General features: G+C 37.4%; 4 protein-coding genes across 6 annotated transcripts; 2 read left to right on the top strand and 2 right to left on the bottom strand.

Moving 5' to 3' along the window:
• Positions 1-975: 975 nt before the first annotated feature.
• On the top strand, positions 976-21117 carry LOC145770011 (N-acetylgalactosaminyltransferase 7-like). The gene is made up of 14 exons (XM_082581594.1): positions 976-1153; positions 3221-3307; positions 9728-9801; positions 10210-10362; positions 11403-11569; positions 12150-12277; positions 13160-13422; positions 13789-13906; positions 14188-14310; positions 14744-14799; positions 15599-15721; positions 16199-16340; positions 16535-16687; positions 17590-21117. The coding sequence occupies exons 1-14, from the start codon at positions 1004-1006 to the stop codon at positions 17785-17787; spliced, it is 1935 nt and encodes a 644-aa protein (XP_082437720.1). The 5' UTR covers positions 976-1003; the 3' UTR covers positions 17788-21117.
• Positions 21118-24046: 2929 nt separating this feature from the next.
• Positions 24047-43527, top strand: LOC145769390 (outer dynein arm-docking complex subunit 4-like). 3 transcript variants are annotated; one of them, XM_082581021.1, is made up of 14 exons: positions 24047-24262; positions 27747-27878; positions 28666-28819; positions 29219-29315; positions 29921-30060; positions 30763-30838; positions 31103-31251; positions 32786-32993; positions 37182-37268; positions 37710-37906; positions 38356-38479; positions 39640-39829; positions 41855-41920; positions 43454-43527. In XM_082581021.1, the coding sequence occupies exons 1-14, from the start codon at positions 24140-24142 to the stop codon at positions 43460-43462; spliced, it is 1752 nt and encodes a 583-aa protein (XP_082437147.1). In that variant the 5' UTR covers positions 24047-24139; the 3' UTR covers positions 43463-43527. The 3 variants fall into 3 exon arrangements, with proteins under 3 accessions (XP_082437147.1, XP_082437139.1, XP_082437157.1); XM_082581013.1 differs by having other exon boundaries at positions 29921-30063; XM_082581031.1 differs by lacking the exons at positions 41855-41920; positions 43454-43527 and adding an exon at positions 41620-41687 and having other exon boundaries at positions 29921-30063.
• Positions 43528-44940: 1413 nt separating this feature from the next.
• Positions 44941-46708, bottom strand: LOC145775135 (uncharacterized). The gene is made up of 2 exons (XM_082586363.1): positions 46274-46708; positions 44941-45646 (listed from the first exon to the last, which is right to left on the bottom strand). Exons 1-2 carry the CDS (start codon positions 46653-46655, stop codon positions 45228-45230), a joined length of 801 nt encoding a protein of 266 aa, XP_082442489.1. The 5' UTR covers positions 46656-46708; the 3' UTR covers positions 44941-45227.
• A 4272-nt stretch (positions 46709-50980) lies between these two features.
• On the bottom strand, positions 50981-53796 carry LOC145774558 (uncharacterized). The gene is made up of 2 exons (XM_082585860.1): positions 53036-53796; positions 50981-52472 (listed from the first exon to the last, which is right to left on the bottom strand). Exons 1-2 carry the CDS (start codon positions 53794-53796, stop codon positions 50981-50983), a joined length of 2253 nt encoding a protein of 750 aa, XP_082441986.1.
• Positions 53797-58748: the final 4952 nt, after the last annotated feature.

Genomic DNA, 58748 nt, shown 5'->3' with positions numbered 1-58748 from the left:
ATGTTTTGACATTCCTCAGGAATTAGCGGCAGTCTACTCTTATTACAAAATATTGCTTTGGCTCTCAAAAATACAATCATGCTTTTCAACTAGCGACACTCTACCAGTGGGAACAAAACCAAAGTGGGACTATGATGATGAAGTTAGACAAATTCGCGCAAAATGTGTGTTTTATAACCTTTCCAGGGAAATGTCATATTGGAGATCTGGCAACACAAAAGTGAGTTGTTGATTGTTGAGGCCGCAGTTGAGTAGTTTTTATTGTTGGCCATCATGGCAAAAATAATACACGTCAAAATAGCAAAGGTCGAGAAAAAGGTAGAAGCGACAAAAACGACTGATTTGCTATCTGGAACAGGAGCTGGTATACAAGTCCCCTCCCCCTTGGCAATTCATGACAAAGAGGAATTGACCAAAGCATGTGGATTGAAGTGTGCGAGTTACAGACTACAGTAAAGCAAAGGTAAAGTAGTTTCACCCTATATGTTTGGTTTAGTCCTGTCTTTGTCATGAGTTACCAAGGGGAGGGGGGACTTGTATACCAGCTCCCTAGAACGTAACACCATCTCAATATTTCTGATGATCCTCCTTTTAAGTGAAACAGGCTGTCAAAGGTTTAGATAGTAGGCTAATAACTATATTTGATTTAATCAAATAATTATAATATATATATAGGCTTTGGCTATATTTACACTATATAGTGTAATAATAGCCTCAATAGTGTTGCCAGATAAGGAATTCTGCCCTAATTTGATAAAAGTTTAAAGCTGTTCTGCTGTTGAAAACAAAAACTTGTATTTTGGAAATTTGTTTAGTCCTGGGCAAAGATCAAAATCCTAACCTTATTCCTAACTCTAACCCTTACCTTAACCCTTCCTAACTCTGGCAATACCTGATTGTAACCATGGCATTAAGTGTGGAAAAATACCCACTTCCTAATAGTTTTTTTGTTTTGTTATAGAACTGTATGTTGGTATTACAAACTGCGTTTAGTATTTAAACAATGCGAAGAAAAGCAAGAAATGTTGCAAAGATCTTAATAGGATTATCATGTATATCTATTGTGTATTATCTTTATGCTTTGAAAGATGCGGAAACAAATAAATTTCATAGAAATAGACCAGATAGTTTTGACTACAGAGAAAATTCTCAGGTAAGATTTGTTGTTTATTTGTGCATTTCATTTTTGTTGTAATTTTCCAAAATGGACTTTTTTAATACATTATATACTACATTTGCAGCAAAGCCTCAAAAGTTATTACAGTACATAGGTACGAAAATGTGCCCTAATGACCTTACATTGTGTGTGTCTATTCCATTATCAAACCTGGCTCTGAAAAAGAAGAATCACCCCAAACAAGCACCAATTCAAGTCTTAACATCTTCAGTTGAACTGTGCATTTCATGGTTCCGGAGAACTCCATTTAGCTGTAAGCTACCGTGAACTCCATTTAGCTGTACAATAAACTGAACTGAACTACCCCGTTAATGGAATTAATTATTAGCAACAAGTCAACAACACTTTAAGAAGATTTATACTTTCAACCTTAGTGATCTTCTTGTGCCAGTTGTTCAAAGCCTCAGCAAGTGTGCACAACTGCCGGGAATGATCTTCAGAAAATGCTTTTGTGATGCTAGGGGTGTTCAATTTCGATATTCGATTAAGATGATATTCAAAATTCGTTTTTCGTATCAGACATATTCGAAATTATAGCAGCCCTTTCGGCTGAACGCGGTTGAAAGTAACGCGAGTGGCGCGAAATCTGTCTTGTCGCATTTTGCAAGCAAAAAAAGACTTTGACGCATGCGCATCGTCGATCACGTGACTACCACACGCTCTCGCGGGTCCAACGGCCAGTCTTGCACCAGGGATGCCAGGTTGGCATTTTTAATGCCAAATTTCTCTCAAGAATGAAGATAGCTAGGTTGTGCAATAGCAGAAAGTGTAGGCTGAGCTTTGTCGCAGTTTTATCCATTTTTTACCGAATCCATAGGCGCCTAAGCCATGGGGGCAGGGCCGTAGCCAGACCGCAGAGCAAGGGGGGGGCAACTTTTTTTCAGGGGGAAGAGGGCAAAAAAATGTAAATGGGCAAAATCATTATAATTGTAGCTGTTGCTCGAGAATGTTGAGATTTTGACAAGAGGGAGCAAATTTTTTTTCAGGGGGGCAAGGTCCCCCAGGCCCCTGGCTGGCTACGGGCCTGCGTGGGTGCCAGGCCCCCACGCATATTTCTGTGTGGGGGCAACTTTTTATGCTGTATTGAATATTGATACATAAAACAATAGATGAACTAGCGATCGGCAGCAGAAAAACACTTTTTGAATGCAAACCGCAACAGCTTTGCGATAAATAATCACTATGAACGAGTTGCGATGCTACAATCCAACACCAGACAACAAAACCTGTCATTTTTACATTGATTTAATGTCTGCAGACGTTGAATCAATGTAAAAATGACTGATTTTGCTGCCTGGGACATAGCAAACGTCTACCATTTTGTGTCGATTCAATGTCATCAGATGTTAAATGCATCCAAAAACAACATAATTTGCTATGTAGACGGAGCGTGCGTTTAGCTTTATGCGCTTGCAAACGTACTCGATGTCGCTTTTGAGTCGAAACCTCTGCACTCTGCAGTGAAATGTCGCGGCAGTGAATCGCTCACTGTGAAGATGAACTTGAAGTGTTTGGGATCCCAGCGACCTCGGCTCCAGTGAAGCGATCGTTTTCAAAAGCTGGCCTGACCGTCATGAAGCTGAGATCCCGACTGACGGGTGACCATGTCGATCAGCTTGTGTTCATAAACACCAACATTGGCCTGGAGCTGTAGACGTTATTTTGTGTTCTTTTTTTGCAAATTTTCATGGCTTTTTTTTTGCATTTTCTAGCGAATTTTCATGTTGTTTCTTTCAATAAAATCACATTTTGCAGTTTGGTGAATAGTTGTAATATATATTCGAAATTAGAAAATCGAAAACAAATTGAATTTCGAATATTCAAATAATCGAAATTGAACACCCCTATGTGATGCATAGAAAAGATATTTTTTTAGTTGACATCTAAACTTAGATTTAAAAGGAAAGAGTTTATCAAAGTCTATTATATATGTTATACATATAAAATATATGTAGCCTACGTTATTTATGGATCAGCATGTGAATATCGATTATTACTAGCATGGTTGGGATGATCTAACAACTGCACCTATGTTTTTCTTAGGTGAAAGGAGGCCCATTGGCAAATGAAGTGAAGCTTGAAAACTTACCTACAGGGAAAAAAGCTTTACCGTTTGACTGGGAGAGAAGAGTATGTACCATATAATACTTGCTACTATAAGCCTACTATGTCCGATGGGTGCAGCTCTATGGGTACTATTTCCATTTGTCCAATTTAGAGCTGGGTGCAGACATGAAAAAGTCTGTCTCTAAATCCGCTGCACCGAATAATCCCATTTAGCGCTGGGTGAGGACGCAGTCGCATAGTCATACGTGCATGCCAGGTTGACGGCATCAATTCGGCAACTTCGTCTGTATTTTATTGAGTGGTTGAGATAGACCAGCGGTCGGCAACCTGCGGCTCTGGAGCCGCATGGGTAAGTCTTTGTCAACTTGACCAGAAAAAAGGGAAAATGTAACCCATGGTGTCAGATTTTGATGAAACTTAGACACTTTGCAGAGCAAGTCATTCTGAGAAAAATGATACCAATCTCAGAAAAATCGGCTCAGCGGTTTTCGGGATATGGCCATTTGAAAATGAGGTGTTTTTGCGTTCGCTCAAGCATGAAATTAGTGAAAAGTTGGTACAACAAATTTTAAACGTAAATAAAACATACACCATTAATGTTACAAACTTCAAATTTTGTGAGAACTTAAGTTTGCTTGAAGTCAACACATTTACAAACTTTCAACAATTTTGGTCATGGTTGAATGATTTTGAAGACAAGTTAATATTGTTGTGGAATTGAAATCAATCAACCGTGACGTAACTTCCAAGCACTATACTGAAAAAGGCCCCTCTTCAATTTTTTCGAGTAATACATCATATGAAAGGTCTTAACTTCCCCTATACAGTGAAACAAAGATATCTTTGTGTATTTGAGAAAATCTAGGTGTAGTAAGTCGAAATGTACCATACACACAAAGTGGCTAAATTGATTGTTTTTATAATTGTTCAACAGTGCTTTGCTTCCCTTTTTTCCAATTATGCACAAAATATATACATTAGTAGACATAATAGGTAAGTTGAAAGCTTTGAATATCTTGCTTAGTCAATTAACCATACTAATTACTATGACTACTGAAAATCAAAGCAAAGATTATTGAAATTCAATGTGTAAAATGTTTCACTTGAAATTGGTTTTTAATGATTGTATGGTTTAATTCTAGAAGGAAATAAAACCAAGAATACTAATAGAAAAGTGGCTCTTTTTACCTGGTCCAAAGATGCAATTTAATCAACAAAAAAGGTTATCGTGCTTTGAGAAATTTTAAGAAAAACATAACGATATATCACAAAATTTGTCAGCAAAAGCCAAAGGATAATTATATTGAACTCTCATTGCAGTTTTGAACCATGATAACTTTTGGGCTGCTTTTCAATTTATATTCCCAATTTAAATAATTGGTTAAACTGGATATTAATGTATATATAATATATTCCAAAGCATATGTGTGACAGAAATTAATTAATTATTAGCTGATCTCCAATGAGTTTGAATTTGTTGCTAACATTGCATGGAAAATTGATATTGGTCTTGAGTAGTTGCAAGGGTTGGATTGTCTACAACAGGGCTTCTCAAACTATGGGTCGCGACCCCAAATGGGGTCGCGTAATGAAATTTTGGGGTCGTAATAAAATAGTTTAATTTAGTCTAGTGCCGGTAGGTTGTAGTCTTGCCATGATGTCAATTGACCGCAACCGTCGGTGTGAAATGTCGAACGATAAAATATAACCAATCGTAACAATTGATGCTACGCTATCATTGCTGACCAAAAGTAACGAATTGGGTACATTTGTATTGTTTTGTTATAGTCTTAATTAGGGTCGGATTATTCGTTTGTTATTTCTTGTTTTCATTCGTTGCTTTTTTCATGTTTCATTGTTGTTGTTTTCATGCTCCTTTCGATATTGTTTTACTACTTCAGAAAGAGAATTATAAAGTAAGCCAAAAAGAACCGAAACAAATTGAGACAAAAAAACTAACCCCGTTTTAATGTCATTAACGTGGATGTCCCCATAATGGGGTAGCATAGAAATATATTTTTCAAAATGGGGTCGCAGAACAGAAAAGTTTGAGAAGCCCTGGTCTACAACACACAAAACATGTTCAAAAGGAATCCAACATACGTCTTTGGTTCTTGGCCAATGAAAAGATGGAGACGGTCCATTAGGGTGCAGAAAATTTACAAAGATGTCACCATTTTCTGTGTCAACTACCAAAGTTACTCCAACATAACCACTTTCCATCATATATGGCTGCTACAAAGTTACCTTGATTGATGATTTTGTTGCTGTACTTGGTATCAAAGTTGAAAGTGTAATTATATGTGAGTTCATTGCTTATTCTTTTGATGCCAATTTTAGACTTGTCAACTGGTTCAAAGTAATGAAATCCTTTGGTTCCTTTTATTGCACTTGCTAGCTTGTTGGCAAAGAAAATTTCATTTGTGCCTGCACAAACATGATTTTGGCCTGGAAACATCATGGTCTTTCTTTGCCACAAGTCATGGTAAGTCACCTTGCGATGGCACTGGAGGCACTGTAAAGCATTCCATAGCTATGGAAAGTTTACGAAGACCTCTACATCATCAAATTGGTACTTTAGATGAAATGATGGATCACTGCACTGAAAAGTTGCCTTCAATACATTTCATCAAACTTCTCAAGGAAGATTTGACGAATGAAAGAAAACGTCTGGAAGAAAGGTGGAAGCTAGCAAGTACAATAAAAGGAACCAGAGGATTTCATTACTTTGAACCAGTTGACAAGTCTAAAATTGGCATCAAAAGAATAAGCAATGAACTCACATATAATTACACTTTCAACTTTGATACCAAGTACAGCAACAAAAGCATCAATCAAGGTAACTTTGTAGCAGCCATGTATGATGGAAAGTGGTTATGTTGGAGTAACTTTGGTAGTTGACACAGAAAATGGTGACATCTTTGTAAATTTTCTGCACCCTAATGGACCGTCTCCATCTTTTCATTGGCCAAGAACCAAAGACGTATGTTGGATTCCTTTTGAACATGTTTTGTGTGTTGTAGACAATCCAACCCTTGCAACTACTCAAGACCAATATCAATTTTCCATGCAATGTTAGCAACAAATTCAAACTCATTGGAGATCAGCTAATAAATAATTAATTTCTGTCACACATATGCTTTGGAATATATTATATATACATTAATATCCAGTTTAACCAATTATTTAAATTGGGAATCATCATCATAATCCATCGTCGGTTTGTTCCCCACTAGTGGGGGTGGCCGATTGTTTCCGCGCAGCAATTGTTTTAATCCCTTTTCTCCATTTCACCCTGTCCCTTGCATCTTCCTCCTTCAGTCCGACTTTTTTAAATTCATCCTTCACTTGTTGTTTCCACGTTCTTCTTGGACGACCGCGTTTCCTCTTCCCATCCACCTTTAGATCCAGTGCCTTTCTAAGAAAACTTCCTTCCTCCCTCCTTATCACATGTCCATACCATCTTACTCCATTTGCCCTTGCCAGTTGGTCTATGGTCTCTCTCATCTCTAGCATATCCAACAATTCTTCAGTCCTTTTTTCCCTTCTCGTTTTCACCCCACACATTGCTCTCACCATTGACCTTTCCGTTCTTCTCAGGATTGCCAGTTCACTCTCTCTCAATATCCATGTCTCACTACCATATAGCATTGCAGGCCGCACACAGCTCCGATATACTTTCCCTTTCATCCTTAGTGAGAATTTTCTGCCATACAACATTTCCCCACATTCCCTGAACTTTGCCCAGTCCAATCTTGCCCTTGTTGTCACCGCTGCTTCACATCCACCACTTCCATTTATCCGATCACCCAGATAACAGAAGTCTGTCACTGTTTCGATGCCATGGCAGAACTCATCATCATGGCCTTCCACTTCATTCCTTCCTTTACTGCATTTCCCACAAACAAAACACTTCGCCAATCTTGTTGCGGCTCTCTTGACTTATAAATTGAAAAATTGAATATAAATTGAAAAGCAGCCCAAAAGTTATCATGGTTCAAAACTGCAATGAGAGTTCAATATAATTATCCTTTGGCTTTTGCTGACAAATTTTGTGATATATCGTTATGTTTTTCTTAAAATTTCTCAAAGCACGATAACCTTTTTTGTTGATTAAATTGCATCTTTGGACCAGGTAAAAAGAGCCACTTTTCTATTAGTATGATATTCTTGGTTTTATTTCCTTCTGGCATTAAACTATACAATCATTAAAAACCAATTTCAAGTAAAACATTTTACACATTGAATTTCAATAATCTTTGCTTTGATTTTCAGTAGTCATAGTAATTAGTATGGTTAATTGACTAAGCAAGATATTCAAAGCTTTCAACTTACCTATTATGTCTACTAATGTATATATTTTGTGCATAATTGGAAAAAAGGGAAGCAAAGCACTGTTGAACAATTATAAAAACAATCAATTTAGCCACTTTGTGTATATGTTACATTTCGACTTACTACACCTAGATTTTCTCAAATACACAAAGATATCTTTGTTTCACTGTATAGGGGAAGTCAAGACCTTTCAAATGATGTATTACTCGAAAAAATTGAAGAGGGGCCTTTTTCAGTATAGTGCTTGGAAGTTACGTCACGGTTGATTGATTTCAATTCCACAACAATGTTAACTAGTCTTCAAAATCATTCAACCATGACCAAAATTGTTGAAAGTTTGTAAATGTGTTGACTTCAACCAAACTTAAGTTCTCACAAAATTTGAAGTTTGTAACATTAATGGTGTATGTTTTATTTACGTTTAAAATTTGTTGTACCAACTTTTCACTAATTTCATGCTTGAGCGAACGCGAAAACACCTCATTTTCAAATGGCCATATCCCGAAAACCGCTGAACCGATTTTGCTGAGATTGGTATCATTTTTCTCAGAATGACTTGCTCTGCAAAGTGTCTAAGTTTCATCAAAATCTGAGACCATGGGTTACATAGCTTGGTCAAGTTGACAAAGACTTACCCGCATGCGACTCTTTTTTATCTCTGCCACTCAATAAAATACAGACTCACCTGATACATTTTTGTACTAGTTCGTGTCACAATTAAATCATTGTGCAATAATCAAAAACCGAATAGTTGCGAAAAGGAGGCACAACACTTTACCTTTGTAGCCAGTTTTGCAGATTAGTACTTTGATTGTACCAAAAAGTAAAAAATTTGGTAGCATACCATTTTGGTTGCGTTTCCGATTAAGCGATTAGTTATGTTTCCCAGTCATGTTAAGAGTTGACAGCTGTTGGAATGGTAACTACAGATCAGTTCTACAGGGTGCGGCCGAATAACTCGGACAAAAGGCTTTCTTGTAAGCGTTAGCTTTTTGCTTCTGTAAGCATTCAATTAGATGGTGCGGCTCAGAGCAGGTGTTAGTTTGATGGAGATGAGACCAAATGGCTCTTTCAATACCAAAGGTTGCCGAATGCCGACCCGTGAGATAGGCGTATGGCATATTTTGTTAACACTTACTCTACTGGACTTCACCTATTATTCAGTAAATTCATTCTACTCAAGATAGCATTTTGTGTTTGAAAATGCCACCTTTCATCGACACAGTGGATAGATCAGAGATTGGCAAGCTTGTTCATTAAACGAGGCACTTGCTAAAAACTATAAACACCCACAGCAAAATATGTAGTCACAGTAAAATAGGTAAACAATGCAAGTTTTATGTAAAATAACCTAACATAAGTCAAAAACAACAAAGTGAACAAACACAATATTAGCTTTTTGTTTGATTTGCCAATCTCTGAAAGTTTGAACAATGTGCTATTGAAGCTGTATGATACCTATATATAATTTAATTTTCCCAAGTGATTGTTGGGATGGCAAGATGTTTTGAATTAACAAACTTCATTTCAAAAAATTAACATTCATAACAATATGTCCTGTTTAACAAAAATATTGTACAGTACACTGGTCTTTTACACTCTGGAACCTAGGGAGGGATCATTTTTTTCTCCAAAACAACTGTGCACTGTGCAGTGGTATCAATTAATTTTTTTTAGAACCATGTCTTGGATTTCAATCAGTTCCATTTCTACAGCAGAGTGCAGTTGTAACAAGTTACGGTTGGCGAACTGGATAACCAATTAACCATATTACTGACCACAATAACATTGAATGGAATTGCAAAGATATCAAAACATAGTTTTAGTTCTGGCAAATCTGGCTTGGAACTCCTCCAGTAGGCCTAGACCTTACAATTTATTTTTGTATTCTTTTAATTTGGGATCTGAGCTTGCCTCTTCGGGAAAGCATTTGTTCTCATTCTGACACTGGAGAAATGACAGAATGTTTTCGACATTAATTCTCTTTAAAAACATACTTTGACTTTGTTTTGGAAAGTGAAAAAATTAGGATATAATACTATTCAACTAGAAGAGCCACAAAAAACATGTCGACGAGTTGCAGTTTGCCTATCGTTGGGATAGACCGAAAGCTAACAAAAATGTTGATAACAACCTTATCTCTTACAGCATCCGCATTCTTTCCAATATCCAAAGTTACAGAATGAGCGACCTGGGAACTATGAAGTCGAGTCAAGTCAAAAGTGAGCTCCTGTTCACTTCATCGTTGCATTAAAAACGCAATCTGTCAGCTTTCATATATATATAATTTACTTTGTTTAATGATGATTTTCTACATCAGGATAGAAATGGTATGGTGTATTTTCTCATTTAAATGTGAATTACTAGGGCATGGTCTATAAATTTGCTCCATTAATTGAGAATTAAAGTTGCATATATGCACTTCATGTATTATAGTATCATCATGGTAGTATATTATACTGATGTGATTGACTGAGTCAGTCAAATCACCAAATCAATTAGGCTACTTTGTTGTTTAAATTAGCAAGGTTTGGAACACCAAATTTTACTCCTAGTTTGTGGATGGTAAGAGGTCTGCTACAGTTGAAGGTTTTGTGGACCACTTGAATGACACGAGTTCTACTTTCCAGGCGTGCTGGGGCGGGGGAATATGGGGAAGCTGTTGAGCTGGACAAAAGCCTCGATTCAGCAGTGAAAGGTGTAATTGCAGAATTCGGTTTCAACACGATAGCCAGTGACAGAGTATCTTTGGATCGAGCACCGAAAGATCTTCGCCACCCTGAGTACATAGATCAGTAGTTTTTCGCTCTCACATTTCTTTTCAAAAATTATTTTTGTAATTCCCATGCATGCAATTTGACCGAATAATTCTTTTGGCGTGGGTTACGGGGCGACTTTCTGGTCAGAGGCACCGGGGGGCGTCCACAGAGCCATCAGGGGGCGTCCATGTTTGGAAATCTTCAAAACTCTTTCAACATGGACAAACCAAGATTTTGTAAATTTAATAAGAACTATGGATGGACAATCGATCGTTGTGGATACTCACGGTAGCTGATACCTTATTCAGGCATGGCCGATGATGATGGCATGAGTATCATACCTAATGCACTTGGCTTGAATAAAAAGATGGTATTTAATGTTGCTTGGTTGAACTCTAACATTCCGTGTGTGTGACTGTGTGTTAGTGTCAGCTTTTTAAATACTATATCGTATTTATGTTTCATGGCTTATTTATGTCAGTACGTCTTTGTGTCACACGAACCTTCAAGACGCCGTGAAAGAACAACGTACAATTTTCAAGAGTTGCTCGCTTTCCTTTCCACCACTTTTTCCAGTCGCATGTATCGCAATGTTTAGACAAGCCAAACATATCCTGTTATAAAGTGGTTACCATGAGCTTCTCCAGGCAACAATTACCTCCTTTTTACGTTGATTTAACGTCTGCAGGCTTCACATGACTCCCGAGCAATAGCTTTTTCTACAGATTATGTGGTTTTGTCATACGTGGAAGTATCGCAGTGAAACATTCCAAAAGTGCTTCGGTCACAAGAAGTTCTGCGTTGTGCGGTGTTTGTTGTTCAACTTGAATTTCTTTTGTTTCCCTTAATTATTTGCGCCACTTCACAAAGAAACGTTCTAAAATCTAAAGACTAAAGTATTCTTTATTGGATTTATAACTTTATTAAACACCACCAATCAACCATATGAACTTTAAGTGCACAAGTTTCTTGGAATTTATTGCCTTTTCGTGAGAAGTGTTTTATAGCATCAGCAAACTAAAAACTTATGTTGTGCTTGTATGATGTAAACCTTTTGACAACAGGTGTAAAAAGTGGGACTACCCGCCCCATCTTGCCCCCGTTAGCGTCATCATAGTCTTTCACAATGAAGCGTGGTCCCCTTTGATGCGCACTGTTCATAACGTGATCAACTACACACCGAAGGAGTATCTCCATGAAATTGTTATGATTGACGATGGCAGTCATAAAGGTAAATCTGTTTTTATGAATCATTAAACAAGTCACTAGACTAGGCAGTCATATCTGTGGCGGCTAAGGCACTGATTAATGTGTATCGTTGCGTGTATTCTTTCTGATACCGCGCATACAAATAAATCTACTTTGTTCATCTTTGGACCAAAGCCAGTTTGATCCTGTTTTTCCTTGACGCTTCTATGATCTAATCATGCATGTCACAAATCCGCCAAACCATTGGACTCCTGGTTCAATTGTTGATAACTCAAATTGCGTTCCTATAAATGCATTGCTCATGAATGTAGTTTTAACGAATGCTTACTGGCGTTGAAGATAATTGACATTCCATATTGGAAATTTAGTGTGATACAGTGGTGAGAATATTCTTGGCGTTACAGCTCTACCTTGCCGCCAACACATAAAGTGATATCGGTTGATCGATTTTAGAGCATGAGATCATTCAAAGTATGCCTCATGTCTTAGCCGACCGTTTGCATTATTTTACTTTATCATTATAGTTACTTGAGTCACACTGTCCAGTGTCGTGCACTCCTCAACTATCACCTGCACCCCCAAACTTGAAATTGTGTTTGCAGACCATCTCGGTTCCAAACTTGATGATTACGTGACGAGGTTCAATGGAGTTGTTAAGCTTTACCGCAACGCCAGAAGAGAAGGATTGATACGAGCGAGAAGCATTGGAGCGAAGAAGTCCAGTGGCCAGGTCAGTATGACATTGTCGTATAGCGCACTTCACTAGAAGATTTAAAAGTGGACAGGAAAGCAAGGAAGCCTATCTTCGTGTCCATCATCAGACGTGCCTTTAAGTGGCCTACCAAAGACACAGCCACATGTTTTTAAACTGTCGTCGTATGAGCCTCTGGGGCCGAAAGTCTATCTTTTTACCAAGCGGTGCCGAACCGGTACCCTTTGAAACGTCGAACCAGGGCTTGCACCAAACGGTTATGCAGCGGACAGGCCATGGGCAGTGAGTTACATAATTTCTTATTGGTGGCCGATTGTAGTGAAGAAGCTTTTTGCGGTATACATTGTTTTTGTTTCAGCCATCGAATGGAAATAAAGCCACAGATGATATTCGTGTTTTTAATTTGTTGAAATTAATCACGTTCTTATAATGTTGATAGATTATGAAATACCACTTTGTAGAGTTTCTATACCGCTTGGCCGCTTAATGAGTACAAGAGCTTTGATACGTTTGCACAGTGCCTAAGCCGAATCAGTCGTCGCGGTGGATATTTTAACATATTGCCGTCAAAACTAGCAGCTGTGAAGTAGTCACGTTGAATATCGAACATCTGTTCTCAAATCCCAGCCACGCTTCAATGTTGTTACAATGCACGATGAAGGAGACGTGAGGATCAAACAAAACCGTGCACATGATCAACCAACTGTTGCACGGAAAAAACATACCAAGACAACAATTCAATCGTTTTTTACATTACTTTGATTCAACGTCTGCATACGTTGAATCAAAGTAAAAAAACGGTTGATGTGCTGTCTGAGTAGTCACAAAAGGCGACGACTTAATAGTTGTTACAAGGTTGCATTTTTAAGATTTATTTGAATACAAATATTTTTTTTTCAGATTTTGGTCTACTTGGATGCTCATTGTGAAGCCGAGCCGAATTGGTTACCCCCACTGATCACTCCTATTTTGAACGACTACCGCGCATGCACCGTCCCATTGATCGATGTGATTGATGGTAACAAGTACACATTCACTGAACAGGCCGGGGGAGACTCTGATGGCTTCGCCAGGGGGGCATGGGATTGGAGCTTTCAATGGAAACGCATCCCTTTGACAAAGAAAGAAAAATCTCATCGCCAGGAGCTGACAGAACCATATAGGTTGGTGCTGGATTGATGGAATAATTTACCCAGATAACAAAAATCCGTCATTTTACATTGATTCAACGTCTGTAGACGTAAATTCAAAGAATCAATGTAAATTGTAAATCGTTGAAAATGTCGGATTTTGCTGTCAGGGTATTGCTTCATTGATAAAGTGCTTAATATTTCTTCGGAGTGTGAAAGTATCTTTTGAAGCTTAATGCTTGTAGTTTGTGCATAAAGGATTGGAACCATCGGTGCGAGTGGCTTGTTTGTAAACTCGAAAGGAATAAAATAACTTCTTGGTTCTTTGAATTCGAAGAACCCTTATTTATCATCTTTTATGTGCTCTTCGATGATTGATTCGAGAAATTTCCCTCTCAGATCCCCTGCAATGGCTGGAGGACTATTCGCCATCGACCGCGACTTCTTCTTCGAACTAGGTCTTTATGACGACGGTTTGGAGATATGGGGAGGCGAGAACTTTGAGCTTTCTTATAAGGTTGACACTTACTTCTTATAGTTTTGGAAAATAGTTCCTTTGAAACGTAATTACTTCTAAATTTTACAATCTTCTGTATCTTGCAGCTGTAGTTATCTAAAGAATCAATGGAACTTGGTTTTCGTATGCCACATTTGATTAAAGTTAGTATGGATAGTTAGAGTTACATAATGTACAATATGCATGTAGTGACTGTTTAGCAGAAGTTCCTTTTTGTAAATGCTGTAAATATTGTAAATTATTGTTCGTAAAATGTTGTAAATTCTGTCATATATTCTCAGGTGTGGATGTGTGGGGGCCAACTACTGTTTGTCCCTTGCAGCAGAGTGGGGCATGTGTATAGGCTCCCTGGGTGGCGCGGCAACCCACCCCCTTCCTATATACCCCATGACGCCGTATTAAGGGTAAGTATAGCAAAGCTCTTATAACATGAATGCTGAACTCACGTAGAATGATGTAATATTTTCATGAGATAGGTATCATTGTTAATTGATAAAGATAATTTGATAAAAAACATCATTGTTAGTATGATAATGATATCATGAGACATCTATTTTTGACACTATTCAACAACTGCTTTTGTTCCCACATAATAGTTGCATTTAGTATAAAGCAGTATATATATCGATCACTCTTTCAGTTGCTTTGACTAGCTTTGTTTTTTTACTGCTCCGGTTTTGTGGAAACACAGCTGGCAAAATTCTCTATTTCTCATTAAGAGTGAAAACCACGAATGCATTCATTGTAAAAACGACGGGGTTTGCTAGCTGGAAAACAACAAGTTATTATCTTGTCATAAACTGACGTTGTTTTTACCATAAATAATGTTTCATTCAGAATTACAAGCGAGTGATCGAGACATGGTGGGACGGATACAAGAATTATTTCTACAAGTGAGTAGTCTTATATCAGCAGAGTCATTCATATGTCAGGAAAATCAAACATCTTTTTATTTTCGTGTTAAATTCTCGTATTGCTCAAATAGAATGTACCTGGCTTAAAACGTTGGAGAAGGGTGGTTTTTTCGTTCTGCTGTTGAAGCATTCGCAATTTTCAAAACTCGGTGTTTTTGCTTTCATCCAATGTCTATATACGACGTTGAACCGATGTAAAAAGAATCAGAAATGGCGTACAATCACACTCGAACCCAGACAGCAAAATCTGTCATTTTTACATTGATTCAACGTTTGCAGACGTTGAATCAATGTAAAAATGACAGATTTTGCTGTCAGAGATCGTGATTATCAACTCAACGATGGCCTATCTAGGGTGATCACGTGATCTGATGGCTGACTAATGGATTGACGTCATGGCTGTCGGTTTGCTGGCTTTGTAGTTGTATGTCATTGTGATATTGACTGCATGGCCATGTGGTGAGAAACACGCGAGTTCGACACCACACAAAGCTGTGTCTTCAACAAGAAATCCAATGACATGCCTGAAGGTAGACACGAAGCTTAGCTTCCTTGCCTTCCCGCCCACTTAAAGTTTTCAACCCCAAGGCATAATCTGAGATAGCCTACGACAAAAGTTGAGTGTGGTTAGGGCTCCCATACAAAATTTATTTCGCACGATTACGATTGATTCAGATTTACCCTATTTCTGATCCACTAGATTTTGTTTGGTACAACGCACAATTACATTTGATTTCCATTACGTTTTGTAAATTCAAACCGCAATGCATTTGCTCAGGCGGCGTCCGGAGGTACAGGAAATTGATGTTGGCGACCTCACTATACCAAGATCCATCAGGAGCAAGCTGCACTGTCGCACGTTCGATTGGTTCATGAAGGAAATCGCTTATGACATTCCGAAGTAAGTGTTTAGTAGCCAAGATTTTCAGTCTGAACGTTTATTGAGTTATAATCCTGAATATCTTTACTACACATCAGAACTAACAACTTACTTATTAGTACAGTAGTAGTTATACAATGTAGCAAGCGTGTTATTGGGAATTGACGCTTGGATACCAGCATCAAGCAGCCCACTTTCAAAAGAGTTACGTCTTGTTCGAAACTGTAATTTTAAAAAGATACTGACCAACCTATGCAAGTTGTCAAACCAGTACCCGATTAATAGATCCGGATCCCATATTAAAACCTGATGTATACCTTATGAGTGTAGATTGGATACGCTTTCAGCTCATAATTATATTTTTTTCCGGCATGTTATTGATTGTGTGCCAGAAACAATTGCCTTTCCAGCAACTTTGCCACTGTCTACTGGCTGAGTGGTATTTCCAAATTAAAGCTTGGATTGCTGGGTAAAATGGGTATATTTGCTTTCCTTTAGGCACTATCCTTTAGTCGAGCCCCCCAGTGGGGCATGGGGCCACTTGACCAACGTTGGGACAAAGAAGTGTCTGGATGGAAAGTTCGGTGGTTCTGGTTCTCCTGTCTTCATCAGCGATTGCGATAAACATGGAGGAGAATTGGTGGGTTGTGACGTCGCATTCATCTTACGTGGTCTTCTTCGTGACGTCGTACTTGCAGAAATTAAAAGTTGTCGTAATCTCTGACATAGCAACTTGTTTTAATTTACTTGAATACTTCCAAGCATACAGTGCTTAGTATTAAGCTCTTTATCCTGGGTGTCTTCTTTTATTTTGCTCTTCTTTCTTCCTCACAGTCCTGGTGGTTGACGTGGCATGAGGACGTCCGTCCTGGAGGACACACAGCGGACGCTGCTAGAAAGGTGTGCCTGGACTGCGTTGGAAGAGATAACGTAGTTTCATTCTGGGAGTGCCACCAGATGCAAGGGAACCAGCTGTGGAAGTACATTGTGAGTCTTTAAACAATGAATTTTAATTAAGTTTTAGCTAATTTTTTTAAGTTTTTTAACAATGTTGAAGTTTTCGCACTTCTAAAAATGAAGCACCAGCGCAGCATGAGTTCTGTCAACTATATTATTATGATGAAGAGAGCAAAACCTGCTGAATACCAGTTACTAAACATGCTTGCAATGGCAGCAACTGCATCGTGTTTATTGATGCATTTCATTTTTACGAACAATTTCGTTTTAATTTAGTTTATTACAAACAACATTCCCAATGAGCGTAGCTTATGATGTTGATAAACTTATCTTAAACATCTATAAAATGGAGTTTACTTGATAAAAGACTTTCTAATGACCTCTCTTCAATTTGAAACACGCCCTGAAGGTTGCTATGCAGTTTTAAACAGTTGCTGTACCGGTGATTTCATTTTAAATAGTATATATTATATAAATCAAATATAGTTATTACTATCTAATTCAAAACCCTTGACAATCTGTTTCACCTAAAGGAAGATCATCAGAAGTTCCTTATTCAAATAGAATTCTTCAAATAGATGCTATTTGAATAATAATTACGTTTGCTTAGCATTGAGCACTTTTCGTAGTATTAATAGTTTTCATTGTAACACAAGTGTAGAATAGATGCAAACGAGTTCCGAAAGCTTGTGATAAACCGCTACTACCACAGCGAACCCGCACAGCATCGTTTGTGTTCAGATTTTGAAATAAACAGCAATCATACAGCGAAACTCAATCAAGTCTATATGTATAATTCATTTGCGTTTTGTAAAGACGCACCATATCACTATCATATCATATATCACATATCATATCACACATATCATATTTTACATTATATTATATCATATCTAACATCATCTCATATCATATTATCACTATATTTCCAGTACGACCAGAAGCAACTCTATCATTCGGTTTCCCGTTCCTGCTTGGAGGCGTCCCCCGGGGAGGGCAAGGTGTTTGCCAGGGAGTGCAACCACAACAATCTCAACCAACTGTGGACTTGGGGCGACCTCAACATAACACAACTTGTCACTTTCAACTCTGATATGTACAAAGCCGCCTTTGCAGTGGACAACAACTGATGCAGTGATACGATTCTTCTCTATTGTATTGGTGGATATTTTGCAGTAGACTAGCAGGCTACAAGCAGTGATATTATTTCAAATTCTTATCGGATTATATCGCCACGTCGTTTGCTTCTCTTGTTAGATTCTCAATCGAGTGTTTGTCGCACTCAAAATAGAATTGTTGATCACTTTTCCCCCGTTAGCTCTTAAGTAGAATGATGTAACTAAAGTACTAGAACTAGACAATGTACGGCTATCATACAATATTACGTTATTTTAAACCTTTCAGCGCATTAGTTTTAGTCATGATATAATAATGTGGTTATATTATGCGTGTCGTCAAAAGCAAGGGTTTGCATGTTCTGACTTCTGGGTCGCATATGTTCTTTCTATCTTCTGGCCTATACAGTACACTCTCTTCTCTAGTTAAGTACGATTGCATGCCACAGTGATGGTCTTTTGATAGATCAAAGCTAGTTACTGTTACTGACGAGTAACTTTAAATTCCCTTTTTGCTACCAATCTCTCCATGTTTTTTCTATTCCCGAGCTTCTCCCATTCAGAATTGGTTGCAATATCTCCTTTCATATAAGTATGCCCTCTCAAGTATCTTCATTTTTAACGACTTTACAAGTTCTTTCAGGTAAGACATGTTTCTCCTATCCTTGAATGTATTAACGTCTCGCTGGTTTTAAGCCCAAACCTGCAGTTTTTATGCGGATTTTGTCAATTGTTTTGTAATAGTTGTTTTAAAAACTATTTGCTTTTGCGCTCCTGGCTGACGATTATACATTGGCACCTAGGCGGCTTATAGCAATGTCACTGCATTATGTTTAGGCTCAGTTCAGGAAGCAGTGGGAAGGAAAACTTTTTTATATTCCAACTTTGCAGTGTACAAAAATTACTTTTCAAATTTGCTTTTATGTCTGTTTCAAGAATGAAAACCCTTTATTTTTGAAGTTTTCACTTTTAAAAATGTAGAAATCCTCTTTCTCCCCCCCCCCAAAAAAAAAAACGTGGGTTAACTGTTGGAGTCAGCATCCATCATTTGCACGAAGCGTTCCTTTTTGTTTGAACCCTTTTCTAAACCTTTAATACAATTCAATGCGCGCCCATTTAAGCTGTGGTGGTGAGCCAGCACACGTACGGACACGTATTTTTATGTGGTTCTCTTATTTATTATAAGTAACTACTTTATTTCTTTGTGCAGAGACTGAATTCGCCATCTTGTTTATTTGCACGTACGCTTGCTACTAGGGTGACCTGTTTCCAGAAAGGTTGACAAAATTTTAAGCCAAGCGAACACTGTCAGAAATTTATGTTATCTGGAATGCATTAGTAGGTGCGATGGTGTTTGGTCGTCTGATGATATTTTACCTTCAACAAGTGGAGGCTCAAAAAATGAGATCTCGGTCATTCTTTTTTGGGGAAAAAAGGCTTTAAAACATTAACTACCCTTTTTTCCTTTGTGGTTGTAAAGCTGAAATTTAAACCACAATCTTGTGTTGTAGCTTGCTTGTAATAATGCTTTATAATCTTTTCAAACAGCGATCCAAAATTGTGTCAATGTTCTTTGCCAAATGCCAATCAAACGCATAGATTTGCACCTTTGCTTCACTTGAATTTTCGAAACTACATTTTTAAACATCTCAAGCTTGTATTTGTGGTTCACGAGGCTATTATAACGTGCTGATGTTAATCTATCAAATACACTTGTATCAGCAAATTCCCAGCCAATACAATTCCTTCATGGGACAATTTTGGTTCTTTGCCTTCAGGTTAAAGACCACGATTCACAGCACGAATAAATTCTCGCATAAAATTATATATTTTTATTTCTCATACAAGCTTGATTTCGTAAATCCATTTTTTTCACCTCGTTTGCTGCACAATACGTTTGATATAAAAAATGACCAATTTAATACTTCTGGATATAAAACAGTGCAATTTTCCAACTGTTTGCTGAACAATTTCGTTTCTTGTTCCTCAGAAGTATTATTTTCTCATATTTTATTGTCACCTGTCTTTATGTTTTGTTGATCTAACCAAACAAATCCGTCACTTTTTCTCTGCAGTGTTTTAAGGCACGTCACGTTTAAGTCATGCTTTCGCAACTGTTTAAATGTAGCGGTGTGATGACGTCGCCACAAGGCTTTTTGCGGAATCATTTGCTGTAGTGTTGCAGTACATTGGATGCAGTTGATGAATGTGGATGCTATTATCACTATCGATTTGTTTGTTCATTGAAACGGCCTCAACTATGCGGAGTATGGTTGAGTGGTGGGAACCACGGCGTTCCAACGGACCTCAGTTAAAAACTCATGTAGAGCGCGAAGCTTTTTTTTTAGCAAGACACTGACTGCGATGCTTGAAGGTGGGCACAAAGATTGGCTTTCTTGCCTTCCCGTCCATTTAATACCAGCTTATCGGGCTCTTCTATACGAGATTGCCACAAACAAAAACCTGAGAATATAGAAGCGTTTGAAAGTGATTTTCTGTCATGTTGCTCAAACGCTTTCTACTAGAGATCAAAAACTGTCTTCCTTCGATATTCCGTAGATTCGTTTCGAATTAAGTTTTTTGTCACGTAGTTTGTTTCGGCCAAGTACACCTTTCATAGAAGACTTCTACTAACAGTTATCACTGTTTTGTGATTATGTTTAATATTATTTACCAGTAAATTATTCTATTTTTCGACGCAGTTATGCGTTATTGAAATTTAATTATGATTTTTGTTTATTGCCGAATAGCTCGTCAGGCAAAAATCTTTTTTGAGGCTAAAAACCTTTCTAGTTTAATTTTTTATATTACACTTGCTATCTATTCCGGTAAGTTTTACGTTGTTGTTTGGTCTTATGGCATTGAAACAACATGAAAAATACAGTTTTCCTCATGTCATTCTACCATGGTAGCCTACAGATAAATTGAATTGTATTGACGTACATTGTGTTGCGTACATCATTGGTCCACTTAAGGGTGTGCTGTGGTTATCACAGCTGAAGTGGTCACATTTAATCGAATCATTTGATCAAGTGCCATTTACCAATTGCTGTTATACACAACTTCATCTGTTTGTTTTTGAATTCGCAAGTTTTAACTTATGTAGACGATTGAGAGACGTAGTAATTTATGTTGATAGCGAGCTCATAAAATATTCATGGTGGACACCTGAGGAAGAAACTATACCATTGTACAGATATTTTAGATAAGTTTTTGAAGTTTTATATATTTACTGTGTTAGAGTATAAACTACTGTAGATATTAAGCGAAAGAAGAGATGCTAATGTTTAGGCATCCATGGTTTAGGGGCGTTATTTTTTTCAATAAAAACTTGTCTTTACCGTGTTGTATTTCCAATGGTTAAAAACAGATTTGCCTATTCCATTGCAGTGAATCTTAGTGAGATTTTCAACAAAAGTTTGCTACTTCAGCATAGACCAACCTGGTAAACCACAGTTGTATGACGTTTGATTTTGTGAGATAGTCGGTCCGAGATTTTAGTGGTGTTATCACTTAATTAATTAAGATTATTTACTATATCATCTATAAAGTTTGGTATGTTTTTTGCAGGCAGGAACATGCATGAACTTTATTGCTCTCAGTGAAATGTTAAGTTTTGAAACTTCTTAAATTTTATTCAGTGTCATTTTGCTTGTATGCAGGGCCTATGAGAGGGGGGTACGGAGGGTACGGCGTACCCTTGAGGGCCCAGGCCTGTGTTTGTTGGGGGGCCCGAAATTGTGGTTTTATAGTTTACGCGCAAAAATGTTTGGTTAAAACCATCTTAAACGACTGATTTCAAGCATAAAAGTTGTTATTCTTTAGTCCTGGGGGGCCCGTAATCTAGCAAAAGGGTCCAGAAAGGTAATCGAGTGCTTTGCGAGCAAATTAGGGGCCCAAAGTGGTAATTTAATGCTTTACATGCAAAAATGTTCTGTTAAAAGCACCCTAAATTAAATCATAAAAGTTAGTTATTCTCCTGTCCTAGGGGGAGGAGAGACATAGTGCAGCAAAAGCAGGTTTGAGAAAAACCCGGGTGTTTTTGATTTGTTTGTGTTTTTTAAGAACTATTTTACAAAGGTAGTTTCACGCTTATTTTACTTGAAAATGAATTTCGGAGTTAGAGCCGGAGAATACTTGCGGAGCAGAACCAGAGCCGGAGTCAAAAAAGTGACTTCTGTCGTTCACCTCAGCTAGTGCTGGGCATGTGGTGAATGCAAAAGTTAATGAAGAAAGGTTAGGATTGGTCAGACCATTAACTTGATTATGTTTTAACAAGATGTTATGTTTGAGCCTTGGTAGAGAGCTTGGCTTGTACCAGATACATGGTATAACACTCAGTAACGTTAGCGGGTTTAACATTAAACACACACAAAAAAACTACTTAATCTAACGTTTTCGACACCACATAGTGTCCTCTTCAGAATAATTGTAAGCTACTGTACATCTAAGAGAAATCAAAAAAATGAGTTTAAAAATTTTACATTAAAAGATGTACAATAAGCGACAGCACCATCAACAACTGACACATGAATTCAATGCAGGATACACAAATTGGCGAGGGACAGATCACATGATATGCACAACACAAAATAATAGTTTTATTGCAGCCTGATACTAACTTATTATTGCAGCACAGATGTCTAATTCTGCAATAAAATGTTATGTGGTGTGCAATACGCCTAAGCAAACATCCCACTTTTTGCCCAAGACAAAGGGGGCCCGGAATGACTCTTCGTACCCCTACTGAAAATTTCTCTCAGAGGCCCTGCTTGTATGTTCCACATCGCGTTCGTCAAATTTGACGTTTTTCACTCACGTTTGTGACATCCTTCTTGAGGGTGCCGTTTCAACGGCCCTGTGCAGGAAAGCAATAATTTATAGGCCTAGCCTACTCCAAGGATATGTAGAACTCCGAAAAGGATTCATGTAGCCTCATCCTATAGCCTATCAGACCGCACTCTCTTATGTTGATTCAGACTACAAATAATATTATAATATGCTGGCCTACTACGACAGTTTACCAACGGTAATCCATTACCAACAAAGTAACAGTTGAGGATGCTAAACTTCGGCATACAACTATAGGTCAACGCGGGATCAACGTCAGTCTATAAACTTTTTTGAAGTGTTAAATCTAAATTTAGAGAGGAAGCGCTAATAACTCTTCGTGGTGTCAACAAGCCATTTTAATTAAGCATTATTCCTAAATCTGTGCAGGCTTGCAAGTTAAATTTCTCACGCTTTAAGATAACAGCAAAAAATAAACATTAAGTTGAGAATGAATGAATTTGGAAACCTAAAAAAAAAATTTATGCCCAAAGGTGAAAGCACTGAAGAACTCTTCAGCAGGTTATCTACTCCTAAATATTGCTCTCCGAGATTAGAATCATGCAGAAGCGATGAAAAGAACACAACAGAAAAAAGCTCAAAAATCTTGCAAACCAGGCCGAAGACAGCACCGGTACAAACCAGCAATAATTTTGACAACAATTCTTCCCAAAATGCAACTCTTCGGATTTATTCTGCTAATGAAGCTTCTCAATTGAAAAACGAAGTCACTTGTTTTCCAAAAAGCGGGGAAAATGTTTGGAAAGGGTTGTCTAGGTTAAAAAGAGTTGAACTTCTACGAGGCGCTGGACTTTTGGAAGAAGACTTTGTTGACGAATTGCGAGATCACATTCAAAGAGACTGCAAAATTTACTTCCTACCGCAATTGCAAACCGAGAAAAGTTTCGATTGTGACGACGAATCTGATCATTCTGGTGAGACTTATTTCGTTATTTAAAATTAATCTGTTTGTAGGTAGATAGGTTTAGGCTAGCCTATAGCTTGTTTTGTAAACATCTTGTCTTTGGATCGAGACAGCTCATAATCATGATAATTTTATATAACAAAGCCTACAGGCTAAGCCTACAGCTGTACGGCATAACCTATAAACCTACCTACAATTTGTTGATACCCACTCTGCTGGGCGAAGTTCAATTTCATGTCTAAATGTGCAATTTATTGTCCCGTATTCTCAAAGCAGATTTCAGAAAAAAGTGAAATACATAACATCAAAAGCTGAGTAATGACAAAATTTAAAAAACAAAAAAACAAATTCTTTCTGACCGTAATTTTTAAAATGAGGCAAAGTTTGATGCGTTTTTGTAGGAAAACGATTTTTTTAAGATTTTTATATTCTTCTTAGTCCTTTTCAATATCTAAATACTTTTTGTCGGTTACCATTTATGTGGTTGTTATGGTTATGAGAACCATTGCAAAAGTTATTGTATGCTGGCAATAAAAGAATACGGTCACGATTAGCCTTAGATTTTCTTATCTATAGTTTTTTTACTTTAAGTTTAACAAACGCTATTTCAACATGAATTATGAAGATGATGATGGAGAAGATGGGCCAAAAAGCTCGTTTGTAACTTACTTAGCGGAAGGTGATAAACTATACAACACTGGAGAATTTCAGAAAGCACTTGAAAGCTATGGAACGGTTTGTACTCTACCCTAATTTTACTATGTACGTCTTGTTCTTTGTTTTAATTTATTTTTAATGAAATGGAGGCTACAAAATATGCAAGTAGGTAAAACTCAAGTATGGCCTCTTCCATTTTCATTTGATCCAGGCCTTAATAACTTGTAATTGCCATATTTTACTAGGCTACCGTGTACTTTTAACGATGCAAATGAAGATTGAATGAAATTATTCATTTACAATTATACATGTTGTTTCATTTATTCTACTGTAGTTATTTCATTTATAGTTACTCCTTGTACTCCTTACATAATCTTTCCTACAATTTCATGTACAGTACAATAAGGTATAGCCATATGGGCAGTATCGCTCTACTTTTGTAGCGCTGCTACTTTTTGTTAGAAGTAGTGCCACTACATTTTTGTTGGACTAGTGGCTGCAATAGCGGCACTACTTTTTTTAGTGTAGCAGAAGTGGAGAGGCACTACAATTGTTTCAGTTGCACCCCCTCTACCTGATACTTTCCCCATTAATGTGAAAAAAATGACCGTTTTTTTGGAGATTTTTTTATGAAAGAATGCATGAAAATAACAAGGCAGAAATCATTCCACTATTTTGAGAAACATCAAGCTATTTTGACGTCACAAAGGGCTTCCTGTATTAGTTAAAGTTAAGGCAAAAGTACCGGGAGAAGTAGCGGTACCCTGAGCTACTATAGCCCGAGTAGTGGGTATCATGTTACTTTTATCTGTTGATAGCGGTAGTGCACTACTTTAGCTGGAGTAGGCTAGTAGGTAGTGCACTACTTTTAAAGTAGCAGATGTCCACCTCTGGGTATAGCCCATAACAAAAATGTAAGTACAATTTGTAGCTGTCAGCATTTTGACGTCCAAAGCATCTAACTTTGTTGCATTACTTACACATCTTTTGGTTATTCATTATATATAAGTAGGCTACCGGTACGTGTAAGCTACTGGCATTGCTTTAAAAGTAGTGATGACAACCAGGCAGACTTACCTTTGCTCACATTCATTTTATTTTACTAGATAATAAATACTGTTACCAGCATCTTACAGTGTAGTATTGTCACATTGCTCTACATCAGTACCCCTACTTGTGAAACTATAATATTAAGCAGAATACACTTTAAGCTATTACATTAAATGTAGTTAGAATTTAAAGAACAAATTATGCCGATTTGTCTACATTGATACTTTTTTTCACTCCCTTAAAATGTTGATGGTGGTTAATTTAACTGCATTACATCATAATAGAATAATTCCCTGCCAACAACACTTTAACAATCGTAAACTTCACTCTGTCAGTCTCGGTAACCAGCCCTGCGTCAAAAGGCTCTACAAGTAGGCGAAGCCACCAGGAATAACCTATCAAGGCTTTGTCAGTCCGAGGATAAAGATTCAAAATCAACCAAACCAACCAACCGATTATAGCACTGGTATGCAATTCAACTGTGTGCAGCTGGATTGCCTGTACAGACTACACCAGCACAGTTCTTGCCATACAATTACAAATACTTGCAACATATTAGTTCTAACTTTCCTAACTTCACAGCGTCAGAGATAGGATTCTTGCTTAATTATATGTTTATCCATTATTATCTAACAAAGTGTTTCCCAACCGGGGTGCCGCGGCACCCTTAGGTGCCATTTACAATACTCTGGGGTGCCGTGAGCTACTTCTCATATTCATTTTTATCTGTCTTCAAGCTCAGACCATTGTTAGCTAACTGCTCTTGGCTGATGCTGAGCTGCGTCGGAGTCTGCCTCGCTTTCTGACCTAGTCTTATTCTGAAACGATCCCTGTTCCATATCTAGAAAGCTAAAACCTCAATTGCTAAGGTAACAGGGATCAGTTGTCAGTAGATGTTACAGAAAATATATTTTGCACTTATTCAGTGCATCGTCAGTTCTGATTCCGTCAGTTAGATCAGAACTGACGATGCACTGAATATATAAGTGCGAAATATATTTTCTGTAACATCTACTGACAACTGATCCCTGTTACCTTAGCAATTGAGGTTTTAGCTTTTCAGACCATTGTTGCTAATAAAAATATTTACTCCATTGTTTCGTTACTTAATTAAGGACAACTTTTTGTCATACGGTTGTATATGATGTTTAGTAGTCACGAATTTTTAGTGTGGCACTCTTATATTGTTGTGGCTTCGTGATGCCAATGTCTGCGCAGGTTGTGCTGATTGTCGACTGTAGTTCGGTAGGTAAATGCTGTGCAAAGAAAGGTTTTTGCCCTTTTTGTCTGTTAAGAGAAGGGCAAAATATTAAGTTTCACACTGACTTGGAAACAAGTATAATAAACTTTATCTCATTTAATTTCAAAATGTCAGTTCAAAGTGGAATTCAATTTCCATGTAAAACTGAAGCGTTACTATTTTTACATTGATTTCTGAAGGTGTATTATTAATTGAATTTTCTAAGGGCGTAACAAGAAAACTTGCCTACTTTTCTCCACACTACATTATAGCTAAAAGTCAATCAGAGATGGTATAGCTGCCATTTTCAATGTGTTTGATATGAAACGGTTAAAGTTTTTTTCCAACAACCTGCTGCATTCGAGGTGAAAGATCGTTGGTCTGCCACAAAATATTTTTATCTTCTGAAGGGTGCTGTAAGCCTAGAAAGGCTGAGAACCACTGATTTAAAATATGCAATAGGAAGGATGTATGGTTCAGTTTGCCATACTGGGGTTGTAGTGTATTTTTTGCTAGATCGAATCCATGTATTGTATGGTAAACTAAGTTAAAAAAGCTTATGTTAAATACAGTACCTCACTATAAGAGTAGGTTTATCAGCAACATGAAATCAGAGATATCTAAAGAAGGGGATAAGAAGGCTTGTAATTCGTCTGACAATAGAAGGGCTTCTGTTTTTCGTAAATAATCTCTGTTTACTGTAAAATAACAATTGGCACCGATAGTAGTTTAATAAAGCTTGTTATGATAACCTGCATTGCGATATTAGCATCAGTCCTTGATACTTATTGCATGCTCATGGTTACTTGTTAATTCAACTACCCGTATACTTGTTTTACATCTACCGTATACGGCATACGCCATCATCATCTAACCTACTGCAAAGGCTTTGTTAAGAAAAACAGCTTATTGGTAACTTTTCAACTGTCTTTTCAAACAAATAATCTTTAAATATGCTCTATGTAACATTTACTAACTGTCTTCTGTAGCTGACTGTACCAGCTGCACTACAAAACTTTCTGCAATTTTGAAAAGAACTGCAAGTTTCACATGCCACAAACTACCGCCCTGGTAGTATCATAAGAATAAGGCAATCGCTGTGAGCCTTCGCATCCCCTTCTTTAGATACCCCCGCATGAAATATAATTTGTAAGTTACGAAAAATCATTTAAAGGAAACAATCTACTACCATATGCAATGCAAATTAGTTGCTTTCTTCCCAAGTTTTTTTTTATCACTTTACACACCCAAGCTATTATAAATATGTTTCAGGCATTGGAGATGGATCCGTCAAATGTAACCGCTCTTGTTGCTCGGGCAAAATGCTATTTACAAATTGGAGATGCCCAGTCAGCTCTGGACGATGCTCAAGCTTCCCTTGCTGAAAACAAAGACTTCCACAAGGTTCTTACTAGATTCTGTGATGATGCATGCCTGCTTTACTTTGTTAAAAAAATTACACCTTTTTAGACTTGCCTTTTTGTATCATTTTAAAATTTAAAAATGAATAGAATGAAATTTAGTAGTTTTGTTTTCTATTTTGTTTTCTATCTGCACTTATTCAGTTTCTTTTAGTTGGTTTACACTACAAAAAATAAAAGAGTATGTCAATCAGATTAAAAAGAGAAAGTCCAAAATATAGATACTAAACCCATGTTCAGCAAACGCTTCATATACTAAACTGTTTTCATCTTCAGTGCCAAAGTATAGTTTTTGAAACGCTTGCTAAACAATAACCATGTGTTTAATATTGATTTTTGGGCACTTTATTTTTTTTTATGAGGCTGACCACATGACCAGGCATTCCACACATTTTTCAGCAAAGTCAATCAACCTTTGAACTAAACACATGATTAATTATATTGTTGATTGTAAATCTTTGTTTATGCAATGAGGGTAATTGACAAGTAACTATAGTTCTGCTATAGTTCTGTTTTGCATTGTTCTAAATGTAACGTTTTATGACGCTGAAAATATGATAATACGTTTTCAAGAACGAAACACTTAAGTTAATGTATTTTTGATCCATACCTCTCCTACGCGAGTGTATGAAAGCAACTAAGGTAAAACCTGCCAAAAGGTGTTTCTTGTTTAACCTAAATTAACCCTATTTAGCCCAAGCCTAAATTTTCAAGCCTCCCCAGAAGGCTAAACAATGGAAAGATAGCAACTTACATTTTTCTCTGCACAGGGTTTATTCCAAAAAGCAGAGGCACTTTACCAAATGGGAGATTTTGAGTATGCTTTGGTGTTTTATCATCGTGGCCATAAGCTGAGGCCAGAACTTCAAGAGTTTCGTCTTGGCATCCAGAAGGCCCAAGAAGCTATTGATAACTGTGTGGGAAGTGAGTCAATGGTTTCGCTGTCTTTTCCACAACTTTTCATTTACGTATTGTCAAAGTGACCTTACTTGCAATTCCTACCTTAGGCTATACCGTAATGACCGATTCATTCATGACAGCGTAAGTGTGGTTTGTTGATCAAGCAACATTGCTGACCAATTGTGGTTTCTTTTTATTGTTAAAGTTTAGTTTTTTTTTGAATTTTTTCCAAGTCATTACTGTAATATAAAATACAGTTTAACATAAAATTTGACACAAAAAAACTTTGAAGGAGTAAAACTTACCAAAAGTTGTTTGTTGTTTTTGTGAGTAATAAAACTTCCTTCTGTCGTTTGTTGCCACCATTTGAAACATGTCACAATTGCATAGTTTGTTGTTGACAGTTTTATGTTTTGTTGACAGGCCCTTCGTCTGTCAAACTTGAGAACAAAGGAGATTTGTCGTTTTTCAATAAAATGGACGAAGGGAAAGGAAAATCAAAACCACGAGGACAATACAGGTGAGAGAGGGAACTTATCTTGTTGTAACATTTGAACATTAAAACGTTTGTAACATTGAAGGAAGTAGAATTTCAACATTTCACCAACATTACTAGAATATTGCTTCATATCCTCTCTCGCTTCTTGTTTTACATCTGTAACTGCAGACAGTGGCACACCATTTTGTGCCACACCACAGTGGCACACCTTCCAGCTTCATCAGTGCAGTAGGTACACCGAGTATGACCATTGACCATGGTGCTATAAACCCACTCATATAATATAAATAGGCCATTCTGCTTTCCTTTGTTTGTTAACACGAGATATAGTATGGCTGGTTTTGTTAAGCCGGGGTACTTTAATTCCAATAACAAACTACAGTAGGCTATTTATAATTTTTCATTGATAAAATATTACAACATATACCACAACACGATATTTAACAACTCTTATTTGATGTCTTACACTAGCTATGTTAATTTTTACCAAAGTTTGCCACATCACTTGCATATACACTTATACAGTATACACCTTATAATGCACTTCATGCCATCTTAAAATTGAAAGTTTACTTCGTTTGTCAAAGTTGTTCCAAAAATGAAATAATTCTTTCTCTTTTTACTAGGCCTCCTCAGAAGCCTGCTGCGTTGAAGGCGGCGCGGACGACTAAGTCAAAGAACGGGACTAGCCAGCGCACAGCGAAAGCTCTGCTTGGGGAACTTTATGCTGACAAGGAATATTTAGAAAAACTATTGAAAGACAATGGTGGTTATTGCATGCCCCTTCTTCATCTTTTTTGTCATCCATTAGTTTAGTGGCGTCTTGCTTGACAGCGTAATTCTTCCTCTAAAACACCGACCAGTTTATAACTACTCATTAGCATCATCTACTTTGCAATCAATACTACGGTTAAAATCTGTCTAGCTACCGATAGAAAAGTATTTTTTCTCTAATATTTCCAATAAGTCCTTGTACGGTGTGAAGACCCATTTGGAGTGATCTAGATCAGGTCATTTTGTGATTTGTACTAATATTTAACTTCCTCTTAGTTATTTTTTAATGAGAAATATTTCTGCCCACCTCTTACCTTTTCACTGCATCTTGAACGTCGAACGATTGAGCCTCGGCTGGCGCCCCCGAAGCGAGGTTTCTTCAGTACTTTGGCTTATACACTGCTTCAATCGGCAAGATACATTTTTTATTTCATTTTTTTTTTCAATAACCACTTTTCATCTTTTCATTCTACTTTGGGCAAATTTAAATTGTGTTTTAATTTTCAAATACGTCATCTAAGAGTGCCTGAAGTATATAGCCGTGTTAGTTTATCAATGAGGTGCCAATTTTCGGCATTACTATTGTAATTGCTTTTGCCCATGACTAAAGTGGCCTATGTGAAGAAATATTTTTAGTATGAAGAGTAAGTCATCGTTGATGCTTCTTTTTACCAATGATGTGCGTTGCTTGCAGACCTTGTGAAGGGCAGTGCAGGTGGGATGAGCATATACGATCTTGTTGCTTCTGGCATCAACTACCTCGACACAAGGTACGCGACGTTTGGTTCAGAGACACCACCAGTATGGTCAGATGGCGCCCCGTAGCGGCGTGTTTTCTCTATATGATGTCGTCGTAACGTGGCGTGAAACTATTATTATCAACATGTGCTGCTGATGTGGTACCCCAGCTGTGTCTTACTCAGCATTACTGTTACTAGATTTTGTGCACGATATAAACATTTCCAAACGGGACGAACACATCCCTTTGCGTTGATACAAATCTGAATTTTCAACCTCTTTTCTTTATTTCTCAGGACCGAGTTCTGGAGGCAGCAAAAACCGATGTACGCTCGCAAGCGCGACCGTTCGCTGATGCAGCAGAAATGGTCGCAGAAGAGGATGGAAAGCATCGTTTCCGACCATACAACCTTCATATTGAAGAATTTGGAAGATATTGATGTTTGTGAGTGGTCTGCATTTGTAGCAGCTCTGTTTGCATCTTTCTTTGCGCTTTTCTCATCGCTTTACATTGTGCTGTAGATGGATGCAATTATTTTAACACCAGATGATAGATGGAATGATATCTTTTCCTCAATTTTAAGCATGCGGTTGACTAGGCCTGTCTGTGCTCTTATTTTTAGTATACCAAATTTGCTTTTTCAGATAAAAATAGGTAGAATGCCTTAACATATTAACGTCCACCTTGTAGAGTACAAGTCAATTCAAAGAGAAACAAGAATTTATTTGCTAAACTTCCATGTTTGATCAACTACAGCATTAATAGTTTTCAAAGTTTTTTCTGGTCCAGCTTGAAATTATCGTGTTGCAGATCGCGATTTCGGGTATTAAACCCTCTTCTGTACAACTTCATAAACAGCATACCGTTGTACAGTAAAATTTGCAGCAGTTCACTTTAGAAAATGACAAAATTGTTATGTGGTTGCCAAGAAACGAATTAGTCTGCAAAATTAGTCTACGAGCAGTAATAATGACAATTTTTATGCAAATTATGAAGGTAATTGGGTCATACAATATTCAAAGAAAATACATTAAAAGCATTCCGGGAAGTATTTAAATTCTAACAATAAAAATGGGGGTCAGTCAAGCTGACATACGCCCAAATCTGGGACCAGTCAAGCCGGCCTCCTGTAGAATGATCCGAGCGAGCCGGATGCAAGATACTTCAATACACTAATTAAAAAGGTGTTTGACACATTTAACCTTAAATAAACGTAAAGTTTGTAAGGGATCCACGTAAAGCAGATACTTATGCGTCGAAAATTTAAGAAAAAAGTAGGTAGAATGCCTTAACATATTAACGTCCACCTTGTAGAGTACAAGTCAATTCAAAGAGAAACAAGAATTTATTTGCTAAACTTCCATGTTTGATCAACTAAAGCATTAATAGTTTTCAAAGTTTTTCTGGTTCAGCTTGAAATTATCGTGTTGCAGATTGCGATTTCGGGTATTAAACCCTCTTCAGTACAACTTCATAAAAAGCATACCGTTGTACAGTAAAATTTGCAGCAGTTCACTTTAGAAAATGACAAAATTGTTATGTGGTTGCCAAGAAACGAATTAGTCTGCGAAATTAGTCTACGAGCAGTAATAATGACAAACATGGAAGTTTAGCAAATAAATTCTTGTTTCTCTTTGAATTGACTTGTACTCTACAAGGTGGACGTTAATATGTTAAGGCATTCTACCTATTTTTTTCTTAAATTTTCGACGCATAAGTATCTGCTTTACGTGGATCCCTTACAAACTTTACGTTTATTTAAGGTTAAATGTGTCAAACCCCTTTTTAGTTAATTTTCTATTTCAGTTTAAACTTGAGCATGACAGTGTCATGAAATGTTTTAAAAATAGTATCATTTAAAAAGTACTTTGACCCCTGAGAGAATCTACTAACCTGCATGTATCTTTAATATGCATCCGAATCATTCCGAATGCATCGCCGTTTCAAGAACTGTGTCGTCAACTATCAATATTTGCAGTCTTGGCTGAAGGCAAAGGAGCTCAGAGCTTGTCCTTAGCTGTGTCCACTCTCCGTGCTATCAACAAACTCTCCAACAATGAGATCCCGAACAAATCGGACGTGGTCGCTAACCTTCACAGCTGCATCGGCAACGCGCACTTAGAACTCGGGCAAACTGAAGAAGCTTTGAAGCATCATGAAAAGGATCTCGAGATCTCAGAGAAAAAGTAAGTTAGTTCAGCAACGCTCTGTTTATAAAATAATATGTTGCGTTCTTCTGGCGACTGCAAACTAGGCTATCACAAGATGTTGAGAATAATGACCATTAGGGTGCCACAGGCGCCCCTCAAAAATTAAAATTGCCTCCAATACACCTGAACTTTTTTTCATACGTGACACTTGGTAAAAAAAGCATATGTGAGAAATTTCAATAAGTTTTGATAAAATTTGGACGTGCAGAATAAGTTTAAAGTTTTTAAAGGTAAATTTTCACAATTTCAATAGTAAAATCCTCTCTAGATCATCAAAACTCAGACATTTCTTCTCAGTTACGGAGTATTTGTGCTTCGAACACTTTCTGGTGAGCTTACTCACTAATTTACAATCGTACAGACCATGTGTCAATTGTATATGTTCAACAATTTATGAAAAATGCCTAAAAATATGAGGTTTCATGCATTAGACAATTCTTCCCGCTTGCTGGCAAGCAGATCAATTTCCTCGTGCGATTTTGATGTATGAAAACAACCTGATGCGCTATCAGAAAGAGTTTGAAAATTGCTTTTAAAGCGTTGAAATATGGAAATGTTGGGTCCACTGCTGCTTTCTATTTTGAGTTTTTCCCAAACATGCGTCAGTATTATCTCCCCAATATGATGCCTGCAATCTGCATGCTACCCAAAGTAGGCCTTTTCCAACATGATTTTGTGTTTGGATACAGGCTGCAGTTTTGTGGCCCTTATTGCTACTTGTAGTGTCAAACACCATTGCAGCAAGACATGCAGTACAGTTCTAATTGTTTAACAATTCCATGCTTGCATTGGCTATTTGCTTTTCTTTTGGATTGGATGTTGTGCAGGCAAATAGGAACACCAAGCAGTTTTGAGCCTCCAATACCTGATAGTAATATCGGAAGCCTATCAACTTGCTTATTAGGGTTTGTTAGTGACTCCATCATTTTACCATCCCAATGAATGGTTCCAACTTCAGGAGGTACCCAACCTTTTTTAACCGCTTCAGAAATATTGAAAATCGTTTCAACTCTATACCTTTAAGCCATCATGTGGTTTAAGTTTACGCGAATAGCTTCACCAGAACAACTCTTGATTAACGAGTGTAGTGTTGCAGATAATGCAGTTGGTGTTATTCTGTTTAGTAAACTTGTGGCCACTAAACCAGGTGATCGTAAAACGTCGTGTGGTACAAATATTGCGGTACCGGTTTTTACAACTCAACGGTGACTCCTTTTACTTCCTGTGGATGTAGAAGGCTCGGCAGTGTTAACTGCAGTCACTTCATCACTGGCATCATCGCTAGAAGAAAGTAAAATGTTACTTTTGCTGCTGGATTCAGCCTCTTGACGTTTTATTTCTTTTTCTTTCCTTTGCACTTCTGCTTCTTTTCTAGAATGTTTTCGTTTCAACGTCTTACGCAAAGCATTGTCTCTCCCTGCCATTGACGCCTCTCTGGTAGTTTGCATGCTCCACAAAAATTCTTTATCTTCCTCAATTGACATCTTCTTCATTACATCGCGAGGCCAGAAAGGAAAGATCAATTGAATTTCTTTTTAAATTCCTTAATCCTTGCCGATTGCTTTCCATCACTCCTATGGAAGTATTCGATCTGAATTTTGAAGATAAGACTCATTTCATCTCGAAAAGATTGAATTTTTTTGAGCCATTTTTTTAGATGAATTGTTGGAATATTAGCTTTGTAGTAAAACGTTAAGATGTCCTTCACTGTCTCGTTTGCTGCATCTACTGGTATTTGGATTTTCCTTTTCGTGGGATTTTGAGATTCAATCTCCTGCAGGCAAGAAAGCTTAAAATCACTTGATGATAAGTTGGCAGTTTACTTCCCTTGATTTTTTGATCATCTTTCGTTGGAATAGTAGAAAGAAGAAGATACTGTTTCTCAGCATTCTGAGACTGGCTGTTCATTATTGTAATGCTAACCAGACCGATTTGTAAAAGCACTACCGTATCAATTATCATTAATAGAATAATCTAAAAAACAATACAACCATAGGTTTTGCAACATTATTAGCCTTTCCTGCAAGAAGCGAAGGAAACATAACCCTTTCTTACAGTAGGCTACCTGCCTTATCTTTGCTGTCTGCTATATTCTCCCAGATTAAGTCACAAATTGCATGGGTTTAATACTAAGCTTTCCTGGGCGCTGCAATACTGATTCAACAGAAGAAGAAATACTAAAGCCATTATTCCAAGACCCTGAGTGAGGTCAAGCCAGCTATGTTGATTCAATGTTGCAAGATGATGAATCAATGTAACAGGCGCGGAGCTGTCATGCTTGACCTCAATTGAGCTCTTGACATACTGGCACTGGTCTCCTAACCTAATTCTTGAATTTACCTTGTTTCAATGTTGAAAAAAAGATGAGAAATAGCAAAAAAACTGATGTTCAAACTAGGGAAATCCCCTAATTTTACTGTATTTCAGTTTAGACTTTCGTTTTCAATCTGCACATCCAAATTTTGTCCAATCTCAATCAAACTTTGCAAAGTGCCTTAATATGTGAAATGTCACACCAGAAAAAAAGTTCAGGTGATTTCGGTCACATGAAGGCGCCTGTGGCACCCTAATGACCATCTTCATTTCCGACGTTCGTCAGTCAGAACGACTGACTTTATCAACGGGGCCTAACGGCCTGTCCAGGCTTACATCCGGTGGTTGATGCTTTACATGTGGACAGAATGCAAGCGTTAACAATGAGAAAACTAAATGATTTATTTTAAACATGTTTACTGTGCACTGTACAAGGTAGGATACAGCATTACAGGTGAAAGTGTCCATTACAGCACAAACAGTACACACGACGTTGATTAATTATGACATCAGCGTATATCGCGTCTCTTGCTAAACACTTGCGTGCCTTTGAGCGTTTTTGTTCAAGCGCTCTCACCGCTCAACCACGTACCAGCTGCTTTTAAATGGTGGTAATGTGTACGTGGAATTGTAAGCCCTGCAGTGGCAGTGATCATGGTTGATCTTAGCAGAAGAGATATGAATCGCTATCTGGATGTGTTTATTATTTGTGTCCGTAGGCTACACATACGGATACCCCAGTAAGTTACGTATGCCGCGTTTATGTATATGTGTGTTGATACAGAGTGTCGTCTCTGCCTTGAGATAGTGGATCGGTAAACCCCTCGATCGAGAATACGCTGAATGAAGGTGGATTGACGAAGAAACAAATCCACCAAACACTTAATCTAGAACAGGGGTGTCCAATCCGAGGGTCACATGTGCCCCGCGGGAAGGTTCTGAGTGGCCCGGGCGATATTTTTTTTAATTACTTGTATTATCAACTTAATCGCATACGTAATTTATGTTGAACTTGCATTTCGAGAAATTGGCATTTATTGTTTGCTTTCTTTGTCTATTACTCTGCAGTCTCTAGTGCAGGGATGCACAACTGTTCAAGTTAATTTTATTGCATCACAATGCACATTGTTACGCATCACCTTTTCCACATTGTTACGTCCATGTGCTTCAAGAGTCAATCAGTAATATTTCTTGCTTCATTGAGGTGCATCTGATATCAGAGACGCCCGCAAAACGCATGTAGCAGTGAAATATTTTCTGAAATGTCGACATGTAGTAAAAACTTTGTTGACTTTTTTATATCTTGGTATGTCTATTGTTCTTATAATTGTAAAAGAGGATATTACCTATTTCTAGAATTAGAATTTTGGTGTGAGGGTTTTAATTAGAAATTATAAGACAGCCATTTCTAAGATTGCAAATTAGCAGTAAATACTCAAGTGGCCGGCGCAATCATTCGTAAACCACAAGTGGCCCTTTGGCTAAAAAATGTTGGACAGTGGACACTCCTGATCTGGAAGTTTCCATAAAAGCAAAATGTTTTACTGTTTAATTATTGTAGTAAAAGATTTTGAAGTTAAAATTATATATTAAATTAAGTTAACAGTCACGCCGCATTCAAAGTGTGCAAATCGTTCAGTTCATGTCGCCATTTTTATCTTATCGCAGGGTTGCCCTGGTTCTATTGTAGTGTGTTAGCTTAAGTAAGTAAAACATAAACCGAGACAAGTGATCCAATTATTGACCCAGAAAAACATTTTAAAAGGTGATCCAATTATTGACTTAGAAAAACATTTTAAAAGGTTTGCAAGCACTTTTAGCGCCGTTGATACCTCGTTTTGTTATTTTCAGCAACTTCCAAGACGCCCGATCAAGAGCGTTGGACAATCTAGGAAGAGTCCATGCCAGAGTTGGCAACTTCCAAAAGGCGATTGACTGGTGAGATCTGTCAGTTTGTTGCGTATCTATTGCGTATCAATTGTTTCCAATGTTTGTGTAAGTTGTGGGCCAAACAAAGGAGGCAAATTAAGCGCTTTTGATCTGTTGGAAATCTTTGAAATAACTTATTTGTTTAAGTAATCTGCTTAAGTTCTTACACTTGTTTTACTTCTATTCTCGAACTGTTTGTAAACAACAGAGAGAACTTTGAAAAGAATCATTTGTGATTTGTTGCTGGTGTTGGATTTCCTATGAATGCTTATAAAGGATTCATTACTATTCTTTGTACTGTGTTTATGCTGAAACTACTGTAAAAGTTCTTGTATCATTCTCAAGGCATGGATGCTTCAATCCGAGCTACCAGCTTAGAGTGGTAGAAAGGCGACTATAAAATTTTGCATTGTCACCATATACGTCACAGAATGACTCATCGTTTTTTAGTTGGGAAGAGAAGTTACCTCTGAGCAAGTCGGCATTGGAGAGCACTTGGCTGTACCACGAGATTGGCCGCTGCCATCTGGAATTAGGGGCCAGCGATAAGGCGAGGGAGTATGGCCAGAAATCCCTGGCCGAGGCCAAGAATGCAGAGGATGATGTTTGGCAGCTCAATGCGGGGGTTCTAATCGCTCAAGCTGAAGGTGGGGTGGGGGTTTTCATCAAAACAGTTCCTCGTATTTTTGATAGGAAATTAGCCGTTAAACCAACCGATATAATGAATTAATGATTGATGTCCCTCAATCTCTGTTCTGGTTCCTCGATGTTATTGAGGATGAAAAGTTACACAAGGATCTTTCTGTTTGAATAACATACTTTGAAGAAGCCTCCTGTACAGTGGCAAAAGCTTTATCAATAAATTATACAAGTTTTATAATTTGGATGATTTTATTCACTTGTTATTGTTATGGCATAAGGATTTTATGAACTAGATTCCAACAGCAACTGAACACCTCCCTGCTTAACCTGTTGTGTGATACGCTCATGATTTTACTTGGTAGCCTATTTACAAGATACACATCTAGATTCTTCTGTTGGGTTAGCATGCGCTTTACTAGTTCATTTTATGTCGTTAATAACATGACTCTTCCAGTTAAACTTGAAATGTACGTGGAAGCTGTGACATCTTTTGAATCATCCCACCACACCGCCAAGCTGCAAGGAGATGAAGCTGCCGAGGCCGCGATCACGAAAGCCTTGGATGATGTGCGAAACAAGTGAGTAAATGCAACACTTGGTTGGAACTGTGATTGCTATGCGGTTTAAACTTTGAATGTTTACCTCCATATTGGAGAGTTTTTCCACACAAAGTCCTCAATGATATATATGCAGAGTATCATCATATATAGAGCTAAGCGAAAGCATTTCCCTTTTCTTGCCAATCCAGTCGATCCTGTGTTTTTATGTACCAGTTTGTTGTTCCACATTCTTTATCAGTCTCGTCTCTCCATCTCACTTTTGGCTCCTCGTCTGCATTTGTTTTCCAAGGGTATCCAAGTCGTTAATTTGTTGGTCTATCTGTTGTCCTGATGTCTTGCTGTATGACCTGTCCATTACCATTTCAGTTGTTTGATAGTTGTCACAATACCTTTGATATAATTGTTACAATAGTTTGATAGTTGTTGTTTGATACCGGGCATCCATATCGTATATCACAAGGTATACCGGGTATATAGCATATGATGTCTCTTTCAAACCAAGACTAATTTCTGCTACATTAATGGTAGTAGTAGTTGCGTTTGACATTTTCACACTTGAAGCTATTTTTATTTTAGCCAGCCATTGAATATATTTCTGCATTTGTAAACTGTTTTGAAACCACCGGGTAGTGTAGACTATGGACAGTCTAAAATCAAATGATCAACAGTTTGCCTGCTTTTTTTTTGAATTTGAACAAATCGGTGTGTTTTGATACCCCATCGATAATGGGGCAATCATAAATGATAAAGGTTTGGTAGTGCAAAACTGTTACATATGGAGCTGTTAGATATGGAGCAATGTGCAAAACTGTTAGATATGGGGCAATCATTAATGATAAAGGTTTGGTAGTGCAAAACTTAACCCTGAGTGGTTGAAGGTTTTCAGGCGGACGGGAAGGCAAGGACACAAAAACATCTTTGTTGTCTACTTTTAACTTTTAAATGTCTGTTTTGACAGGAAGGCAAGGAAGGCTAATCTTTGTGTCTATTTTTTACTTTTAAGCAATGTCTGTTTTGACTCTATCCACTTGCGTTTAGTGAGATTCGAACCTACGTTTAATGATCTGTCACCCCTTCTCGCTATGTTAATGATTCAACGAAGGGATGTCAAAGTGTGTCCACACCCTGCAAGACAATGTTGCTGGTAGCTGGATTGTTGATCGAATGTTGTATTGCAGGATAGCAGCTTCTGCTCACAAAAACGATGATGAAGAGGACAAGAAAGAGCTAGAGCCACAATCCGAAAAAGAAACAGAAGAGGAGAAAACTGAAGTGGAGGATAATGAAAAATCAGAGCTTCAGGAAAAACCTTCTACTGAAGATGTTGAACACCCGGAAGATCCTGGAGATGTGGAACAAACACAAGTGGTGGGTTTACCAAGTATTAACTTCTCAACGACCTTGCAAAGATTTAGAACGTTGCAACTTTGGTTTGGTTTTTGAATCTTTATCCTCGGATTGACAAAGCCTTGAAAGGTTATTCCTTGTAGTTTCGCACACTTGTAGACATGTAGAGGATCTTGACGCAGGGCCGGTTACCGAGATTGACAGAGTGAAGTTTTTCGATTGTTGAAGTCATGTTGCCGGGGAATTATTCCATCCATTAGGTACCGTTGAATGGAGAGCAGTCCTGCAAGTGCGTTGCTCAAGCGCACACCCCGAGAGTCGAACCAGCGCCGCGTGATCTTGAGCTGGGCGCGTAACTACTGAGCTAACGGGGTGGACAAACGGTACCTGCCATCTCTACCAAGGATATGTTCGATGATCGAGCGTAGGCTAAAAGCAAGGACGTACAGTATACACACATATTTTGATATCATTTAGTGTGATGGCGTAGTCAGAGGACAAGGCGCCAGCTTTCCAAACATGTGCTTCTGGTTCAACTACCGGCTAAAGCATTTATTATTTTTTAATACGCTGCGTATTATATGCAAAAGATATAGATAAAATGCATTGGGTGTAATGGGTTGGGTGTGTTAAGTGGCCGAATGGAAGGAATAACTTTCTGGTTGTGTGACGAAAAGTTTCCACTCTCGCAGATCCCATCTGTCCAATCATTATTTAACTGTCTTGTTAGAAGGCGAGTCGCCATGCAAAGTAGACAGACATCGGACTGAAAACCTTTCAACCCTTAACCCAAATACAGTATTATGTAACAAAGTTAATGGTATGGCAAGTGCAACCTAGGTAGAAAAATCAGTCAGGTTCACATTGGCTCAATATCTGCAGATGTTGAATTAAAAGTGGGAAAAACTAACCGGAAAAGGCGACCTGGTACTATGACACTTCCTCAAATGGGCGATCAACCTAATACAGAAAGTAATCACTAAGAAAACAAATCAATAGCTTTTTTTCCCTAAAAGTCTGAACCTTAAAACATTTGACCAGGCTAACACTCCCAATAGTATTTCAATAAATAAAATTTAATTTATGTCGTGGAACATGTTTTCGTTCATTAGAACTCTTCAGCACAACTGGGTCGAAGCAAAAATTATTCGAAACAAAATTAGCCTACAATATAAATACATTTCAGCACTAGTGGACCAAAACGAACGAAAAATTGCATAAAAAAGCTATTGATTTGTTTTCTTAGTGATGTTGAATTAATGTACAAATTTGTCTGAGAATGCTCTGCATCAGTGACATAGCGTGACCTTTTTTTTGGGTGTATTTGTTCAGAAAACTTTAAGCATATGGTCTACTTGTATTTAAAAAAAAATAGAAAACAGAGAAGCTGACTCGGTTGAATCGTAGGCTACCCGGGTCTTTTTTAAATAGACTAAACACTAAAGTTTGCTGAAAAAAAGTGAACACCCTAAAAATGTTTATGCTACGCATTGTATCAATATCTATACATCTGAACTGCAGGCCCAAAATATTAAGATCCAAAAAACAACAAATCAACTTATTTTGCTATAACTTATCCTGATGTAGACCCATGAAGGTAAAGTAATTGCCTATTTATTATACCCTGAGTGGAGGATTGGGTTAAAGCCGGGCGTCGAACCAGGTTCGCATTATTGGAAAGCCAACGCCTCATTCACTGCGTCATCCCACCTCCTGTGGCCCACCCGAGGAGCAATATTAAATTACTAAACTTAATCTAAAATTAAACTACAGTTAAACCGAAGATCAACCCATTTGTTTTTGTTTTTCAGGAGGAGTAAAAATCTTGTTATTTGTATATTTTGTCGTTGTATTTGTCTCATAAAACAAATTCGCCTTACGCTGGTTGTTATTATTATGAGGTCATCAGTAGCTTTTATATTAGCACAGTCATCTGCACAGTCGATACATCAGCCTAACAATACGATACTGTAAAGATTAATTTCAAAAGAGGCTTAGTTTAGCCTATGCAGGCTGCAAAATTTCAGCTTATTTTATAAAAATCAGGAAAAATCAGAACTTCAGGAAATACCTTTCTCTGAAGATCCTGAAGATGTAGAACAAACACAAGTGGTGAGTTTATCAAGTTTTAACTTTTTCAGCGACTTTGCAAAGATTTATGACGTTGCAATCTTCACTGAGGATGTATCCAGTAGTCGAGCGTATGAGGCAAGGGCAGGCATAGTCATTTGATATCAGTCAGTGAGATGACGTAGGGTAGGGGTCGTCAATTTTTTTTGCATGTGGGTCATTTTGGCACAGAAGAAAGCTGTGGCGGGCCACGCTAATAAAATGTTAGATAACTTTGGTTGACTCTTAAGCTATAAAAGACCGCATTTCGTTGTCAGTACCCAGCTCTACAAGTTGTTAATATTTAGGCCTATCTTGGAATCACCCAGTAACAAAAATAATAATAATCGAACAACGCTATATTGCCATCCCAAGCTTCTTTAACAACAGTTCTAACTTCTTTAACAATGCCTAATAAACAATGGCACTTGTTTTAAGCACTCACAGCGAAGCAACTTCATCAAAATATTCATCCAAAACTAATGCTGTTTTTTTGCTTCACAGATAGGTAGCCCAGTAATTTTTAAATAGACTGACCCCCAAAAACTCATCAGAGCCGCAGAAATTGAAAATAGAACAAAAATACCCTTGACAAGATAAACTACTTTAAAGCATAAAGATTTGTTTGTATTTCTTAGTCCAACCCTCAGTGAATCAAACCACCCGACTCTTGCTGGCTTCCTGCATCAATTTTCATTCACTTTCCTTATATCTAATTCTGTGTCCTTTTAACCAAATCTTTTTCACAAAAATTGATTGATCCCGGGAGTCCATAGCTATTTGAAAAGAACCCAAAAACGATGCCTTGCAATATTTTAGATATTGTATTTGAATAACTTTAAGCAACGCCCACCTGGAATCACAACCTTATTGGCATTACTTGTAGGCCTACATTGATGGTTGCATGCAGCCGGCGTGTCGCCATTTTGGTGCCCTCTGGCGTAGGGGATAAGGCGCTCACTTTCTAATCATGTGAACTCAGTTCGACGCCCGGCTAGTCTTTTTTTGATTGCCTACCCTTGATACAAAATACATGGTTAACAGGCATTGGTTGTAATAAGTTGAACATGCTCAGTGGCCGAAGGAAAGAAATAACTCACTGATTCTATGACGACAAAATTCGATAATCGCTGGACTGATCTATCTAACCTAGGCTATCTATTGATTTGTTGATTTTTAAATTTTTATTTTCCCACCGACAAAGCCTTTGATAGGTTGGAGTTTCCGATAGTTATTGTAGATGTAGAAGAATATTACTCCATCTACTAAGTAGCCTATAAGCCTAACTGAGTGAAGAACAGTCTTGAAATGCGTTGTTCAAGCGCAGACCTTGAGAGCCGAACCAGTGCCGCTTGATCTTGAGTCGAAAGTGAGTGCCTTATCCTCTGGACTAAACCTATGTTGAAGCATTATTGGAAAGTCAGTGCCTTATCCACTGCGCCATCCCACCGCCTGTAGCTCACCAAAGGAGCAATATTAAGTTACTAAACTTAAACTACAGTTAAACCAAAGTTCACATGTTTTTTTGTTTTTCAGGAGGACTAAAAATCTTTGTTATTTGTATATTTTGTCGTTGTATTTGTCTCATGAAACAAATCCGTCTTACGTTGGTTGTTATCATTATGAGGTCATCAGTAGCCTTAATATTAGCACAGTCATCTGCACAGTCGATACATCAGCCTAATAATAGGGGTTATAGGCGAATTCTTTGTAAACAATTCTTCGTAAAGCAATTCTTCGTAAGCAATTCTTCGTAAAACAATTGTTCGTAAACAGTTGTTGGTGAAATGAAATCCGTAAAAGAATTTTTCGTAAAGCATTTCTTCGTATACATCAAATCTCCATTGCATGCACGAATAAATGCTTTGGGAAGAATTGTTTTTCAAAGAATTAACTGTACGAAGAATTGTTTACGAAAAATTGCTTACGAAGAACTGTTTACGAAGAAAACGTTGGACACCAATAATAGGCTACTGTAAAGATTAAATTTAGATTAAATTAAGTAAAAGTAAAGATTAAATTCACAAAACTAGATTAAATTTGAAATATAGCACAAACTCGAACAAAGCTACCACGTTTCTCAATTAAATGAACTGAGATTTTTCAATTTGTATAATTTTAACTCCTGATTCAACTTGTTTAAAAACTGCGACAAAAAACTTTCTATCGTAAAATAAAAATGGGCAGTGGCGTAGCTAACACAAAATTTTGGCGGGAGAGGAAAATTTTCGCACATGTGAGTGAACCCGGCAACGAGGCACTGAAGGCAGAAGACCCACTGGAAGACCTCCCCGAGAAATTTTTGAAAAAAAAAATTGCGTAGCTCCTACTTTCAACCTCAATAGTAAAACTTTGTCAAAAGATGCAAACATAGTGTGAAATGTTTATTTAAACTATTTTGGAGGAGGCAATTGCCCCTTCTCCCCCTGACTACGCCCCTAAAAATGAGTGTTGGTCCAAATTAGCCTACATGGCTTTCCCCTAAAAAGACAATATTTAATTATTAATGATTTGAAAATCTCTAGCCAGACGAAACTGAAGTTGATCAAAGCATACGTTTGATTACTTGTGAGAATCTTTGAACTGAGAAGTCATAAAATACGTTGTTCAAGCGCAGACCCCGAGAGTCGAACTAGCGCCGCGTGATCATGAGTCCCTGAGTTAACTAGGCGAGGTTTTGCATACTTGTAAATTGAACTGTTGACGCAGGCTCGGTCACTAAGATTTATGCTCGTTACTGAAGCTTTGTTCTTCGCAAGTAATTTAATCCACATCGGTAGCCTACGTTGAATAGACTCTATTCAACGTAGGATATCTCTCTATTCAATAGAGAGATATCCTTGAAGTGCTTTGCTCAATCGCATAGGCTACGCCGAGAGCCGAACCAGCGTTGCCTGATCTTGTCACGTTTGCACACAAAGTCAGGGCTTTTCCGAGTGAGATATTGGAGTCGGTATTTGATCGACACTTAATTAAGCAATCTCAACGCATTTCAGCTTATTATGGTAAAACCGTAGAGATCAGACGTTTTGTGCTCGAAATTTAATCGACACATTTTGGTGTGATGAAAAATAAGTACAAATGCGATATCCAAAAGCTGGAATTAATGAAAGTAGCCTAAACGTGGTCAACATGATTTTCCATTTATCCCTTAAAACGTTGTAGGTTGTTACCAAGAACTTTACATTTACAAATTGTAGTTTGAATAATGAATGTTTAGAGCTTTAGAGCAGCCTACTGCTGTTCTGCTGAAAATGAAATCAAAAGTGAAATGGTTTGTTTCACTTTTGTTTTTGATATCAAAATTTGATTAGTTTGAAAGTGGCATTTTGTTGACGTAACCGACAATCGCTTCCTGGAAGAAATCTTCAGTCAATGAATCAGGCAGTTCTTTAGAGATACTAGACATACCAAAAAGCGTGGAAAAATCGTTTTCTGCATTCTTAAACGGAGGTGTAGTCTGGAAGAATGAAGAGATATCATCTCTTGTATCTTCTCTTGGACGTCCATTCTGAGTTGAACATCCACTCATAGAACACAATCTGCATCTCATGCCTCGTCTTCTTGGTCTTCGTCCAGATGAGGGGCAAGAATTTCCGCAGAGTCTTTGGCACCAGGTCTGCTTGTATGATGGAGCAGGTGCAAGACACGATTGATAACAACTTGTACAATTGCTTGTGACGCAAGAATTGACGACGCAGTTGGCTTTGCAAAGCCAAGGAGCTCGCACTGAAAATACAAAAGTGGTAATGGGAGGGTAAATTATGTTTTACTTCTTCGGTATTATGTTTAAATCAGTCGCCTATGTGCCTGAGCAATGTTACAAAAAGAAAAGAAATAGAAAAAATAAAATACGAAATATCATGTAGGCCGACCATCACTTCATACAATAATAGCCTACCAAAAATAATTTGGTAGTGTTAGTTCGAAAAAAATTTTTTGAAAGGTATTGTGGTATAATTTTCTTTTGGTCTTCTAACCTTAAAGTATTTAGCTTAGATAGGATCCATTCCTAATGCAACCCAATGATAGCATGAAAAAAGTCAAAAAAATGTGAAATAAGCTACAAAAATTAAAAGTGATTTATTTGTATGAGCTCGAGAACACTATAGGCCTGTACAAATAATAATGGATTTAAACCCAAGTTCCATTTTTTAAAAGAAGATTTATTCATTATCAGCGTGATAATAACACTAAACGTTTTTTTGCAAATTAGTCCACTTGAAAATCATCTTAAGGCTGTCCATTTTGTCTAACTTGTCCATTTTGTCTAACTTGTAACTCATATTCTACACTTTATCCTTCAAAGCGATGATGATTTTTTTTCTTGTTTGAACACAACACCAGCTTTCTTACCGTCATCACACTCAGTCTTGCAAAGTTGATGGCATTGCTCAAGCCCAAGACAAGTTTCTTGGCACGAATTGGAACATCGGGCAACTCGATCCAGGTAATTAAAGTTCGGATTCCTCAAGAACGTCTTGACCTGTGATACATATTGCCTTCCTCTTGCACCTGGACGGTGTTTTGGTAGTCCTGGACGGTTTCTCCCTCCTCTTCCTCCTACCAAACGAGGAGCAACTGGAGGATCACATTCGGGACATCGTCGTCTCATGGATGCAAGTCGCTGATGGAGATTTGTATGTTTTCTTTTGGGCCAATCTTGATATTTCCTTCTCCCTTCAGCCAGGCTAAGGCAAGCAAGCACCAGTAAAAGTAATATAAAAACTTTCCCCATTTTCTGCCAACTTAAAATTTTAACTGCAACAAAACCCCATTTAAAATTTCCCGAACTGATTGAGTGGTAATAATTTTCTTATGATAGCATCACCAACGAAAACATGAACATATGTGATAAATGGAAAGAAGCACCTTGAAATCAAAACTACTGTTAATGGATTAAAAGCTTTTACCTAAGCTTCTACCTTTACCTTAGCTTCTACCTAAGCTTCTACCTAAAAGCTTCTACCTTTTTCTCGACCTTTGCTATGTTGACGTGTATTGTTTTGATATGATGGTCAGAAATAAAAACAACTGAACTGAAAAGTCTAAAGTTTCTTTCTTCAAATTTTATAGTACGTATCGATAAGGTTACAGTAAGTGGATATTGACTATTAACTCGTCACTGAGCAGTGAGCATTGTCGGTGGCCTCTTCGTGTGGCGCGTCGATTGTCGGATGAGGACCTGAGTGCTGAGGATATCTGATCTACCTTTGCAAGGACTTCGATTTGTGTTTCTATTATGATATTTAATTGAATCAATCAATCACAATCAATCTTTACCCTCGGACTGAGAAAGCTTCTTGCAGAGCTTAATCCTGGCAGTTTCGCATACTTGTAGAAGTTTGAATCACTGACGTAGACCCGGTCACCGAGATTGACAGAGTGAAGTTTCCGATTGTTGAAGTCTTGTTGCCGAGAATTATTCCATCCATTAGATCCAGCTGAATAGAGAGCAGTCTTTAGAATGCGTTGCTCAAGCGCACACCCCGAGAGTCGAACCAACGCCTCTTGATCCTGAAGCTTCTTCGTTTCAGAAGTCATGTGCTAACCAAGTCAGCCATCGGGATCGGGGCATTCCTAAAAGTTCACAACAAAATCAACTTCCTTGCCGTCTGTTGCACGAAATCCGAATAATCAAGTACGAGACACAATCAAGGACTCAACAAAAAGTTATAATTTGCTGAAAATTACTGTAATTCAACGTGAAACGTAAGTATTGTCAGTTCGAATGTCAGAAAAGTAATTTGCAAACAATGCACAAAATGTAGTTTTGAAAGTAGCCTTTGATTCAATTGAAAACTTGAGAAAAGTAGCCTACCTCAACTACAAAAAAAAGTTTTGGATGAAAAAGAGGTTGAAATTATCAACAAAGCTACAACAATACACCCATATTGTAACTTATGAAAACATGACCGTGACCGGTATAAAAAATAAACCTTTTGCAATTGAAGATGCTTTGACTGTGAACACGACGCCATTTTAATGCTGAAATTAAAATTTCAAATTGTGACGTCTCAAAGTCAGGACTTCAATTTTGAAGTCATGATCTAAAACGGTGGTGTGCCCAAAACTATTTCATTACAGAACGTCCACGGACACCTGTAGCATGTTTGCAAGCCCGAACAGTGACTTGTTGCTTTTGATTTTATGTTTTATGGCACCAGCTAAAAGTGGCTGACTGGTTTTGCTTTCTTCTATAGCGCTGGTACATCTGGGTTCGATGCTGGGATGGGTCATACCAAAGACTTTAAAACCGGTAGATAATATTCTTTCCTGCATTACACATTTCTTGCAACCCTAGCAGCTGTAAAGCGACAATAAATAAAATTCAATTTGGAAATGCAAAATCAAATAATAATTCTCTGGTGACTTTCACACATAATATACTGTACTCCTGCTTAGCTTGGCTTAGTAAAGAAAAACTAAAACAAAATGTTGAACTTCAGCCTTTTCAAAGCAATTGGAAATAGATTATTTTTTCCCATAAAACCCACTCACTTTCAGAAGAAAGAGTCAAGTTAAACGTTAATGTTGCATATCGGTATTTTAACGTTATGTGTACATCTTTTCAACGTGCCCAGAAAGAAATTAGAACTTTGTCGATGTGAACTGTTTACTTGTTGATGTTGATGGATGTAAGAAAACCCACAAGAAAACAGGAAATTCAAGTCCAGTTCAACTGTGATTGCTTCCTCTACTTTCATATTGTTGCAATTCTGCTGCTCATACATTTATTTGGAATACATCCGCTCCGTGCAAAAGTCAGCAAGATTTGAAGAATGGGAACTTTAGTTTGAACAAAGTTCAAGCTTGTTTACAATCTCATAATAACCTCGCATGAATGCATTGAGGCTCATGCTTAGTTTTTATAGTGTAGCCTACGTATTATTATGCAACAAAGATCGATAATGCGAATGAAGCATTATTTAAAAACCTAAAGCACACCTGAAAATTGATCCTTGCTTGGTTGCTTAAAGATACGTAATCCACAACTAACCATGATCTCTGTGGGAAATTTTGACAAAATAGCATTCAAACGAAAGTAACTACGACAGCCTCAAACAAATGCAAAACTTTTCAAGAATGTTAATTTTTGGCAATACCTTTTATTACTATTGCCTTTCACCATATCAACACTAATAAAAAATAGTTAACAAATGTGTAAACAAATGTCGTTCATTAATGAACAAATATTTTGCCTTCATCTGGTGACTAATTAAGAACAAGATATTGAGAATGAAAACCAGCTTTATTTTCGACATTCGTCGATCAGAACGACTGATTTTATCAAGAATGCCGAAACTTGCCAAAGCTGACCGCTTAGCAGCAAACACAGAAACACATTGAACGAAATGAAGAAATTCGTAAGGTACAAAATTCAAAAACACACAAAATGGTAGTCACCAGAAGAACGCAAGATATCATTTTATAATTAATTTCCCGGTGAATAGTCTTAATATATTCTGTATCTAAATGTTGCACGATTAACACTGTCTGATGATGATGATGATGATGATGATTTCTGTTTCGCAATGTAGCGTAAACGCAGTATTTATTTTCAATGCTTGAAATATTGAATGCAAACGGTGAAAATTTGCTAAATTTTAAAAAGGTTGCATACAGTAAGAATTGATGGCCGCGATAATGCGTGACAACAAGGAGTTATTGAAACACGAAGAACAACTATATCGTTGACATGTAGCTGCATCAACAAAGTATGAACAATAATACAATAAGGACGTAGCCCCGAGGGTGCTTGAGGGGACAACCTCTACCCCAAAATTTTATCATTCCCCCCAAAAAATATGCTTTAATACAATTACAACGTTTTAATACATTGTAATTCATCACGTTTGCCCCCCAACAGTTGATTGTGCTACCATAAAATTTTCTTTTCTGCTACGTCACTATGCTATATACCAGGGCTACTCAACTGGCGGGCCGCGTTCCGAATCCGGACCTTTTGGGTGTTGAAGGTGAACCTTGAGCATTCGGAAGAATAACCTCATTGCCACGTTTCAGGACTTCTTTAAACATATTTCCACTGGGAGGAAGCACTTTTTTCTGTTAGTATCCTAGTTGCTGGGGAGCTTCGACTCCCAGACTCCTCAATAGTCACTCCCAAATAGTTTAACTTTCCTGGTTGCGAGTGAAATAACTTATTCACAGGACCGCTAAAAATATTCCACTTGTCAAACTGGACCTTTGTTAAGATTAGTTGAGTAACCCCGCTATATACAATACAATGTAACATAAAATCACATCCTTTTTTTGAGCTTGGCGAATTTTCATTAATGATTCAATCGCATCTGTCAATATCAATTTATTGTTTACGGCGACTTCATTTTGTCACGTCATAAACTTGTTGGTAAGGCATTGCATCAAGAGCAATTCTGAAAATGAAACAAGGTCCACCAAACACATTCAGCATGAATAAGAATACAGAATCATGGTCCTAACAAGCCCATTAATAAATTGGTGAATACAAAACTGCAAAAGTAATTTCACATAACAATCTCTAACGTTAGGTTTGCATTTTGTATTGTTTTACTTTCGTTGACACCACAAACCGCGGATATCACCTCACTGATTTAGGTCAGTGTAGTCGTAATTTCTTATCGTAGGCCTTGATTCGATTCCAAGCTAAGGCGTACAGAAGATTTCACAAAACGGCACCAATTGCGTTCTTTCTTTCATAACTCAGTAAAGATAAGTCCGATAATAATGTATTTACTTCGTACATACGGTGCAAACTTTAAACACCTTCTGTGACTAAAAACATTAGCAGTTGTAGAGCCACAATAAATAAACAATATAATTGTAATTTCTGAAATAAACTTAAGCATTAGAAGTCAATTAATAGCTGAAACCAATAGGACAATTTATGTGATTCAATATACGCTTTTCATCACTTCCCAGAGACTTGTGGGCCTATCCTTTATAATGTTTTTGAAGACTAGTGTGGGCAAAATTATAAATTAGACTACATAAAATATCACATATCATAATATATCTTAAAAACTGTAGTTCTCTGTCTTGCCAAAAATTTTATTAGGCCTACTATGGCGAAGGTACGTTTTCCATTACTGACGTAAACAATCGACTGGCGTTTGCGTCTACGACATAAGATTGGAAAATCGAATCGTCTTCAACGTGGGAAGAACTTTCTTGCTTTTCTAGACCTCCGTTAGAAAATGACGTTTCTAAACCTAATGAGTTAATGTTAAGATCCAAGTGACAACTAGCATCGAGACTCTGAGTGCGTTTTCGCGCTCGAGGAGCAGCTTTTGGGTCAGCCGTGATGTCAGGCAGTGAAGCACCTAGCGCGTTAGTTGTCATTTCGATGTTGTTAGCACATGGTGCTTCGCTGGTGAACCTTGTGAAGAAAGTCGCTACCGAACTCTTCTTCCGTGTGGTCGTAAACGCGGATAGATTCGGAGTGGAAGAGCGTCGTCTGTATCCTGCTCCAACTTTTCGTTGCGAACGTGAAGCGGTTGGATCCAGTCCCATGGAAATGCCAATTTTCCTGAGCGCTTTCTTGTACATGGCTCCAATTGCAAGGCGGAAATCCCTATTCCTGATGCTGTAGATAAAGAAATTCCAAAAACTATTGCTGAAAACAAGCATCACAGCAACAAATTCTACAGTACCGTAATCAAGTGTTACTTTTAAATTAAGTTGTTTGGGCTTGGAAAATACAATATTAGGAATCAACAAAGATGCTATCATCAGTATGATCAGTGGAAGAGTGTTCAATGTAAAAACTCCAACCATTAATCCTAAAGTTCGGGCCAATCTGTTTTCCAAACTTTGAGATTTTGTTTGAGAGGTGTTTGTGATTTTTTTCCTGAATTTGGAATGCTTTCTAGTGGCGACGTAGCTCGCGACGTTCACAATCCAAACAATTATTAAAGGAATAATAAAAGCTACTGTGTATAGATAAACTCCCTCCGTGTCCATGTTTGTGATGAATATACCCAGGATAAGGCCGTAATTTAAACTTGGAACAAATGTAGGAACTATTCCAAAAATAAAAGCCAAACTCCAGGATATTACACAAGCCCATTTGGCAACCCTGTTTGCTTTCTCTTTGTGGTACGATAAGGGTTTATAAACCGCCGTTAACCGGTCGAAGCCGGCTCCTGCTAATGTGTAAATTGATACAAATAACGAAACAGCTGTGAAAAATCCTACAAAATTTAAATAGCCGCTTGAATACATAGAAGTAAATTTTCCCGATGACTTTCTCATTTTAAAAGAAGTCAGATTATCACTTAGCTCTCCCCCAATTTCTTCGTATCCCCTAATGTTGTAAAACTCTTCTTGAACATAGCGGGTAAACACCAGTTTTGCTAAGTTACTGATACAAGTTGGTAAAATGACCACACCGACTAATAAATCCGCAGCAGCCAGCGATATTTTATACGTAGATTGACTGTTGTGCAAGTGGGGGTTGATGACAATAGCAGCGATCACGATTGTGTTGACAACCGATATAGCGAGTCCAAGAATCGCACAGATGATCATGATTGCAATAACTTTGCTCCGACAGCTGTGACAAATAACAAAATAATATTTACGTCAAGTTGCAAGCAAAGCCAGGTCTAATAACATCATAGCATGTTGAGATGCCGTACAAAGTATAGGCTACAAACGTATATATATTACTCACATACTCAGGTTCCTAGTGTTACCAGACATATATACAGTAGTGTAGAGGGTGTCAGGTAATAAGGTGTTGAATTAATGTTTCATATTGCATTTCAATCTTCTCTATTTATCCTGATGATTGACCAACTTCACTAAACAGATGACGTTTTGCAAGACAATATTAGTCGTACATATGATGTTTGAGTGTATCTGTTTTGTTTTTGTAAGTCTTGGCAACTAATTTACTCAATTAGCTATTTATTTACAAAGATGCACTAAAATTGTACGCAAATTACAGACGTAGCCTACGCAGACGTTGCATCAATGTAAAAATGACAGATTTTGCTGTCTGGGACATACAACAATGTTAGATTAAGATGATTTAATTTAAGAACTCATTATTTGGCGACCACCATTGAAACAGGCTAAGCGACACCTCCTAATCTAAACGAACAAATTATTTACCTTGATGACATACAAGTCCATAATGAGATTTCGTATTCGTTTAAAACATTTCCACCAAACCCGCACCAACTAACTTCACAAAACGGAATTTCCACACTCATGACTTCTTGAAAGTCACCGTTGTGTATCTCCTCTAGCTCGTATTGCGCTACCTGGAAACAAGGCTCCAACAATTCTGTCATTGACAACTTAGATGCATTGATTCCAGCGATAGTTTCTTGCCATTGCTGCACAGTCCAATTTAAACTGTTATTTGAGTCAATCGGTTGAGATGTGGTCAAAGTTTCTGGAGCTACACTGACTTTAGAGTTGATTTTCTGGAAACAGTTGTGGGCAAATTTATTGTATTGACAAAAGTAGTCGTACAAAAGATTTGTGAACGGATTGAAAGCGAATAGCCTCCGAGTACACTCCTCTTCTAACTGTGGACATTCCCAAGCATTCAGAGTTTCTAGATACCGGCTCAGAGGCTTATTGAAAGACGCCCAACCATATTCGTAATTAGCAATCACTTCAGCACAGCATTCAAGTTCTTTCGTTCTGTCTCCAACAATCTTTCCATGGGCGTATGAGCATTTTATTCGTGGCGTGCCCGGTTGCGTCATAGAGTTTATAGATGACGTAGTTGAGGCCGCATTATGACGTCTCAAGCCTTCTGTAGAATAATTGCCTTGTTGTCGAACAAGAAGAACTTCTTCAGAAAATACAACACAAGCTCTCTTCATCAAAAGTAAAGTGATTGTGCTTAACAACCAGCACATTATCATAGCTTTCTAATTCTGCAACAACAAAATAATGTTAAATAACGTGATGCGTTCTACTGGTGAACTTACTGCCTGGTCAACTGCCTGGTGAACTGCCTTATTCAGTTTTAAACAAAATAATGTGTTAGTGCACAATCTGTATCACTATTTTGAGGAAGGATGCCCAAGAGGAAGCTAACTAAAACTGGTTCAAATTTTGTTGATAAATATACCTGCATACTTGACTTAGGGCAGCGGTTTAACATTTTTGTGGTCACTAGCCTTTTTAACAGCAACAAATCTGAGGGGCCTTAGTCACGTGAACCCCGCTCCAAATAAGAAATAAAAACGTAAATTTTGTCAGTAGGCCTACTTAGTAAAATTCTTTTTACAAATTGTTTTCGTTTGCTTCGCTTTTTCAATGCAAATTCATTGATCTAACCCTAACCGGTCATAGGCCTACTTACGGCACGTGTTTTAACAGTAGGCTTAGAAAGTAGAAAGCTTTAATGTGCCCCCCAAAGACTGAGAAAAATAATACAATATTGCAAAGTAAAAAAGTCTTGCTCAACTACTTGTGGGAACAGTTAATACGGTTTCCAATACAGATTCTGTAAATGCACAGACACTACACTTGTGGTAACAGCTCAAGTGGTCAAATCAACGTAAATAAATGAATAAGGTGAAGGGCCTACGATTAGGCTACGATCTACTACAACAGAAAGTGGAGACTCCTCCGACGGTTTTCCAAAATTTTATTGAAAAGCTGTAGTCTACAATAATATACAAGCCTTTGTTAAAATAAAAGTTTTGAAATTCTTCTGTGGTCATGAAAAAGACAATTGGAAACTTGAGTTTAATTTAAAAAAAACCTTTACACTTCAAACTGTACAAATATTTTTAATTTTAAGTTGATGAATTTTGTCAACCATACAATGTTGGTCGTCTTTTACAAAAACAAAACAACTATTGATTCACAATATACGCAAAAAGGGACTTAAAAGGAGATAAAATTGCCGATTTTAAGTGGCGTAAAAACCTCCAAATTTATCAATAAATTGTTTGCTTCTTAAAGACTTTAATTGTTTACATTGCCTATTTTCTTCTAGAATTTTGGTTGTATAAAATTCTGACTACTTTTAACATTTTTGCTTCAACCGCTGCTACTCTCTTTAAATATTTGTAATATTCTAGCTTGCCTGCGTTTAAAGTCTTATGAGTGTTTCTAGGTGAAATTTTCAAAATCGCTAATAAGTATTTAAATTTGATCCCAAAAATTTAAACCTTTTTCTACAACCGAGCCATTTGTGGAATGCCCTGAAAGTTTTCAAGGACACACAAAACATTTGTGGACACCAGCCTTTAACGACTCACACAGAATTTTAATTTAGAGATAAAACTTTCTGGAGCCAACTTAGTTTGCTTCAATAGTTTTTTTTTCAAAAAAAAAATCATAACTTTATCTTTTTGTTTATGTTCTTTGAAAACGTCAATGAAGAAGATTTGATCTTTAACATAAAATTAATTAACTAATCTTGTCGACTATTGCTAGTTTAATTTGCCATACAAACACTTTTTGGTATTCCTCAGAGAAATCGTAGTGTAAACCTCTTTCTATCAAGCGTTGGTTTACAATCTTACAAATGTGAAAATTCTTTCACAATCTGAAGAATTGTTTCTTTTTCTATTTGGCTCTTTCTATTGGAAAACATCCTCATCGATAACACATCAAAATAAGATAACTGGTTGATCAGACAAAATACATCTCAGGCCTAACCATAACATGCTTAACTAATACTAGCGAGGTTTGCAATCTTGCTACCGTATCATGTACCGCATATTTGACATTTTTAAAGTGTAATTTAAACCATTAAGACCGTGTTGGTTCAGGTTCGTGTAGAGCAGCAAAAAGCACTGTCGGAAATATTATAAGGCATGTTACCAAAGTATAGGTATCGTACAAGCTTAATGACACGTTGCCGCTGGCGGTGGCTTGCGGTACAAGAGCTATAAATAATAACAAGAAGTTTGGTGGGAAAAGGAAACAAAAAAGTTATCAAATTTGAAACAATAAATACTACTAATACTGCGTAAAAAAGTGCTCAATGCCAAACAAAAACCCAAGCAGAGCAATTTATATATAAAAAATATTCTATTTGAATAAAAACCTTTTGATGATCCCAATAAAGGTGAAACAGCTTGTTAAAGTTTTCCGCTAATTAAAAACATGTAGCTTTGTATAAGTGTATTGCAAGAATATATTGCCCCTCATTACACTTTGCTGAACTTGATCATCATTTTAAATATATCCTGATGATCTGAGCTGCTTTTGTTGGCTCACTGTTGCGTCAGTATCGTAGACGTCGTTATTATTCGAAGTTCGACATTTGTCGCCGGCGTGAGAGAGAGTTTGAAACCAGTTTTAATGTTTGTAAGCTTTCTGTGGTGATGACAATGCAAAAATGGAATATTTGCGTTGTTCAAGTAAGTTTAAAAATGTTGAAGCCTGTTAAATTTTAGAACAGTTAACCTAAGATTTATTTGATCCATTTAGATACAGGAATCACACATTTCAATTTTCATTTCAACATTTAGACCAATTGGAAAGCGAGAAATCTAACCTACTAGTTTCAAGCATATTATTTGAGATTGAATGCACCAACAGCCTTCAACAGCCCTTCATTCCTTGACTAAGCAAATCAGTCGATTAACCAGCTTAACCTAGAGAGAATATTTTTTCATAAACGCCAAATGTAATCCATTGATTAGAACGGCCGATTACTGATCCATAGACAAACTTGCATAAATTGATTCTTGATTAACTAATTAGGCGATTAACATATAACGTATTACGTAACCGCTTAAAAGATGAATTGTTGGTGTATCCAGCCCCAACTGCCATTCCAAAATTATAACGACGTGGCCTTGAAATGTTGAACTGGTGTTCTTTTTCAAATGTAGAGAAACAGTTCTAACGATTTGTCTAACCAGGCTATTCTTGAAAGTTCTATTAGAGCAAAGAAAACAATCAGAAAGTTATTTGCGGCTTCTTTCTGACAGGGAGACAATTCTTACTGCCACTCCGTTCTCAAAGTGGAACTGTTAAATTTATGAAACTGTTTGTGTAATTATCTGCACTAAACTTATTTGATTAGATAGAGGAACAAGCGTTCAAGTGGTCTCAAATGAACGCGACATTTAAAAAATAACTTTTTAAACAAACAGCCTATTATTGTGAAGTCAGTCGTGTTTTAGCATAACAGTTCAGTATTGTGTTAGACTGCAGTGACGTAACAATCAATACTGCGCGATTGCTTCGGTCGCTAATTATTTTGTTCACGTTCTGACGATGAACAAAGATGGCGCGTGATATTAATCCTGTGGTTGTTTGTATAAACCCACGATTTTGTTCTATAAAGGTTAAAAGTTCTAACAAGGTCTGACCAATTCATGAAGATGTTTTATGTTTGAGTGCTTGATCGTTGGTTAACAGTTCGAATCCGATCAAAAGCGTTTGGTGGACTTTTAGAAAATTACACTTTTTGATTTCTTACAGTTTTCCAAAACCACCATTTTTGCCGGATATATCAAGCAAGCTGCAGTACAATCTAATGACCCTTTTTCTGAAGCTCCAGGACAAAAGATTGCATGCTCACGTGCTTAACTAGCATTGATTTTAAATTTCTGCATTATTTTCCCACACGGACAAACTTATTCTATAGACTACGACTGACTACTGTTATTCTATATGAATCCATGACACTGTTTGTTTCAGTTAGTGCATATCCTTTTATTTTAAAACTTAATTCAATCGGCTTTTGAGGTAAGAGTACCTGACAATTTTTGCTGATTTTTATTTGAGGTTTTTGCCATAAAGAAGCCAATAAATTTTACGATTCTCCTTACAAACTATAGAGAGGTGTAGACTACCAAGTATTGGCTATTTGGAATATTAGGTTTTGAGAAAAGCCATAGGCCTACAGCCCTGCCCACTGTACAATTTGTGTCTAAACCAGACATGACGGATTTTAGAATTAGTCTAGTTGTTTTTATTTCTAACCATCACAACAAAAATATTACACGTAAGTATAGCAAAGGTCGAGAAAAAGCTACAATACGCAAACGTTAAAACGTGCTTGTGAGTGTGACCGAAGTAAGTTATTAATCTGCGCAGTTTGTTTGAAAAAATAAAACGAAAAATAAAACCAAGTTAATTGATTTCCTAGCCAAATGCTGTTGAAATTATTTCAACACTTCCATGTCTAGCCAAGTAACTTTATTGAGAGCCACACAGCTACAAGTATTCTACAACATTTCGTATTTGCTTTGCGACCTGTCTATGATATCCTACGTGTAACAATGGTGTTGATTTACGATATATTAATCACTGAATAATCGTTATAGCCTAATTATGACGTTGAAGCATTTATTGTTTTAAGAGGAAGAAATGAAATGACATTCGTTTCCCGTAACCTAGACAAAAGAACTTCAATGGCATATTGATAAGATGTAATCTTTAATTGGACTAAACAATTTCTTATCCCCCAGTGGTCGTCATTTGGCGATTCTAATCACCATCTTACAAATGATAATCTCGAAGCAAGCTACATACAGTGTTGGGCGCGATAACTCATTTTTCAGTTAAGCGATAACGATAATCGATAAACGAAAAATGCCTAAAGCGATAACGATAAACGATAAATCAAAAAAAAGTTAAGCGATAACGATAAACGATAAATTATCGCTGATATTGTCCGATAACGATAATTTTTTTTTCTTGATTAGCGCTGCCCCATCCCATGCAGCACGAACAGTTTTCATCAACATGACGAAAAATCGAACATAATATACTGTAAAGGGACAATACTTTTTGTAAGTTATGCATAAATAGAATCGCAATAGCGGCAGTGGGTATCGAATCTTCAACCTCTTGATCCAGAATCAAACCACTGAGGTAACCGCCGTGCTTA

The sequence above is a fragment of the Aplidium turbinatum genome, chromosome 1 (assembly GCF_918807975.1).
Source record: "Aplidium turbinatum chromosome 1, kaAplTurb1.1, whole genome shotgun sequence".
Classification (NCBI taxonomy): domain Eukaryota; kingdom Metazoa; phylum Chordata; class Ascidiacea; order Aplousobranchia; family Polyclinidae; genus Aplidium; species Aplidium turbinatum.
This window is presented reverse-complemented; position numbering and strand designations above follow the sequence as displayed.

What these genes read in the sequence shown, in the direction of transcription:
- LOC145770011 (XM_082581594.1), top strand. Translation starts at nt 1,004, where the DNA reads ATGCGAAGAAAAGCAAGAAATGTTGCAAAGATCTTAATAGGATTATCA. An exon ending in ACTACAGAGAAAATTCTCAG is followed by an intron (nt 1,154 to 3,220) that starts GTAAGATTTGTT and finishes TGTTTTTCTTAG; the next exon opens with GTGAAAGGAGGCCCATTGGC. An exon ending in ACTTTGAGCTTTCTTATAAG is followed by an intron (nt 13,907 to 14,187) that starts GTTGACACTTAC and finishes ATATATTCTCAG; the next exon opens with GTGTGGATGTGTGGGGGCCA.
- LOC145769390 (XM_082581013.1), top strand. Translation starts at nt 24,140, where the DNA reads ATGAATTATGAAGATGATGATGGAGAAGATGGGCCAAAAAGCTCGTTT. An exon ending in TCTAATCGCTCAAGCTGAAG is followed by an intron (nt 37,907 to 38,355) that starts GTGGGGTGGGGG and finishes TGACTCTTCCAG; the next exon opens with TTAAACTTGAAATGTACGTG. An exon ending in ATGTGGAACAAACACAAGTG is followed by an intron (nt 39,830 to 41,854) that starts GTGGGTTTACCA and finishes TATAAAAATCAG; the next exon opens with GAAAAATCAGAACTTCAGGA.
- LOC145775135 (XM_082586363.1), bottom strand. Translation starts at nt 46,655, where the DNA reads ATGGGGAAAGTTTTTATATTACTTTTACTGGTGCTTGCTTGCCTTAGC. An exon ending in CAAGACTGAGTGTGATGACG is followed by an intron (nt 45,647 to 46,273) that starts GTAAGAAAGCTG and finishes TTGTATTTTCAG; the next exon opens with TGCGAGCTCCTTGGCTTTGC.
- LOC145774558 (XM_082585860.1), bottom strand. Translation starts at nt 53,796, where the DNA reads ATGTGCTGGTTGTTAAGCACAATCACTTTACTTTTGATGAAGAGAGCT. An exon ending in TGGACTTGTATGTCATCAAG is followed by an intron (nt 52,473 to 53,035) that starts GTAAATAATTTG and finishes TATTTGTCACAG; the next exon opens with CTGTCGGAGCAAAGTTATTG.